Source organism: Pristis pectinata, chromosome 16 (genome assembly GCF_009764475.1).
Source record: "Pristis pectinata isolate sPriPec2 chromosome 16, sPriPec2.1.pri, whole genome shotgun sequence".
NCBI classification, from domain to species: domain Eukaryota; kingdom Metazoa; phylum Chordata; class Chondrichthyes; order Rhinopristiformes; family Pristidae; genus Pristis; species Pristis pectinata.
The window spans coordinates 17,261,127-17,323,375 of record NC_067420.1 but is presented as its reverse complement, the minus strand read 5'-3'; the positions used below and the strand labels follow the sequence as shown (position 1 = coordinate 17,323,375).

The 62,249-nt window shown below is 38.7% G+C and overlaps 1 protein-coding gene across 1 annotated transcript; it reads right to left on the bottom strand.

Moving 5' to 3' along the window:
* Positions 1-4,098: 4,098 nt before the first annotated feature.
* On the bottom strand, positions 4,099-58,747 carry dpm1 (dolichyl-phosphate mannosyltransferase subunit 1, catalytic). The gene is made up of 9 exons (XM_052031494.1): positions 58,485-58,747; positions 26,231-26,330; positions 17,094-17,127; positions 13,922-13,998; positions 13,818-13,843; positions 11,430-11,525; positions 7,179-7,247; positions 6,129-6,243; positions 4,099-4,389 (listed from the first exon to the last, which is right to left on the bottom strand). The coding sequence occupies exons 1-9, from the start codon at positions 58,607-58,609 to the stop codon at positions 4,285-4,287; spliced, it is 747 nt and encodes a 248-aa protein (XP_051887454.1). The 5' UTR covers positions 58,610-58,747; the 3' UTR covers positions 4,099-4,284.
* Positions 58,748-62,249: the final 3,502 nt, after the last annotated feature.

Below are 62,249 nucleotides of genomic sequence, written 5' to 3'. Positions count from 1 at the left end.
TTCATAGAATTGTTGTTCCCTTATGTCTCCAGTTCTCAAATTTTCTTGTCCTCTTAACCTATTCCAGTACAGAATAGCATTCATGATGACCACTCTCCCTCTTCAACACAGTATGTTCAGAGACACATACCATTATTTCAGATAAAACAGTTAACAGAGGAACTTTCTCAATCTCTCTCCTACCATAACACCTTGAACTCACACCCCAAGCCTGCCCCCACCCCAAATACTTTAATGGTTAACAGTGCTACTTCATTTTAGGATTATGTCAGAGGCGGCAACTGTCTGTCACAAGATCAGAAATTCCCACTTTCCATGTCTCCATTCCTTGAAACAAAGCTGCAGTTGGCATCAACTAACATGGACAGTTTAGGGACTGCAGTCACTTTGTGGCTAGATTCTTTGAAATTCACTGAATGTCATTTTAAAAAAATTGTACAAACATGTATCCGGTAAGTATGCCAGCTTATTCCCCAAGCACAACATGAAAAATCAGATTAAAAAACTTCCTGAGTGTATCAAAACAAAGGACATTGGCACATGGTTTTATTGAGGTTCTGACTATAAACAAAGAGAGAAAAGATGTTAAAATACTTGACTTCCAACTTTAATAGATATCAATTTACCTCCAAATTATATTTTCATTTACTTTTAGAACATACAACCACTAATACCCAGTTCTTCAACTGAGACCATAATCAGTGATTCAAACAAAGTCTTTGTTTTTATTCCTCAAATAGCCACCTAAATTTTACCAATAAGGTAAACATATGGAGTTGGTTGAGATGATATAGTTACCCTCCTAAAAACAAAAGCAGACTAAAAATGCTATAAATCCCCAAATTTGACAACCTTTGGTTTTAAGTCTCCTGTTATATACTATCAAAGAATGGAAACTTCATGATATTGAACTGATGTAAATAGTTCATGTAAATAGCTGATGGCAATCACTTTTTACTGGTTATAATTCACTTAAAAATCTCACTTCAGAATACTGTTTGATGTCCATGCATACATCATTTTCTTTTTTTTTAAGTATTTCTGTTTTAAAAATGAAACCTAGAAGTCAAAGGCCAAAATTATTTATCAATCTAGATATCTTCTGACAAATGAAATACTAGATTTCATTTTGAGTAACAACTAGAACAAACTTGTTTTATTATTTTACAAAGCTAGCTTTCTTTACAAAGAGTGGAAGAGAACATTGGAGGCACCAAGATAAAAAGTGTTCATCCAAGATCAGATGGCATTATATTTACATGTACAATGATTCCAACTGGCTATGATATTAGCTAGCTATTACTTTGTAGGGAAGTTTCTGAGCTTACCTTATGAGCTCCTGCCCAAATTATAGTATGATGGAAGAACAGAAACTTAGCTTTAGGGATCATAAAAATACAGAAATATTCATGGTCATTGCATTCAGACTCCACCATTCTATACCACAACCCATCCAGTCTTGTTCTTATTTGGATGCTTCACTAGTGCTATAGTTTTATTAGAGTATAATTAAATATCCCATTTTAAATTAGTCAGACATTTATGGTATATTTCTTGAAATTTTTGTTTTGAGAACACAGAATCCTTGACTAAATGTAAAGATGATTTGGATGAGTATTTCTGATCTCACTTGAAGTTGTTCTAAGCACAATTTTATAGAGAGGCAGGCCGGCAAGATGCTTTGCCTTGTGCTTTGCCTACTGTTGTCCAGATGAAAGAGACCATGCTGAGTGTAATACAATCAATAATAATGTTTTAAGACTATCACCAAGGCAATTTTGGGTATTTACCTGAACTCAGTCCTTTTGGGGTGAAATGTTAACATTTTGTCAAAATCTGAATTAAGTCGATTCTTTGATGCTCTTTTGCTAGCTTCACTAGCCTCACACTGCAATTCTCCTTTCAAGAGTGAGCAAGTTCTTCAGTCACAGATCTTTGTGAGCAAACCAAAATGACAAAAGGAATTGTTAATTAAACTTCCAACCCAAACTTAGCATGTTTGTCTCACGAGTCATAAAGTTACAGATGTTAGGACTACTGTAAGTTTAAACATCAAATCTACATGGATGCCTTAAGAGAATTTAAGAGATGCTGCCTTTCAGTTGACACTTTAAACCAAGGACCAGTCTGCTACTTCAGGTGTATGTGTAACATTCCAAATACAACAATTATTTATTCATCCTTTTGTGTATAAATTACCTACCACTCTGCCTTACATAATAATGATCGTACTTCAAATACAATCCATTGCTTGTAAAGCTGATTTAGGACATAGAAGATGTGAAAGCTGACATACCAATGCAACTTCCTGCTTTATAGAGATTTGTGACGTACATTTAGATCCAGAATTTTAGGAATAAGCATTTGTTCTAAAACACAGCCTTTTCATTAATTTAGTAATATGTTATTTACAATATATTTAGGGAACTATTTCTTGACATCTTCATACAAAAACACAAATACACACTGCTTTTACACGGGTGTTAAAAATAGGTTACTAGAAAGATCTTTATCAACATGTGGTATGACGTGCATTGTGGCTAACAGTGGAGGTTATCTTGGTTTGATGATAATTGTCTATTTACTCCACTGGAACAAAAATATAGTCACACATTTCAGAACCTTAGTGCAAAGACAGTACCTAGTTAGCCATCCTGAAATAAGCACCTGCAAAATCATGAGAGTTGGAAACTTGTTTCATAAAAATCCAAAAGAATTTGGTAGTTGTAAACTGATAATTTGTTTACTCACCACAATCAAATGTATATAACAGGTCCAAGAATAGTTATTTTCAACAGTTAATCAGTATCTGGTCAAATGTGTAAGAATCTAGTTAAAGAAAATCATTTTGTTTAGACAGAACTAAAAGGCGAACAGAATTCAATATGAAAAAAGTTCTACATCATATTAACAGAAGGTGAAACAAATTATGGCTTTATTTTACAATACACACAAACAGCACTCTAAACCACAGCACAGATCAATCAAGTGAACATGCAATGTAATTTTTCAATGAGACTATGCAATAAACATACCTGTGCAACTTTCACCAATAACCTGAAATGATGCAAAGTTGGAAGATTAACATTTCTGGATCCTATTTAAAATAAATAATTAACTCAAAAATTATGACATTTTGACTACAAACATGCATAAATCAACAAGTGCAAAGCACGTCCTATTGAAAGTAAAACCCATACCAATTTTAAATAAACTTGTTACCATGTGATACCACAGAAAGTAGGAACTCTCATTTACATGTGTAATTCCCATCACAGGAAGGGTTCAGTAATGGCCTGGTTAATGAAGACGCCAACCGAAATCTAGGAACTTTATCAATTGAAGTAACAACCAAATAAAACACACATTGTACTTCCTTCTACCAGCTTTATTGTGGGATTGAGATACCCTTGAAAGCAAACTCTCTAAATAACACCAAAGATCTAGAGGGATACAAAATTCTAGCAGATAGAATTACTGAGGAAATAGACACGAAAGTGAAACAAACAAACCTATACCCAACAGGATCTGTCAGTATAGAAAAAATTGTACTTGCATGAATGTTCATGTAGATATTGGTACATTTTAATTTATCTCTGTGAGAATTGAAGGATTATTCCTCTAGGAAAGATAATATACATAATTAAAATGAATATTATAAGTAAATAACTAATGGAAAGCGAAAAAAATAAAAATAAATCTGAAAACATAATCAACATTACTATTTCTAATCATAATTTAGAAAATTCAATGTCCTGCATTGTTTTCAGAAAATAAGAATAAATTGCTAATTATATTAGAATTTGTATGTGTAAATTTTCAGAACATAATAATGTTAAGTTATCTGTTAAAAGCAAGTCCGACTACCTCATATCTGATATGAAGTGTGTGTTTATCAGGTGTTACTGTAATATAAATTCTTCTGATTTAATTGGAGACTAAAAGATAAATATTGGTAACAGCAGGCAGTATTAGTGATAAGTCAAAATAAGACTATGCCTGTATTCTTAACTAATTACAAAACAGACAAAACAATTCAGCAATATGATTTATGGCAGGAGGGCTATCAGCATTAAAATGAGTCAAACAAAATTAATATTAACAACAGTCTTATTCAAAGACTGGAATGATTTATTTCATTTTATACATTTGTTCACACTGAGGTGTGCTACAGATTTGTACAGATTGGAATTTACAATGAGGTTGTGAAGTAGGGAAACAATACATATCTTGTCTTAAGACATTCTGGATACATAACATTTCAGCGCCAAATATTAGCTTTGATCATGTAGTGGCAAAGAGATGCAGCAGTCCTTTCAAAAATGAAACAATTTCATTTCCTCCCAGTTTAGATTCACCATACACACGGTCCACAAATGTTATAGGAACCTGCAACAATTGGAAGGGGGAAAAACATGTTAATTCAATGTAAACATGAGCATTACTAAGTAAAGGGAACTATCATGAATTAACTGACAATGTTCTAACTACATGAGTGCCTTCAGGAATAAGAAATGGACCAGCACTACATTATCTACTAATTCTACAGACCTGAATTTTATTAATGGAAATACATTTTTAAAGTATCTGGGACATTGGAAATATAATTTTGAGTAATTTCTTTTGCCCACTGTTTTATTTGTCAATTTATCACATGATGTCATTCACTATGACTCGTAGAAATCAGAATGGCTGCATTTTTCATTCGGATACAAATTTAACTATGTTTTAGCTAAACTAATCCTTATTCAAACAAGAATCATTACAATTATTATAAACCTGCTATCATAATGTAAGGCATTAATTTTATAGGGCGGGCACAGTAGTGTAGTGGTTAGCATAATGCTATTACAGCACCAGCGACCTGGGTTCAATTCCTGCTGCTGTCTGTAAGGAGTTTGTGCGTTCTCCCCATGTCTGCGTGGGTTTCCTCCGGGTGCTCCGGTTTCCTCCCACATTCCAAAGATGTACGGGTTTAGGAAGTTGTGGGCATGTTATTTTGGCGCTGGAAGCATGGCGACACTTGTGGACTGCCCCAGAACACTCTACACAAAAGATGCATTTCACTGTGTTTCGATGTACATGTGACTAATAGAGATATCTCTTATCTTAAGATATTTCCATCTTCCTTCTTTAATGTTGTTAAATGTAGATGAAAATTCAGAATATATCACAGAATATATGCATGCTGGCAAAAAAAAACTGCCCCATGCTACATATTTTTTCTGATAATTAACCAATCCTCAATCCATGCTAATAAAATTACCTGCAATTCCACACTTGATACTGTATGAATCACATCTATTTTACATTTAACACGTGTCCCTAATCATTCCCATAGAACATGAAAGTAATTTTTGAGTAAGGACCTCTTTTCTTCACAATTATTTACAACTTGTTAAAATGGAGCAAACTAATTCAATTAGAATTAAGATTTAAACATACAATGTCTAAAAATAAATAACAAATAGGTGCACAAGTAAGCCATTCAGCTCCTTGAGTTAGTTCCACCATTCAGTTAGATCACGGCTGATTTCTACTGTGTCCATATACTCAACTATATCCCTTGATATAATCCCTTGTAACCTTAAAAGTTTCTATTGTCCACCCACATAATGTTTCCAGGTTTCACCACAATCTGTAGGAAAAGTGCTTTCTGTTTTGACTCCATCATTCCTAAACCAATTTTAGATTACACCTTTTTATTCCAGAGTCTTTACCATAGGAAGTAACCCTTATCATTTAAAATACTTCAATTAAATAGCACCTACCTGAAACTCATGTTCTCACAGAAATACAAGACAAATTTTATGTAACAGCAGGACTACTTCCCCTCCCCCCAAAATTTAATACTGGTGTGATCATACTGAGTGCTATATATTCACCATACAGTTTCATTATACTTGGGGAAATTTTCTACACAATAGTGCTGCCAACCTACCATTTTATTTTTTGAAGCATGTATAAAAATCATTTATCAAAACATTAATCCTAAATCATTAAGCTTTACTCAAAAGGTAGTCTACCCATGAACAAATTCTGTAATCTTTTATGCAAGATATTTTGTAATGGACAACAACTGATTTTCAATCAACTTTTATAATTATTTTAAAGTGATTCTTTCATACCTCCCCAATACTGTAATTCAGTTGTCGAGCCCTAATGATCATCTCCATTTGAAAGACATAACCTTTGGATACACACTTTTCAACCAGTTTCTCCAGTACTTCTTTTCTGTATAGTCTGTGGAAAGAAAATGCTTTTAGAATATATTTAAATGTACTACTCTAAACAGAAGCTGGAGAAGAAACAAGACAATTCATACGTTTCCTGCAATTTCTAATCTAAAACAAGAAGCAACGCCTCAGCAACTATAAAAGAGTTATTCTGTAGTGTGTAAATCTTTTACCTCTGGAAATAAATGTATTGTGGAAATGATTGATGGGCAAATTTAGTGATATTGCACAGAGCCATGCAGGACAGAAAGCTCAATGTTTTGATCTGTATGTCACTCTGAGGCAGTGGCAGGAAAGTGCTAGAAAAAGCAAGGGGAGAAATGAGCCATGCTTCACTTCTCTGATTCCTTTCTGTTGGCCTGTTGCTGGAAAGTGCTTAGGGATCATGTGATATTGGAAGAGGATTAGGATCAGCTACAAGGCTTCAATGTTTTAAAACAAAACAACTATAACGCAAAATGTTTTAGAAGGGAAAATGGAGAAAACAAAGTCAAATTGTTTACTCCTCTTTATAAATTGTGAAATAGTAACATATAGAGAAGATGGAAATCAAAAGGTTCAAGTGATTTGCCAGCTAATGGATCATAATTGTAGCACGATAAAACAAGTGCTGATCTCCTGTCAAGCCAGTCTACTTGTACTAGTAGCCCATGGCTACATGCAAATATGCATCAGATATATATCAGCTAACTATTCTTCAAAATCAGCGAGATACAAAATTAGCTGTGGAACTAACTTTCCCATTCTTTTATTATGTTTTCTTCTTTATCGCTCTCCCAATACAAGAGAGAACAATGCAAAAATGGAATTTAGTTTTCTAAAAAAATATCCACTTTTGCCTGTGGTTTAGATTATATACAATTACTTCAACATGCCCTGAAGTTAAACAACTAAACCCACACAAATTATAGTAAAGCAGAAGATATTAAACCGCATTCTTACCTGAAGCTACCTGTCAAGTCTGAAGCACCTGGTCTCAATAACACCTGAGTGACAAAATTGGCTCCGCGGCTACATTGAAAAAAAAATGATTGAATACAAATTAAAAAGCGAAGTAATTTCATTTTTTTTTTAAGAAAATTTAGAACCAATGCCTTTTTAAATTCCACACTTGTTAGCTGGATAAATTAATCTGATTTAGATCTAAGTAAACATCATTATTAACATTATTGATGGCAAAAAAAGGAGAAAATGTATAAAGCCTCTCAAACGGAATCACAGGTAAACTTGTAGTTTACCTTAATCGTTTTGAAAATGTCATTTTGTGTGTTTTTTTAAAAAGAATGTGTAATTTCCATTTTATTTTTGCCATTGTTATGCTCTATGTCTATTCCTTGCAATAAATTTAGTTCTGCACCCATAGTTCAGCTAATTATTTGAGAATTACTCTTAACTATATTATAAACTCAATTAATTCACATGTCCTTTAAGCAAGAAGATACCATTTTTACTCAGTCTAGAAGTTTAGTGCACCATTCTAGACAGGTGTGGCCTGTATGTAACCCTTTCCCACAGGAAAGTGGTTGAGTCTTAATTGCCCTCTGATGGGACCTAGCAAACCACTAAGGTGAATCAAGCCACTGCATAAAACAATAACAAAAATAAAATCAACAGACCACCCATCAACCACAAAAACACCAGGTTAGGACACAAAAATGATAAATCCTTCCAAATTGATCCCACAAGTACTCCACATGGTTATCTGGGAAATGTCATTATTGGGAGACCTATAATCACAAAATAAGTTAAACAATAGCCTCACATGAATCATACATTTCACCTCCCCCCCCAAACATCCAGGGGGCCAGGTGAGGAGAGAACAAAGAAAAAGAAAGATGCCTGCTTGACCTCATTCTCATTAAACTACCTGTAGCAGAAGCATCCATCCATGACAGTACTAGTATGAGTGAAATGCCAACCTGGTGAAGCAGCAACACATACATGCTAAACAGTGAAAACTGCAAGCTGTAGATTAAGCCAAAGAATTCCACTGCCAACAGACCATATCCAGTTGTGATTAGTGGTGGACAATTTGACAGATAATGGGAAGGGAAGATTCCATGAACATCTTCTTCAAAAATGCCAGAGTCCAGCACAAGTGCAAAAGACAAGGTGGATGCATTTGTATCTGTTTTCAGCCAGAAGTAGTGAGTGGATGATTTGTCTTGGCCTTTTCCAGAGATTACCACTAGAAGCCAGTTTCCAATCTATTGAAGTCATTCCACATGTTATCACAAAATAGCTAGGTGCACTGACCATAGCAAAGGCTTTGGCCCTGGGAACACTCTGGTTACAGAGCTGAATGTTTGTAACATGTTGAAGTCTTGCTACAACTGGACGAGGTATTAGTGAGTTCAAGCTCTTTCAGTATTACCATAATGGGAGCCACCCGAAAATGTGGAAAATTACTTGTGCGTGTTCTGAGAGAAAAAATATACAGGAAAACAATCCAGCTAATTATTGCCCAATCATGTTAAATCTCAATCATCAGCAAAGTACTGATAGATTTTGTTGACAATGTTATGAAGAGGCATTTAGGTATCCATCCTTAGTTTGGGTTCTGCCAAGAGCATTCTATTCCAGATCTCATCACAGCCATGGTCCCAACTTGCTATTGAGAGAACTAGCAAATGAATAGAAGACAGAGAATTGACAAGAGGGTTATTTTCAGGTTGGCAAACTTTGACCGGTACAGAGCTAGAGGGATCAGTACTGGGGCATCATATAGCAATAATCTATAGTAATGAATTACATCAAGGGAATGAATCCATTGTAGCCACATCTGATGAAGATACAAAGACAGATGGTAAAGTAAATAGTGAGAAGGATACAGAGTGTCCAAAGACACAGAGCTAAGGTAAGCAAGTTGGCAAAAATAAAATGGCATAGGGAGCACAATGTGGAGAAACGCCAGGTTATCCATTTTGGGAGGTTTAGTAGGTGGAATATTGTTCAAATGGAGAAAGATTACAGAAGGAACTAATGGGTCCTCATACACAAAACATAGAAAGTTAGCATGCAGGTAGAAAGAGCAATTGGAAGGCAAATGGATGGTAATCTTCATGGCAAAGCAGGTAGAATATAAAGTAGGGACGTCTTGTTATAACTGTACACAGAATTGGTGAGACCATATCTGGACTTCTTGGTCTGTTTACTGAAGGAGGAATATACTTGCATTGGAGGCAATTCAGGGAAAGTTCACTAAATTCATTCCTGGACGAAGGGTTGGGGAATTGTTCAGCAGATTGGGCCTATATTCACTGGATGAATGGGAGGTAAACTTACTGAAGCATAAGATTCTGAGGGGGCTTATCAGGCTAAATAATGTTGACAGGATTTTGCTCCTCACAGAGGTATTAGAATTAGGATGGCAGTTTCAAAATAAGGGATAGCTCATTTAAGCAGAAATGAAGAGACTTTTGTTCTCTAAGGGTTGTTAATCATTGTAACTCTCTCACCCAGAGCCATGGAGGCCAAAGCACTGAATATATTCAAAGCCAAAGTAGATTTTGATCCACAATCAAATCATAGATTATTGGGAATAGAGAGGAAAGAGGACCTCAGATCATGATCAAACTAGCTACGATCTTAATGAACGCTGAAGCAAGCTCAAGGGGCTATTTGGCTTACTCCTGGTCCTATTTCTTATGTTCTTATAACCTTGAATAACAACATTGAAAGAAACACTTTTTTTTGGTTATTCATAGTATTTTCTCTTGGATACCTTCCATTTAATAATTTTTTGGGGGTAACTGGAAAGACAAAAAGGGTTTAGTTTGCCATGCAGTACAGTAGAGCAACTCCTAGAGCAAATGGGAGAATCCACAGAAGAGCTGGAATAAGGGAATGAGAATTTTTAAAATGCAGTTATATGTAGATCAGAAGACAATGGAGGTTAGCACTTACAGGAATAACAGGTGACAAGAACTGGATACAGGCACCATTGTTCTAAGTGAGCACAAGTTTACAAAGACCTGTAAATGACAGGCTGGCCTGAAGAACATTGCAATAGTTCAACATGAAGGTAGTATATGATGGTTTCAAAAGCAGGTTAGTTGAAGTAGCAAAAGATATGGTTAATATTGCAGAGGTAGCAGCAGAAACTTTTGAGATGGATTGAATATAGGATTGGAAGCTCAGCTACTGTTAAATAAGACACTGGGATGCTGAGAACAGCCTGGTTCAAATTAAAACAGTGCAAATTAGCTGTATGAAATAATTGAGAGGGGAACCAAAGACAGTGGTTTGTTCTTCATGATCATTAACCATTAATGGTTCTGATCTTCATGTTGTGAGAAATACATGGAAGTGCTGGAAAATGTGCAAAAAAAAACCCATACAAGGAAACACTCAGAACAATCACAACTAACAAGAAAGACGGAACAGTCTGAGGCTCTTTCCTCTTGAATCAAAGGTTGAAAGGCAAATTGTTGAAAGAGTAGAGAAAGGATTTGAGAGTATAGACACTTGAAGAAGTTTCCACTAATACAAGACAGCCATGGATAAATCTGACAAGAGAATTTCATGAGAAACAGTTAACCAGACATTGGATAAAATGCCAAACTTGCCCCCTCAGGAATCAGAGAGGTGAACGGAAGAGATGTCGTCAAGAGGAAGCCAGAAAAACACAGATGAGGGAATATAAAAATTATAATGGGGTTACATGAAGTCAGGGTAAGGAAGCCCATATGGATTATGTACCTGTTGCACCAGATGACCCATTTCTGTGTTGTAATCATTTGTTGTAACCAAGATAACTAACATTTTGGTATTTGTTGTAACCAAGATAACTAACATTTTGGTATTCTTGATCACAAATGCACTGGAGTGATTATCATCCAGTATCTGATAACCTTAAGACTTTAGAAAAAAAATTACTTTTAACTACTCAGAAGAATACACAACAGCATTGTTCCACACTGTTTAGAATTAATGTTTACATAACTATACTACACAATTCAGCTAGTAGTTCTCCATTGACCATGTCACTTCCAGTTCTGGGTGGTTGAGGTTGATCAAAAACAGAACTAAAACTAAGTTTTGTTTGGTGAAACTGATTGAATTAAAAAACAAAGTAAGACTCAATTAGGAGAGTGATCTCCTAAGTTACAATGCTTTTTTTTAAAAAAAGCTGGTGTTGCAGTTAATCTTATAGGTAGGAATTCAAAGTATTTATGATGCATTGCTGCATACCTGATAAGTTTTCTTTTCAAATCCCAGCCAAATACGCCTCCATTTCCTCTGTAACGCGTGCCAGACACTACATCATAATTTCCTTCCTTCTGTTTTCTGTAATATTTATGTATTACAACATTGTGATTAAACTTAAATTAACTGAAGTTCTGAAACAGAAAACTGGTTCCAAAATCATTCTATAGAAATTACATTGGTAGCCTTTTATTTCAAAAGTTTTTATAGTCTATAACCTTCACTTCAACAAAAAGTACCTTTTCAAATTACACTAAAACAATGAAAATAAATATTCATTTTGGATCACATAAGATTAATTTAATATGTATTTCAGGGTATCTTAACTAAATTCATGATGAATAATTTCATTTACAGTGGATTTGCCACTTTAAGAAAAGCAACATATTTTCCAATTAGAAATATATATGATTACACCTATTTCCAGATTGTCAAGTTATAACACGATAAAAAAAAGCAAAAGCATATATCAAATAATCCATCTAACTACTTTGAACAAAACAAAAAGACCATTTGATGATCAAGAAAATTCAAGTAAGACATCCAAAGAAAATATGCAAGGAAGTAAATCCAAATCTATTGAAAAATGAACTTTTGAAATTTTCTCCTATTTGTGAGCTCCAGCTCATTACACCAGCGACCTTGTTCAGTCCTGACCTCCAGTGCTGTCTATGTGGATTTTGCATGTTCTCCCCGTGACCATGTAGGTTTTTCCCCCAGATACTCTGGTTTCCTCTCACATCCCAAAAACGCCTTAATTGAACACTGTAAATTGCCCCTAATGCGTTGGATCAACTGGAGAATCAGGGGGGGAAGCCAGTTGATGGGAATGTGTGAAGAATAAAATGGGTTAGGATAGGATTAGTCTAAAATAGGTGCTTGATGGTTGGCATGGATTCAGTGGGCCAAAGGGCTTGTTTTCATTCTGTATCTCTCTCTCTCTCTCTCTCTCTGACTCAGTACGAGTCTAACCTATCCTTAGCTGCAAGCCAAAATAGTGCAACAGCATAGACAATTCATTCAGAAAGCTGAAAAGCAGATCTCCCCTGAATTTAGTTCTAATACATTGAAACTTGTAAGAATTGAAGAGTTAGCAACATTTCACTCTACAATGATTACGTATCTTTCTATGGACTTAACTACTTTTGAAAAAAAGCCAACAAGTTAGATGGTTAAACTAGTGGCTGGTGGCCCACTGTGCCTTGGATTCTTCAAAAACACATCTTCATGGAAGTTTTTATTTATTTTTGTCAGAGCAATATGGTAATTTTTTTCAGTCCAAAGTATTTAGAAACTGCATCTACTTTGCCAATTAACCTGAAATGTTTGCTTATGTTATTTAGATTTGCAGAGTTCTCTCGGTCACATAGGAAGGCTTCCAACTGTGGCCAGAATTGGGCATGGATAGACTGGTTTCATTGAGGAGCTGAGTGATAACTATGCTGGTTGTCCTGGCCCATGAAGGAAGTTGCAGATAACACATGCTTTCTTGAGCCATTAACTCCGCTTGCCTCATACTGGCAGGTTTCCCTAGTGCTGGTGAATCCATGTGTTAACTGCTAGATTTAAATAAGGCTCCCATTTATACTTTCAAGGGTAGAAAACTCCACCATGTGGTTCATAAAACAAAACAGGTAGTATACAATTATCCAGAGAACCATTCCCAATTTTGAAAAAATTTAATCCACATCCTCACCCGTTGTAGAGGGGCAGAGGTAATTGTTAGTACGGAGGCCATTATTTCTATTCTTAGAGAGAAGCTTTGGAAAGTTACTTTACAATTAAGGATAAAAGCCTGGATGATTGCATGGCTTTATGCTTAACAAGAACAATTTACAAAGAAAAGTGAAGTAAAATTTGTCATTCACACTTTCATAATTTGAGCAGATTTAGGATTCAGGAGGTAATATATTTTAGAGATCATATAAACCAGAGTAGACTCATAATTCTGAACTCATAATTATAGTGATACTGTATTATTACTATCTAGAATACTGTTTTACCATATGAAAATATTCTGACATAACCTCTTTTGCATGGGTGGAGGAATATTAGATGGTGACAATTTTATACTGAATGTGGACATGGGACGACATCTGAATTAATCAGGGTAAATAATTAGGCCGTGCCTAGGGTTAATTTATTTCATGTCCTATCTCTTATAATTGGTTCACACAGTTATAAAAATAGTGAGATTAAAATCACAGACACAAAAATCACACTGATGTAACAGGGAAAATATTGATATTATCATGAAATGAATTATTTATCAGCAATGCTATGTCCAATGACCAAACATTTGAAAAGATATCAGTTACACAATATGCAATAAGGCTGAATAATATACAGTTGGAAACAAGGAAAAATGCTTACTTTATGAACTCAGGGATAAATTTTGGCTGAAATTAAAGAAAAAGAGATTGGTTACATAAGTACATTAAATATGAAATAAACAAATAAAATGAAAATAAACTTACATGATGTGAAAGATCTGCATCCATTATAAAGACAAAGTTACCACTGGCGTGTTGCATTCCATGAATATATGCTGTTCCTAGAGTAAAAGAAAGCACTCAGGATAAGTATATTGAGCAAAATTCATTTGACTTTGCTTAGCATTTTTTTTTAAGTAGATGTATTTAAAGTAATAATTTATTACAAAAGGCAGATTTTTCAACCAGTTTTATAGGATTGCTCACTAAAACAAAATAAATTTTGAAATCTTGTTGATGTGAATATGTCAGCATATTTTATTTTTTATAACTTTTGCTGGGAAAACATCAAACTAACATTTAGCCAACATTCCCAGGATCATCATTTTTGATGTCAGCTCTCCAAATGCCTTTGTTCTTCCATTGAACAGTAGAGCACCACAGTAATCTATAGTTTCTCTGAAAATCACAATATATGAAGAAACTGAAACCAGATCTTGCAATGACTAACTGAATAATAGTAGTAACAATAGTAAACAATTACTTGAAGAGCAAGATGGGTTGAAATAGTTTGTGGTTTGTGTTAAACTGTTGCAATACACAAACCCACATTAGTTTCATATAAGGTTACCCCAGAACAGAAATTCTGTCACATAAAAGGCTTTGCGCAAGGTTGTGGAGCTAACACAGGAAGTAGGAGGGGTTGCAGATTACAATGAGGGGTTATGGAGTTGAGAGAGGTTTGGAGTGGGGGTGGTTAGGATGCAGTGGGAGTTGATAGCATCAGAGATCAGAAGCACGAAGAGAATTGGACATGCAATTGGAATTAGCAATATCAGAGGAAAAGTGATTATATGTTCGGATGGGGCAGATGGCCAGATAATCAGTCCTGAGAGATGAGAGATGGAATTAGCAGAATGGTATGGAGGTGGGGTGGGGGGGAGAAGGAAATCAATGCATGAAAATCAGGGACCCAGAGAGAATCAGCAGCAAGGGGAGAGGCAGGTTGGGAGCAAACACAAAGAAAATGACATTAAAGAGGTTGTACCTGCAAGAAAAAGATGCTTCATATCAGGGCAGTGGACTAGTTAATGCCCAGCCACTTCAACTAATGGCAATGTAGGCCTCAGCACTCCGGTTAAGATAAGGTTTGGTGTGAGTGTCTCACTCCCTTCAAGGGCTTTGTATGCACAGAAGAATTTGGTACGTGTGGCTAAAGATGCGTTGCACGCTACTTGACATCGCTGCATGTCCAGCAGCCTCCATGAATGTCATAGGTAAAAGGGATCTAGAATGAATTTGTGCAAGTATGCTACGCACACATACATCAACTAATTCCATTTGGCAATTGGATTTCAGATACAATTCACTGGCTATGCATAAAAAAAACATTGCGCTATGCAGGAGAATTCTAGTCATTTATTTTTACTTACATGTTTGTTTTGTGCTTACAACTATGATATGCCATATACATACATATATGGAATGAGCTGCCAGAGGAAGTGGTTGAGGTGGATACAATAATAGCATTTAAAAGATATTTGACAGGTACATAGATAGGAAAAGTTTAGAGGGATATGGACTAAATGTGGGCAAGTCGGACTAGCTTAGATGGGCATCCTGGTTGGCATGGATGAGTTGGGCCGAAGGGCCTGTTTCCGTGCTATTTTACTCTACAACTATAATCAACTATTCCTGTTGCTGTGTTGCATATTAGCCACTGGTTCAGCAGTACAATATTTCCAATATTGTAAAACTAATATTAGCATTCTGTAACAGGAACAAATGTAATGGTAGTAACTGTACAAGAGGAATAGTTGCAAACTTGATTTTAAACTAGTTTTGTTTTAAAGCTTAGAAGAAACATTCATAAATGAATCTTATACCAAGACTCAGGTGAGACCTATGATAGAGCAGTCTACAGACCAAGGCTGCAGTGCATGCACAGGGAGATGCATAAAGCATTGTCTGGTTTCCTGAAACACTAAGAGAGATATCCAGGAGTACTGTGGAGTGTCAAACTAGCTTTGCTCAGAGCTTAAAACTCATCATATCAGGATCTTGTCTTCGCCATTAACGATACATTAGATGCTGAATTCCATTGGAACATCTTGAGCACCATAGCGGAAGCTCCGATTTCTGTCTTCTATGCCTAGTATGTTGTCATGCAAGTTCAGACCACTGTTGACATGATTCTAGTGTTGCAAGGTCCCTTGATGGCCCACTCCCATTGGTTCTGATGGTACTAATCCTGATACTAATTTTCCCCACCTACATTTCCTTCTCCCCACAACACAACTCTTCCTATGAATCCCATTCTTCTTCCACTTACCTCCCCCACTCTCTACAACATGATGTTACCAGTCTCAGTCCCACATCACTTACAAAACATAATGCCAGTTCTGCACCCCTTCCAACCTAATGACCAGCTCCAATGTTCTCCCCCTCCATGGACATAACACTATTGGGCTTGTGATTGCCCAAGTGCTGGCCTAGCTTCACAGCCTCAGAAAATAGCATTGGGCAACACATTTTCAGGTCAAAAATGTGCAATACTCAGTCAGTTCTGCTCAAGACTTTAGTTCTGCACAAATAAGTTCTCAACTAAGGGCCTCTTAAATGGCACATGACACCCAGTGCTGTGCCCCTTTAGTACACGCATTATGAAATACTAGAATTCATGGCAAGAGTATTCTGCACAGAAGTTAGAAAAGGCAGAATTAATATCCTAGCAGTTAAATCATTTAAAAATGCCAATGATATAAAATCATTACTAACTTAGGGAAGTAGTATAGATATTCAGGCTTGCATAAAAGCTTACAGTGTGCAACTCTGAATTTTTTGTTCCTTCCCAATTATATGTTTGCTCAGCTACTTCAGAGAACAGTTCAGATTTACATTGATCAAAAACCAATAATTCTCCAGATTATTAGTCTCAGCCTTTGGATTGCTAATCCAAAAGTGCAAACACTACTCTATAGTGCCTGACATGCAAAGGAAAATAACACAAATACCTGCCTGCTCAGATTGTTTAAAAAATTTTCATACAACAGTGTTGTCTGAATCTGACACTTAGCAATGGTCAGAACATTTAGAAATGACAAAATTAGTATGTGAAAAGTTTCATTTTCAATACATGTTTTCAACACAGATCATTTACAGAACTTAAAACATAAAATGCTGATTAAAATTGCTTGTATGTATTCATAGCTCTTACCTAATCCCAACTTCTTTGCTCTAGGTCTGAGTAACTGTGAAAAGATTAAACAATAATTACAGTAACATAATTAAAAATTCTAACTGTGAAGTACGTGTTAGAGTAACACTTAGTTTCTTAAGAGGTAATTGTTCTGAATGGACTGGAAAGTCATAGGCAACTTTGTACATTACCCAGAGATTATATTCATTATCATTGCTGGCTGATCTTTTGTGGCATTGCTCTAAATTTGTCAGTTGTTGCACAGAGAAAAAGGTAGAGATTTTTGTGGTAGGAGTCACTGAAGAGACTTAGACATAAAGTTAGCAGCAAGTCAGCACCACAACAGGATTCAAATGTTCTTTTTAAAGTTTGTCCCAAGAAATCCAAATGCTATCGTTAACTATCACAAGTGGATTAAGAAATATTTTTGCAAAATGCACTGTGAAGAGGCTCTTCACATGTGGGTTTTGTTAAGAGCTAAAAACAAAGCTTTGGAAAAAAATTGCATTGTCCCTTCTTTACCAAATATCTCCACATTTAGTATACTACAAGGTTGTACTTAAAAAAACAAGCTGAAGTTCAGAGCTTTACTAGCAAAAAAAATGAACATTTACATAAAAGCATATGAATTGTAATGAATTACTTTGAACTATAGAAAGCCCAATGTGGCAGCTGCTTTATGGCTGTAAAGTCCTACAGTGAAACTTATCATCAGATCAATTTATTTTTGGTGATCTTAGCTGAAGGGAAAGATCAGCCATTACGCTGGAAGAATACGCGGTTCTTTTCAAATAGTTCTTCAGAATCTTTGATGCCTACCTAAAAGAGCCAAATGGGGCACTGGTTTGGAATCTCATTTCACATGATATCTCTCACAGCAAGGTATATACTCAAGTTCTGGAATGGGGTCTGAAAGTATTATTTAAGTTTTGTAAGATTGTCCTAATTTGAACATTAGTCACCTCTCCCCAGTAAATAATATCACTGCCAATAAAATCTGCATATTTGACCCTCAACTCCTGAACAAGACCTCTTTCCATTTCTCCTTCCTCAAAACATGTTCACTCTATACACTCCTCTCTCAAATTCACTCAAGTTTGTCACACATTTTGAGCATTCCCATAACATTGCAGGGCAGTTCAGAAGATGAGCCACAGCAGATATTTCAACAGCAGACTAGAAGCTTGGTCAAAGAAAGAAAGAGAGAAGTGGAAAAGTTTAGGAATTCCAGAGAGAGTTATGGCGTCTGAAGGCATGGCCTCCAATGGTGGTGAGAACAGGTCAGAATTAGAGGAGTGCAGTTATATGGAGGAGATAATAATGATAAGAAAGGATGAGAAAATGTGGGATTTTGAATAAAAGCATGCAAATTTTAAAAGTAATGTGTTACTTAGCTGGATTCCAAGATAGGAAGTACAGCAGTGATACCTGAATGGGACTTAATATAGGTGTGGACATCAGCAGCAGAATTTTGGATGACCTCAATTTTGGAGAGTAGCAAGAAGGAGGGCAACCAAAAATGCACTGGAATAGTCAAGTCTGATGTTAATTAGATTTCAGAAACACATGAGCTGACACAGAGGCAGAATCAAGAGATGTTACAAATGTTGAAATGGTGATGACAACGTTCATCTTGGGGTCAAACAAGACACCAATGTGCAAACTGTCAGTTTCACTTTAGCCAGGGAGATGGATTAAATCAATGGAAAGGCAATGAAGGTTGTGATGGGTACTGAAGACACTAAGAGTAGACATACACAATGAATGGTACAGCCCTTGGGAATATTGAGGAACAGAGGGTTCAAGTCCAAGGATCCCTGAAGACTTCAGCACAGGAAGACAAGGCAGCATACAGGATACTTACCTTCATTAGCCAGGGCATAAAATACAAGAGCAGAGAAGTTATAGTACAAGTTTATAATACATTAGTTAGGCCACAGCTGGAGATCTGCAATGCTATATGAAGGACATGATTGCACTGGAAAGGATGCAAAGGAAATTCACCAGGATGTGGCCAGGGTTTGTTTTCCTTGGGAGTGCAGGAGCACGGGGGCGGGGGGGGGGGGGGGGGGGGGGAGGGTGGAGGGGGGGGAGTGTACACAAAATAATGAAGGGCACACACAGGGTAGGTAGTAGGAAACTTTGCTCCACAGCAGATGACTAAAATCAGAAGGCAAAGGGTAAAAGGGTCAGAGATTTAGAGGAGAACTGAGGAAGGTGGTTGGAATCTGGAATACACTGCCTGAGTGGATGGTGGAGGCAGGTAGTCTCACAACATTTAGCATTTAGATGAGCACTTGAATCACCAAGGCATAGATGGCTAGGGACTAAGTGCTGGTAAGGGGTACTTGATAGTCCGCATGGGCATGGCAAGCCAAAGGGCCTTAATTGTATAATCTATGACAATGTCTTTGGTTTTCCTTATGGTTAGTTGGAGAAAATATTTTCTCATTCAATGCTGGACATCAGACAGTCTTACAATTTTAAAACCGTAGGTAGGGCAGGAGAGATGGTGGTGAGGTAAACCTGAGTTTTGTTAGCCTGCATTTGGAAACTGTGTAAGTGTGTAATGGTTTTAATAACAGCTAAAATATCAAAACAGGATTTTGGTTGAGCAGATCAGTAGCTGACTGGGAGGGCCAAAGTTGGTGGGGAGGTTGGGGCGATGGAGACAGCAGATGTGGGTTGGGGGGTTTGGATGAAAGGAGAGATTAAGGAAGGATAGGAGGGCAATAAACTCAGAAATACATTCAACAAAGTGAATTCAGGCAGATTGAATGATTTCTCTTCCCCAATGATTTCAATGCAGAGACTGAGGAAAGAAAGCACTAATAATTGTGATGGGAAATTTTTATTGTACTTGGGTACAGTACCGCTGTGGATTAAACAGACACCTTTATCTGCCTAAATATGCTCCTCCTTTTGTGGGCAAGTAGGAGGATTAATTTCAGAAAAGCCGATTTAATGAATATATGATACAAGACATTTATTTTACTTGGACAACTGTATACATCATTCAAAGTATTGAATTAAAGTGCAGGCAACTGCAGAAGATAGATTTCACATGCTACTTTTATTCAGTTACATCTGTTCAGGTACAATTTGCTAAAGAGATGATTTATTTCTTTTTTTAAGGTATTACAGAATTCATTCTAAAAAGCACTGGTGCATTTTCTTTTCATGTGAGTGTTGGCAGAGGGGAACAACAATTGGAAGAAGCATGGAAAACAGATGGACTTATTTCATGTCGCCCCAATTCTATCATGTATACAATATCTGGCTCCTTATTGGCAGCAAAGGACCTCTTGTTATGTCATCTTACGACATCAGTAAACTATCATTAATACCAGTTATGAGGTAAAAAACCAAAGTCTGTTGTGAAATAAAAATACTGTATCTTTTTGTGGGAAAAGGAAGATAAAAATATATCTTGAAAGTTCTGATAACTTCATTTAAAACAGGAGGTTTTGGGATTACATTCCAATTTTGAAAACCAACAATGTCAAAAGGACAAAGTAATGGAAAAGAAACATTTTTTTCTCTGAAATTAATGTCAAAATTAAGTACTTCTAAATTGGGGATTGCTTAAGTAGATGCTATTCAGAGAACTTGTACAGTTCTTCAACACAAAATCAAATGCCAACCATTAATTAGGTTCATGTCATAAGTCTCAAAATGCTCAGAAGGGATTAACGTAATGGCATAAACTATTACTATTAACGTATGAAAGAAACAGGCTCTCCCTGTAAAGTAAACCATCAGAATCAGGTTGACTGCAACTGAGTGCTATCAATGGTAGAAGCAGCATTGAAGATAAAATCAGTTTATGATTCCCATAAATGTAAGAATGGGAATGTAAGTTTCCTCCCCGCAAGCATCCCCCCCCCACCCCCCCCAAAACATAGCAGCTGCCTAAAGTTCACACTAGATGAACTCCTTAAGTCAAATCACACCCTTGGTTTACAGACATGACTGAAAACTTGTAGTTTTAACTTGACACTTAAGAGGCTATAGTGCTCAAGCAGACGTTGAGCAATTTAGGCAAATTTGAGCAAAAAGCTGCAGTGGCCAGGTCTCTGGCGCTGAGCCTGGTCGTGTGGTGCAGAAGGGAAGGGGGAGAAGAGGAGAGCCGTAGTGATAGGGGATTCCAAAGTACGGGGGGCAGACAGGAGATTCTGTGGACATGAAAGAGACTCGCGGATGGTATGTTGCCTCCCTGGTGCCAGTGCCAGGGTCAGGGACATCTCAGATCAGGTCCACAGCATTCTGAAGGGGGAGGGTGAACAGCCAGAGGTCATGGTACATATTGGTACCAATGACATAGGTAGGAAAAGAGACAAGGTCCTGAAAAGGGAATATAGAGAGTTAGGTAGGAAGCTGAAAAGCAGGACCTCAAGGGTAGTAATCTCTGAATTGCTGCCTGTGCCACGTGTCAGTGGGGGTAAGAATAGGATGATTTGGCAGATGAATGCATGGCTGAGAAATTGGTGCAGGGGGCAGGGTTTCAGATTTGTTGATCATTGGGATCTCTTCTGGGGAAGGTACGACTTGTACAAAAGGGATGGGTTACACCTGAACTGGAGAGGGACCAATATTCTTGTGGGCAGGTTCGCTAGAACCATTGGGGAGGGTTTAAACTAGTTTGGCAGGGGGATGGGAACCAGAGTGATAGGTCAGAGGTTGGTTCATTTAGTGTACAAATAGATACAGAGTGTAGAAAGACTGTGAGGAAGGATAGGCAGTCGAAAGGGCAAAATTGCAGTCAGTTGGATGGGCTGAAGTGTATCTACTTTAATGTGAGAAGTATCAGGAACAAGGCTGATGAACTTAGAGCATGGGTAAGTACATAGAACTATGACGTGGTGGCCATTACAGAGACTTGGCCGTCACAAGGGCAGGAATGGCTGCTGGATATTCCGGGGTTTAGATGTTTCAGAAGGGATAGGGGCGAAGGTAAAAGAGGTGGGGGACTGGCTTTGCTGATCAGGGACAGTGTCACAGCTGGAGAAAGGAAGGATGTCCTGGAGGGATCATCTACTGAGTCAGTGTGGGTGGAGATCACAAACAGGAAGGGAGCAATCACTCTATTGGGAGTATTCTACAGAACCCACCCCCACCCCACCCAATAGCAGCAGAGACACTGAAGAGCAGATCGGGAGGCAGATCTTGGAGAGGTGCAAAAATAACAGGGTTGTTGTCATGGGTGATTTCAACTTCCTGAATATTGAATGGCACCTCCTTAGTGTAAAGGGGATAGATGGGACGGAGTTTGTTCGGTGTGTACAGGAAGGATTCCTGACACAGTATGTGGACAGGCGACTAGAGGAGAGGCCATACTGGACCTGGTGCTAGGCAATGAGCCTGATCAGGTTTCAGATCTCTCGGTGGGAGAGCATTTTGGAGTTAGTGACCATAACTCCTTGACTTTTACCATAGCCTTGGAGACGGATAGGAGCAAACTATATGGGAAAGTATTTAACTGGGGGAGGGGGAATTATGATGCTGTTAGGTAGGAACTTGGGAGCGTAAATTGGGAACAGATGTTCTTGGGGAAGTGCACAGCGGAAATGTGGAGGTTCTTTAAGGAATACTTGCATGGGGCTATGGATAGGTTTGTCCCATTGAGGCAGGGTAAGGATGGTAGAGTGGAGGAACCATGGTTGACAAGAGACATAGAACATCTTGTCAAGAGGAAGAAAGAAGCTTACCTAAGATTTAGAAAGCAAGGATCAGACACGGCCCTGGAGAGTTACAAGGTAGCCAGGAGGGAGCTTAAGAATGGACTTAGGAGAGCTAGAAGGGGGCATGAGAAGTCCTTGGCGAGCAGGATCAAGGAAAACGCCAAGGCATTCTACACATATGTGAAGAATAAGAGGATGACTAGAGTGAGGGTAGGACTGATCAGGGATAAAAGAGGAAACATGGGCCTGGAGTTGGAAGAGGTAGGGAAGGTCCTTAATGAATACTTTGCTTCAGTATTCATCAGAGAGAGACCTTGACATTTGTGAGGATGGCGTGGGACAGGCTGATATGCTAGGGCAAGTCGACGTGAGGAAAGAGGATGTGCTGGAACTTTTGAAAAACATTAGGATAGATAAGTCACCGGGGCCAAATGGGAACCTTGAGGGATCTATGGACATGGACCCCAAGATTGCTCTGTTCCCTCACACTGCTAAGAGTCCTGCCATTAACCTTGTATTCTGCCTTCGAATTCGATCTCCCGAAGTGTAATATCCCAGGTTATTACAGGAAGCTAGGGAAGAGATTGCTGCGCCTTTGGCGATGATCTTTACATCCTCACTGGACGCAGGAGTAGTGCCAGATGATTGAAGGGTGGCAAATGTTGTTCCTTTGTTTAAGAAAGGGAGTAGGGATAACCCTGGGAATTACAGACCAGCGAGTCTTATTTCAGTGGTGGGCAAGTTACTGGAGAAGATTCTTAGAGACAGGATTTATTGGCATTTAGAGAAGTACAGGCTGATTAGGGACAGTCAGCATAGCTTTGTGAGGGGCAGGTCGTGCCTCATGAGCCTGATTGATTTCTTTGAGGATGTAACAAAGCACATTGATGAAGGTAGAGCAGTGGATTTGGTGTACATGGATTTTTGTAAGGTGTTTGATAAGGTTCCTCATGGAAGGCTTATTCAGAAAGTCAGGAGGCATGGGATCCAGGGAAACTTGGCTGTGTGGATTCAGAATTGGCTCGCTCATAGAAGACAGAGGGTGGTGGTAGATGGAGCGCATTCTGCCTGGAGGTCGGTGACCAGTGGTGTTCCGCAGGGATCTGTTCTGGGACCCCTCCTCTTTGTGATTTTTATAAATGACTTGGATGAGCACGTGGAAGGGTGGGTTAGTAAGTTTGCTGATGGTACAAAGGTTGGTGGTGTTGTGGATGGTGTAGAAGGTTGCTGTAGCTTACAACAGGATATTGATAGAATGCAGAGCTGGGCTGAGAAGTGGCAGATGGAGTTCAACCCAGATAAGTCTGAAGTGATACACTTAGGGAGATCGAATTCGAAGGCAGAATACAAGGTTAATGGCAGGACTCTTAGCAGTGTGGAGGAACAGAGCAATCTTGGGGTCCACATCCATAGGTCCCTCAAGGTTGCCATATAGGTCAATAGGGTTGTTAAGAAGGCATATGCAGTTTTGGCCTTCATTAGTTGGGGTATTGAGTTCAAGAGCTGCAAGGTGATGTTGCAGCTCTATAGAACTCCGGTTAGACTACACTTGGACTATTGTGTTCAGTTCTGGTTGTCTCATTATAGGAAAGATGTGGAAGCTTTAGAGAGGGTGCAGAGGAGATTGACCAGGATGCTGCCTGGATTGGAGAGCATGTCTTATGAGGACAGGTTGAGTGAGCTAGGGCTTTTCTCCTTGGAGAGGAGGAGGATGCGAGGTGACTTGATAGAGGTGTACAAAATGATAAGAGGCATAGATTGAGTGGACAGTCAGAGACTTTTCCCCAGGGCAACAATGGCTAACATGAGGGGACATTATATTAAAGTGATTGGAGGAAGGTATAAGGAGCATGTCAGGGATAAGTTTTTTTTTACACAGAGTGGTGGGTGCGTTAAACGCACTACCTGTAGAGGTTGTGGGGGCAGATACATTAGGGACATTTAAGGGACTCTTAGATAAACACATGAATGATAGAGAAATGGGGAGCTATGAGGGAGGGAAGGGTTAGATAGATCTTAGAGCAGGATAAAATGTCAGCACAACATTGTGGGCTGAAGGGCCTGTACTGTGCTGTAGTGTTCTATGTTCAAACAGAACACACTACTGATACACAAAACAGCAGAAATTATGGTTAATTTCAATCACTCATAAAATAATAAATGGCAATATTAAAAATCAGGCTACTGCTGTTGCAAACACCATTTTGAATCATTGAACCCGGGCACACTGGGGATACAATAGGTTTAATCATAACCAGGCAATTAATAACCCAGTGGCAATGCCTAAACAATCTTAACATAATTGGACAAACTAATGATGAGCTGAAAATTTTGTGTGCTAAGTGACGTATCAGGAATAACTAAAACTGCAAAGGAAAAGACAATTACAAAGATAAAAAATAGAATATTTCAAAGGAAAAATTAAATGGTGATTGGTGAAGTGCATACTAATGCAAAGCAAAAGGATAAATCATACCAAAATCAAACCACAATTTACTAAATGGAAAATAGAGGTGATACTGTGGTAGCCAAAAGTCCAGCTGCAACAGGGTGAAGATGCACTGGGCTACGTAGTACCTGTCTCACTGGAGGAGAATAGAAGGTTTAGGAGGAAGAAGCGTCTTGAAAACAGGATTTAACTCTGTACTGAACCCTGGAACAGGACGAGAACCTGGATCGCAGAGAGACCCCAAGACAAACTCGCAAGAACTGATCCAGAGTCTGGCAAGCCACAAGCCTGCTGAAACTATTCACCTCATGTCTTGATGGTAGTATACTATGCAAGGTGCAAGTTCTTGTACATGGTCTTGAATAAAACTAAAGTAAACCTTTCACCAACAGTGTGACTTCTATATAAATGTGATTTTGCACAGAAAAGGAAAAAGTAAAAATTCTTTACAGTAATTCTGGATTTTATAAAGACAGAACAGGACATTTTTGAAGAATTTACCAGTTAACATAAGGAAGATGCTATGATTTTGCCCAGTGAATAATGAAAAACAGATGATTGATTTTATAACCAATATATATCAAATGCTATTTTAAAATAATCTCTAAATCCAGAGCAGACTTGTGAAAAGAGCTGTGGTTTGGGGTTGAGAGAATCATAAGTAACTGCAAATAGAGACTAACTACAACACCATAAAAACACCAGATGGAACTACGGTAGTTTGATAGCCTTGAATGACTGAGTGGCCTTGTTGCATTCCTTAGATTCTTATGCTATTACTTCCACAATATAACATTTCCATTTCCGATAAGAGAAATCCTTATCATCTATCTCTGTGAAGCTGCCTGTCAATGCCAAATTATAGGGTGTTCTGTTCTTGCGACTTTGGCCACAATCTTAGTCCCTTACAACCTTTAGCAGCTGTCAGAGGAAGCTCTTTTCTTTAAATCCCTGGAGTTTAAATTTACATTGAATTCAAAGAGTCCCAGAATGAAAGCATTGTACATTCCTGACCAAATACTTACAATTTTATCAGATCCATAAATCTGTTCCAACTGTTTGGCAGCCTCAAGTGTTCCATCAGGACTTCCATCATCAATTACTATAATTTCATAGTCAAATCCACTGCAAAGAAGAACAAAGCATCACTGTTGTGTACATTAGATTTCATGGCAAATAAATTCAACTTCTATCATTCAGCAAGAGAAAGAAACTCTTTTCAAGCAGTGAAAATCTGTGGTATTCCTCTTCAAGTATGCTTATCAAGTCACAATTCAGATTTTTAAAAAAGTACGAATAGGGAAACTACAGGATCTTTCCAGCCAGGCTGCAGCAACTGCAGCAGATCACCTGCATAATGTTCCAATGAAAGGTAACTTTTCTGGTATTTTCTGGCCCAGGTAAAGCAGAAGTATTGTACCAAAGACAGGTTAGACCACATTTATCCTGGACTCCCTCAACCTGAAAGCAAGGCCCCCACCCCACCCCCATCAACTGGTTAAAGAAGGTAAAATGGCTAATGCCTCAGGTTTTTTTTGAAATGGTGGGTGGAATTTACAGTTTTCCTTGCCACACACTGTCTCTAAATCTATGGGAAGTTAGTACACTCTTAAAATGTTCCAAATTTAAAACTAAAATTCTATGAAAATCAAAATAAAGTTCTTTTTTTAAAAGTTGTAATAATATGCATTTTTCAGTTTTATAACATATACAATTTTAAAATTATTTGTTAAAAAATTAGACCACCTGATCGAAAAGGTCTGTAATAACATTTGTACTCCCTTTCTAAAGGGCTGCAGAAAAGAGTTAAATCATCATGTTCTGGCAATCTATCCTAGAGTGTATGGGTTCTGAAGAAAAATACTATCTAATGACTAACTTAACTTATCTTTTTGTTTTGTATTAGGTCCCTACCTTTTTGATCATCTCAAATGAATACTGCCTAACATACCCTAAACCCTGGAGCAAAGAAACATAGGTGCTGGAAATCCAAAACAAAAACAAAGGATGCTAGCAGCACTTAAGCAGCATCAATGGGAAAGGAATAGAGTCTACATTTCAGGTCAAGGTCCTTTATCAGAACTGGAAGAGTGCAAAAACAAGCATGTTAAGCTACAGAGTGAACAGATGGAATGTCTGTGATACAGCTCAAACCAAAGTTGTTATGGTAGCAATTACTTTAAAAACTGGCAGTTGGAGACAAAGGGGGAAAAAAAGAGACCAATTGAAACAGAACAGTACAGCTACATCTATGGAGAGAGAAAGCAAAGTGGTTACCCAAATTTGTTAAATTCAATATTAAGTCCCGAGAGTTGCAGCTTAATAAGGCAGAAGATGAGGTCCTGTTCTTCGAGTTTACATGGGTGCCACTGAATGACGTAGGAAGCCAAGAATAATGAGGTTCAGCACAGGAATGAGGTAAAGAATTAAAGTGCAGGTGTCTGGAAGCTCAGAGTGAAGAGAGGTGTTCAGCATAGGATGAGAGTGAGGATCCGTATAATCTGCTATCCCAATGTTTGAAAATCCCCATGGTTTGACATCTGGCTCACTGGGTGCTGATTTGCCTGCTCGCTTTAAACATACAGGGACCTTGTTTTCCATGATCGCTTTAAACTTAAGAGTTTACTGGAAACATTTATTATACTTCTGTGTAATATCTTTAAAAAAAAGTAAATTAAAAGCATACGGGTCCTCCCCAGCTTACGAACACTTAACGTACGTACAGCCCGTATATACAGACAAGCGTTTGGGAGACCAGCAGGATGGATTTGCTACACCCTGCTTCAGCGTGCGTGGCCCATGCCATTTGCAGACTTCAGATGCAAAAAAATGAATTTTGCAAGAATGATGACAAAATATGCACTGCTCACTGTCTGACATTACCACACATGTTCAATGGCTTTCATTGCCATACTTGTCATAAATGAAGCAAATTCTCATACTTGTGTGAACTGTACGCAAATGATCCAATTGCATCATGCAGCCAATTTTATGTTAACTCCATTTACATAACACAATTTCAAGCCCATCATCTTTACCAATGTAGCTTCACTTTCTTTTGACCCCTCCTTGACTTTTAAATCCTGCTGAAAAAACTTTACTCAGAACCATCATTAGAATTCAAACACAATACAATGACATTTAAAGTTATTTCTCCCACTGAAGCATGTTTTTTTAGTATTCCATCATTTACACAGAAGCACTTTAAACCTCCTTGCATCTTTAAATCTCAAATTGCTTTGTTCTGAGTAGAACTAATACAGAATTTTTTACTAAAGTTTTAGTCAGAATACTAAAACACAGCTTTGAAAGTAACACATATGATTAATTATGTTGAGTGCATGCTACCAGCAGTGCAATTCCAGAAGATTGTTGTGTGTCCTCCATATACAAGATGTGCCTAGACATGGAGACTGATGCACAACAAAATCAAGTGGCATGCAATTCATACTTTCACGCCACTTGTCAAAAACGTTTGTATGTATACGAAGTCTGCAAACTGTGTGGGCCATTCATATTGAAGCAGGGCTTATCTGTAGAGTTAGGTAGGCCTTATCAGGAAAGTTAATTAGAGAGGGCTTGACATTGTTGCTGGGGTATCAGAGGCACTTGAAGTCTTTCAGTTGGGTTCTCCTTTAAGTGGCTTTCTTAAATGTTCCTCCCAGTCTCCAGATATGCTTGCTGCCTACATCCTCAGGGTACCTGATATGTCAAAACAAAGCACTCTGCCCTCAAACTGCATGTCCCCACATGAACCTTTCTCAGACCCTTTCACACAGACACCCTCTTTCCAATCAGTTAGGGGAGCGATTGTGAGTAGGGAGGAGGATGTAAAAGCTTCAAGGAGATATGGATGAGCTTGAGTGAGTGCGCAAGTATGTGGCAGATGCAATATAAGGTGAAAAATGAGAAATTGTTTACTTTGGTGCACCAAACAGAAAGGCAAGTTTTTTTTTAAAATGAAAGATCAGGTAATGTTCATTTTCAAGGGTACCCCTGTGTCCTTGTACACAAGTCACAGAAAGCCAATGTGTAGATGCAATAAGCAATTAGGGAAGCAAATGGTATTTCAACACTTGTAATGAGAGAATTTGAGCATAAGAGTAAGGGTGCTTTACTGCAATTCTATAGAGCCTAGATGAAACTGCACCTTCTCAATTGTGTACAGTTTTGGTTTCATTCCTTGCCATAGAGGGATTACAGTGAGGATCCAGAGTTTTCTGTGTGAGGAGAAATTGGGTAGACCAGTCCTGTATTCAATGGAGTTTAGAAGAATAAGACAAGATCGCATTGAAACTTTGAAAATTCTTAAGAGGGCTTGACTGGCTGGATAGAGGCAGTCAAGGAGTCCAGAACCAGGGCTCATGGTCTCAAAATAAGGGGTAGGTCATTCAGAATTGAGTGAGGAGAAATTTCTTCATTCAGAGGGTATTGAATTTTTGGAATTATCTCTATCCTGGATCACAGTAGAGGCTCAGTTATTGAGTTATTTCAAAACAGAGAGTGAAGAGTAAGGGAATTAAGGGATATAAGAAGAGAATAATGATGAGGTAGAAAATCAGCCACGATCCTAAAGAATAGCAGATTAGAGTGGGAGAGGATGTACGTTTGTATCTAAGTATCATCATGAAGGAGCAGCATTTAAATGGTTGCAGAGCTAGCTCACCTTCACGTATATTGTTAGATTATGAAATTTCTTTCTAATTGCTCCAGGTTTGGGGGATTTTCACTATGGGCAATGAGTATGAAAAACATTATGATGTTGGAGGAACTCAGCAGGCCAGGTAGCATCCATGGAGAAAAGCAGGCGGTCAATGTTTCAGGTCAGGAACCTTCTTCAGGACTGAAGACAGGAAAAGGGGAAGCCCAATTCATAGGAGGGAAAAGCAGAGCAGTGATAGGGAGTCAAAAGAGGTGAGGCGGGCTGGGCACAAGAAGGTGATAGATAGATGCAGGTAAGAGACAGTGATAGGCAGGTGCGGTGGAGGAGGGGAGAGCAGGTAGGGAGGAAAAAAGGATGGTAGAAAAATGAGAGAGAGGGGCTAGGAAAGGGCAGAAAAGGCATGGTTGGAGGTGGGTGTAGGGGGATGGGGTGTGGGGATTACTTAAAGTGGGAGAATTCAATGTTCACGCCATTAGGCTACAAGGTTCCAAGATGGAAAATGAGGTGCTGTTCCTCCGTTTTGTGCTTGGAATTCTCTTGGCTGTGGACTGACATATAGGCCTCCTCTACATTAGCGAAACCAAACGCAGACTAGGTGACCGTTTCGCAGAACACCTGCGCTCCATCCATAACCGCGATCTGCATCTCCCCGTTGCCAATCACTTCAACTCGCCCTCGCACTCCATCACAGATATGTCACCCTCCCCCCAACCATGCCTCTTCTTTTCTACCCTTTCCATGTCTCCTTGACCGCCTGCTTTTCTCCATGGATGCTGCCTGGCCTGCTGAATTCCCCCAGCATCATGGTGTTTTTCATCTAGGTTCCAGCATCTGCAGTCCTTTGTTTCTCTGGGCAATGAGTATGTTGGGCATCTCCTGCCACATCTTTGTAATTGAGCGCATGGAGGATCTGCCACCCGTCTCTCCTTTGGTACCTTCAAGGTACCTTCCTCTTAGCCTCCGCTTTTTCCACCAGCACCTGATTATACCACTGGGTGAACTAACAAGCTTTTGTTTCTTTTCACCATCTTAAGCCCTTCTTCATTGGTGCCATCATTGTGTGTTTTTGCTGTGTGGCTGTGCTGGGAGTGTGCCTTCAGGCTTAGAGCGTAGTACAGTATCTGTTGATATGCCAGTCAGAGGAGGTCTGTTCAGGAAATCCGTTACAGCGCACAATTCCGGATAGAAAAATTAAAGGGCAGATAACCTAGAAACTCTGAAGAGCTTTCCAGTCTTTGGTTAGAAAGCAAGATTGGCCATACATGTATCTTGGCAAGATGACAGTTTGCAATCTGAGCCAGAAAATGAAGGACCTAAAATCGGAGGGAGAAATACCAAAGCAGAAAAGTTCATTTTTAAATTGAATAATGTTTGCATCTCAGTTATTTTCTTGCCTATTGGTTAGTTTCTTGTAGATTGGTTATGTGAATATATAATGTGGCAGACAAATAAAATCTAACTTCAAAATAAAGTTCTAAAGTGTTTGCATTGGATTGGGATTCACTCTACATCATAGTTATGTCATTGACCGCAATTTTGCATTTGTAAATTCTCACAGCAACATTACAACTCTCATTGAAAATAAATTGAATTTAGTCATTGGGTATATTTTTTCCAGATACCAAAAGCATTTTACTCACCCAGTTACTCATTGTTTGCAACTTGTCATCTGGAGACATCATAGGAAGTTTGCACATATTTTGAATAGGAAAACACTGGGAAGTAATTCAGAGTAGCAGCTGTATTTTTTTTTTCTCCTTCTCTCCCTTCCCAGAGGTTATCGTATCCCAAAACCATATTTACCAGAGTGAGATAGATCAGCTGGTTGAGTGGTGTCGCAACAACAACCTCACACTCAATGTCAGCAGGACCAAAGAGGTGACTGTGGACTTCAGGAAGGGGAAGTTGGGAGAACACACACCAGTCCTCATTGAGGGGTCAGCAGTGGAAAGGGTGAGCAGCTTCAAGTTCCTGGGTGTCAATATCTCAGAGGATCTATCCTGGGCCCAACATATTACTGCAATCATGAAGGCGGCATGCCAGTGGCTCTACTTCACTAGGAGTTTGAGGAGATTTGGTATATCACCAAAGACTCCTGCAAATTTCTATAGATGTACAATGGAGAGCATCCTGACTGGTCGCATCACAGCCTGGTATGGAATCTCCAATCCACAGGATCCCAAGAGGCTGCAGAGGGTTATAGACTCAGCCAGCTCCATCACAGGCACAACCCACCCCACCATCGAGGACATCTTCAAGACATTGTGCCTCAAGCCGGCGGCATGCATCATTAAGGACCCTCACCATCCAGCACTTGCCCTCTTCTCATTACTACCATCAGGGAGGAGGTTCAGGAGCCTGAAGACCCAAGCTCGACAATTCAGGAACATCTTCTTCCCCTCCGCCATCAGATTTCTGAACAGTCCATGAACACTAGCTCGTTATTCCTTTTTTTTTGCACTATTTATTTTTGTCATTTATAGTAATTTTATATCTTTGCACTGTACTGCTGCTGCAAAACAACAAATTTCACGTATGTCAGTGACAATAAATCTGATTATGATTTACAGGGTTGTAGCGGTCACCTTCACAGATGTTTTCAGGCAGGCTGAAGAATAAGACAGTGGCATAACCATTTTTGACGAGAACCAAACGAGTAGTTTGCCAAACTTTGGTTATCCATGATATAAAAACAGAAGATGCTGGAAATAATCAGCAGATCAGGCAGCATTTGTGGAAAGAGAAATAAAGTTAACTTTCATGTCGAAGACCCTTCATCAAAATTGTGAAAATGAGAAAACGGTAGTTTTGTATCGCAGAGATAGTAGGGAAGGGTGGATAGGATAAAGGGAATATCTCTGGAAGGGTGTAGGTAGGGTTGCCCAGATGATTCCAGGGCAGTTAGAAAGAAAAACAAGCAAAGAAGTGAAAATCAGTCTGTGGTGCAGTCAGAGATATAATTGGGAGTTTTGGGCATGTTAGTGCAGAAGGCAATAGAAAATTCAGGAGTGAGGGGTTCTGATCAGAAAACTTGAAAATATGACATCTGGTCCCCTCAGCCAAATCATCAATATAAATCATGAATAGCTGGGGTCCAAGCACTAATCACCACAATACTCCACTAGTCATAGCTTGCCAACCTGAGGAAGAGCTGTTTATTCCTGTTCTTTGCTTTCTGTCTGATAACCAATTCTCAATCCAAGTCAGCACACTATGCCCAACTCTGTGTGCTCCAACCTTCTTGACTAATTTCTTATTACTCCACCTACACGCACCTCCTTCTACACCGACTCCCACTTTCACCTCATGCTGATATTCTGCCCCAGTTCATTCTCAGTAACGCAAAAAGAACACTGTGTTTCGATGTACATGTGACTAATAAATAAATATCTAAATATCTATCTATACTCAACTCCTAAACAGTTCCAGAATGAAAAGTTTACTCACAGCCTTTCATTTCCTCCATTCAGGTAAAAGTATGAGGACGAGACCATCCGCATGGAAAAGGACCCTACCAAGATTAATGTCTAGCCGCAGTGGGGGAGACTACACTGAGAATGATGAGCAGAGGGAACAATAAGCCCAAATACCATGTATATCTGTTGCCATCTATAATCTGCCAGGTACATTCTTTAACAAAGCTTCATACTGATTATTACAACCACTTTGATTTGATCAACAACAGACACTCAACGATTACACCTGTGCTACTAGATTACTATAAAGGTGTCTGGGTCACAGTTTGCATGTGCAACTACCCTCCGTTTTTTTAGACAGAGGTGCCTCTTTCCCCTCCACTTGCAGAAAGGAGGGGTGGGGAGGGGAGGAATAGCAAGATACATTGGAGGAAGGGCAGGTATAGAAGGGGACACAAGAGGGAGGGTGGATGCAGGAGAAGACACTGGAGAGAGGGTGGGTGTAACAAGGATGAGAATTTGACGATGAACACAATACATCATTGCACTTGACACCCTGCAGAAGCCATGTGGATGGAAAGATTAGATTAGAGGGACACAATTTGGGATGCTTGCAAAAAACAAAGAAGCTGATATAAATGCAAGCTGAGATGGTGTGCACGCTGTCAGGTCCGTTTGAATGCAGGAGGTGATGAGAAACATGGAGGTACATCTTGATGCTTTACCAGGAGATTGTGCAGAGTCAGGATGCTAGTATCTCCTTTCTTGAGGCATATACTTTTTTTTAAACAAAGGCTCGGACTGGATCACTTCTCACAGCACCTACTGAATAAGGTTAAAAATGCTGTGCAGGCATAGGCAGAGGCCACACAAAGTTTGTGTCTGTGTAGTTTTATCCTTATCCAGCTACATATCTCAGAATCAGATTCAGGTTTTATTATCACTGACTTATATGATGTGAAATTTGTTGTTTTGCAGCAGCAGTACAGCACAAAGACATAAAAATGACTATAAATCACTAAATAAATAAATAGTGCAATAAAGGAATAATGAGGTAGTGTTCATGGGTTGATGGACTGTTCAGAAATCTGATGGCAGAAGGGAGTGAGAGTCTTCAGGCTCCTGTCCCTCCTCCCTGATGGTAGTAATGAGAAGAGGGCATATCTCGGATGGTGAAGGTACTTAAGTGATGGATGCTGCATTCTTGAGGCACTGCGTCTTGAAGATGTTCTCGATGGTGGGGAGGGGTGTGCCCATGATGGAGCTGGCTGAGTCTACAACCCTCTGAAGTCTCTTGCAATCCTGTGCATTGGAGCCACCATACCAGGCTGTGATGCAACCAGTCAGAATGCTCTCCACCTTACATCTATAGAAATTTACATACATCTATTTAAGTAAATAGACATATCCGTCTATGCTATATTGGTGCAGCTTCAAACCAGCATGTAGCAATCTGACGTCCTTGTAGAGATGAGAGATGCCCCTTGTGAGCAGATTGCTGCGCTCGAACAATAAAAGATGCTATCTATCAGGAGCTTGCTGTAGATGAATAGAAATATGCTACATGTCAGCAGATTGCCCTCCTGCATAAGCAGAGAGAATACATGTCTGGGCAGATGACTCCTACAGAAATCATATGGCACATGGGAGTTCACCTGCTGGAGTAGGAATATTCCCTCACTCATCTCTCATCATCATAAGCAGAGTCCAGCTACGATTGTACACAGGACTCCTTTAGAGAAGAATAAAGACAGTAAAGGACCAGATACCTGGGCCCCATTGTCTGTCAGCAAGTTCAGCAGAGTCTAAAGGTCGCCTCAATAGGGCACCAGTTTACCCGCCACCATGGCTTCACAAGCAGCACACTCACTCAAACCCCAGAGCTAACAATGCTCCTTCAGTTGGCCCTGAGCAGCAGTCAGAGGCTAGGCTGTCTAAGGCAAAAGCTTTTTGAGCCACTAAGTAAATCTGCAATGGACTCAAAGTGAAAGGAAGCAGCCTCCAGCAGCCATTGGATATAATGCTGCAGTGCTAGAACATCTAAGTTCACTTATAAGGTTACAAAACATGCAGGGCGTGAGAGTTTTTAAGTTTTAGAAAACATGTTATATTCCATATATTTAGTGTCAGTTTCTATGGTTATAGAGTTTGTGAACACATCAGCATTGCTGAAATGGACTCTCATTTTGTGCAAATAACATTCTTAATTGCACAAGAATACGTCATACCAGCAGCTGCTGGGATTGTTTCATAACCTGCTACACCGCACCTAGGAAGGTAACTAATATCATCTACTGTATGTCACATGAATAAGTACAAGGTTAATCTTGATTGAACTGTTTCCCTCTGACATATGAAAGCCTCATAAATGCAGGCCTTACAATTATAGATAAATATCATTGCTGCCATGTTGTTCTGGCCATCATTGCATAAGACTCGATGCCAAATTGATTACAATGTTGTAGTTCCTCTCCCCACTGTCCTGTACTTAGACTAGACTACTTCTACAAAAGGGATTTCTATAACTGGCAGAAAAGTAAGAGGGGGAATCAGATGGAAAGTTCTGTTCCTTCTCTAGATGCCTAATATTTTACAAAGGATGAAAAGGAACAGAAGTGAGGGAAACACAAGTCAAAAGTAATGGCTTATGCAGGAAAACGCTGAAAAGACCCAAGGCTGTGAAGACCTTGTTCATAAGAGGTAGTACATGATCCCAAAGACTCTGTGGGGGTGGGTTTTCCAAGAAGGACAGGTGTTTGCATCCTGCCCTTACATTTCTGACTTACTCTACCTGGCCAACGATTACCATAGCAATGCCTTCAGTAGCAGATTGCTGCCTGTAGTATCACTACTAAGATTCCCCAAAAAGTTACTATCTTTGCAGATAAATGCTAGAAAAGCATTTGTGTCAATTGCAGTACATTCTAAGGATTCTGGAAGATGTTTGTGCAGTCTGCAGCGATGTCCCAGTTTCAGAGCAGTATCTCTTAAAACAACAAAGTCACACAATATGTTCCTGGTTCAATTGTGAATATTCATTGAAGGGCCATTTTACTTCAATTTATGCTAGTAATAGTGAAAATAAACATTGCACACTGAAAACATCATTGAGTCTATATACGATGCTGGGGAAACATTAAGCATACTTGAGTAAATAATAGCTGTGAGTGCTCAGTCCAGTTTCAAGATGGGCAGGAATTCAACAGGAAATAATTGCTGTTGTACAGTACATTGTTGAAATACAAACTAAATGGCTTGTGTGTGTGATTTGCACAAACAGATGCTAGGTGCGCTATTTCCAAGGCTGGTGTTTGTGTCAGTCAATGCCTCCACCAATGACAAGTTGCAATCAAAGTTCCTCATGTAGGATTATACATTTTGAAGAAGCTACACTCAAAAGGTACAGTTTTCCCTCAATCAGCAAACATCTACTTAGCCAATCTTTGCTGCAGCAAAAAGTTTTACTTAAGTTAGTTTGTTACTTAAAGATTTAATTCACTACCATGAAGAGCGGGGAATATAGTTGGAGTCTGGCTTTCAAATACAAGCCCATGAAAACCAGTAACAGTCTTTTTAATAGGAAGAAGTTTGTGAAATAAATAAGATACTTAAAATGGGAAGAAAAAACTCTTGAGCATCTGCACTCATCCATCTGGCAACAACAACAATTGAATGAATGACCTGTAAGTTTTAGCTTTCACGTTTTAGCTTGTCAAAACAAGCGCAGTTGATTTTGATTTACTGCATCCTTACTGAGCGAAGATTGACTAGCTTCTGAGTCCTTACCATCCACAGCAACTGGTATCCCTGGTGAAAGGCGAGTGTTTACTGTATATCCTGCTTATGGATTTTTGCATAGCAAAGGATTTTTTATGAACCTAACCCCTTCGTTAACTGGTGGAATCCTGTATATTAAATAAAGCGTAATCATATCAGTTTTTCATTAACACTTTTAAAGTTTTATGTCCACAGCTGTGCACAATTTCAAGTCAACTTTTATTAGACCAGAACACTGCATTTCTTTTTTTTTAAAAAGTAACATTACAGTTTGTGCTAAAATATTCCTGCTAGAAACAGGCGAAAAAAACAGTCAAATTTATAGTTTAACTCTCTATGTGGCTCTGATTTTGCCTGAAGAGTCTATCTTTTTTGTCTGCCTATATCTGTAAATTCCCATTCCTATTTGTGCAGCTCACTTTTGATGCAAAGAGAACAGAGGTTGGCAGAAGAACTTGTAGCCAATAAAGGAAAATGCATCAGTCAATTTTCAGAAAGTGAAAGTATATGTTTTAATGCTTCATGCCAGACTTCGTTCCAGTAAACACAGGCAGCAAAACTGCAGTTTGTAGATTTGTCAAATTATGTTTTGTGTTAACACTGATATATTTGCTGTAATGCAGACAAGTTGCTTTTCAAATTCCTCAGGTAGTGTGTCATTTTATGGGGGGCGGAGGGTAGTATACCATTTCTAATGTAGGTTTTTAAGCACGTATTAGCAACATTACAAATAGAGCTCATATAATTGAGTGATCTACCAGACTCCTGCTAAAACATGCTTTTTGGTAACCAGCCAAATGACTTGTTAAAACAAAGTACATCTTACAGACAGGGTAGTTGAAAAGAACCATAATTTAACAAAGAAGAATTCAATGAAACCAATGCAGTATTTAAAAGGTAAAATTAAATATTTATTCAGTACATTATTATAATATTAACAGTCTGTTGCCAAAAATGCCAAATTAAGAAATTAAGTTTCTTTTCAGAAAATACTGGAAATACTCAGCAGATCAGGCCACATCTATGGGAAGAGAAACAGTAAATGTTTCAGGTTGGAGACCCTTTGTCAGAACTTGATATATTCTGATGAAATGTCTCCGACCTAAAATGTGGACTGTTTCTCTTCTCACAGGTGCAGCCTGACCTGCTGAATATTTCCAACCTTTTCTATGTTTTTTTTAAGATTTCCAGCATCTGCAGTTTTTTTGGATTTTCACTTAAGTTCCTGACTTCTGGTGCAAACTCATGTATATTTAATCCAGCAGAATGGTATTCTACATTGTAGCACAAATGTAGAGGCCCCTGGTATTGTATTTTATTTACATTGTGAAGTGGCAGAAGTTTGACATGAAAATCTGTTGGTGAAATTTAAGTAGGAAGAGAGTTCAATGTATTTGCTGACACTCTCCAAAGCAGGCTATTAACATTAAGATCTCATCTGGAGATGTACAAAATATATAGAGTCAGGAACTTTGCAATTAACAACTCTGAGCTGATCCCTTTTAAAACAAAATTACAACTGAAAACCTATCCAAATTATTTAAACTTTGGCAGTGATTTTAATTTTAGGGCAACATCCATTCTTCGGTATCATCGACCATTCAACTAGTGTACGACATGACAAAAAAAAGGCTCATATTATGAACCAAGATCAAATTTTGAACACTGCGGATTAAACTAAAGTGTCTTTGAATTTTGTCATTACTTGTTTTTCAGATATTTGAGTTCTGTATATCATTGAAAAAGTACCACCTCTTTACTCGCATCGAGAATGAACCTGGGTCACTGCAATTTGAGGACGTGAATAGAGTTTTAGAAATCACATTAATTAACACAGAATGGATTTAGGAGGAAGGTAAACTATGCAAATACCATAATGAACAATAAGTGCATTTTCACATTTAAATCACTGTACTATGTTGTGATGGCAACCAGAACTTTGAGCTGTTGCCAATTTATTGTTGCCTGCAGGCTACATTTCTTGAACTGCGAGGTGGATCTTCTGGCAAATGCCACGCTGCCAGTATCTGCCACGCACCAGTGCCATTTTTATACCATTAACAGTCCCTCCTTTTTCTCTGGCGAACTCCCAATGCATATCAGTAACTAAGATTATACCTTTGAATCTAATTTCTGGTGGTTATTTCTGGCACTTCATCTTTTATGTTTATACAAGGAAATTGGGTGGGGGACAGTGAAGAAACTGCTAGAGAAAATCTGCGCAGGAGATTGGTGAAGGTATCAACAAAAAAAAAGGTGGAGCATGGAACAGAAATGAACAGTATGGATTCCCCTGTATCTGTCCGGAGATCTTTACCCTTTCTGTACCCAAGTTTTCCAGGTTCAAAGTAGCTGAAAAACCACAGCATGTTCTTCCCATTGGAAGGCATTTGATATAAAATTCCCCAAAGAATGTTGCTAGTCTCCACAAATATTACAGAATCATACACTTGTATCTCACTGCATATAGAGATTATTCCTCTTAAGGTATACACCCATTTCCTTTTGGAAAGCTGCTGAGCCTGCTTCTGACATCCTTTTGAACAGTGGTTTTCAAATTAGAACTCCATGGTGTAACCGAAGTTTCCTTTGCCAATTTTTAAATGTTGTCGTCTCTGGTTATTATCTCTCCCACCAGTCGAAATGTTCTCCTCAGCTACTCTGCTACAAGCACTAATAATTTGAACATCTCTGTTAAATCTTCCCTTAGACATCTGTTGTCCATGCAACTCCAGATTCTTTAGTCTCTCCTCACATCCTTCATCCTTATTATCTTCCTGGTTAATCTCCTCTGCACCCTCTCCAAAGTGACCAAATCAAAACTCAGAATTTCACAATATAAAATGCGTTATTATTTCCATAAGAGGACTCTTATCAACTTTCATGACAGATGTGGTAAATGTGGAAAGCATTCTGCCTATCTGTCAGTATCCAGCTCAAGAAAATCTTGGGATGTAACTGACCTTTTCTGCAAAACGATTTAATATTTTCAATCTAGTACAATAAATTTGACAAATAAATACTGAAATTCATCACTGAACTTAAAGCAAGAAAACACTCATTAAGACCAGTTGGGATAGCAGATGGCCAACTGAATTTGAAGACTTTATTGATCCAGTATTATATTTCAAAGCAATTGATAACATTCAGCTCTTCCCATTAGTAAAATAGTTAGACAAACTAGGATCGGAAGTTGAATTGCTATCTGTTTAATTAAAGCCCCAAGATTAACAGTCTGATTTGCATTGCTTTAGCCATTGTAACTCTTAATTGAAATCATTATTTAACTCAAATTCAACTCAATTCAAAAATGTACTTCCTGAGTTTGAATACAACTCCATGAATAATGTTCAGCCCCTAAAATTGGCAGCACTCCCCACCTGAAGCCAATTAAGAAAATGTAGCCAACAGTAAAGTCCCATACTACTGAGGAAAAATACAGTCAAATTATGGTGAGGAGCAATTTGAGTAAATGAAGAAAGCTGTGACACAAAAATGTGATTTCCCACCCTTCCTACTCCCTATACACTTGGAAAACAAGAAGTGAATTGCTGCTAGGTTGCAATAGAATTGTTCTATTTGTCCATAATTCAAAAATGAATTGATTCATAAAAAATTCAGAAGTGAACCTGTTCTTGTATTGTGGATCAGATCCTTCAAAAACTGTTGTGCAATCAAGTTCCCACTTGAGAATGGCCAGTCCCATAGAAAATATCAACTGAGTGCATAATAAAATTCTTGAGACTGTATTTCTTTATTACACTGAAGACATCTTTACTGCAGATGAACCATACTCTTTTGACAAGTTTCATTCATGAAAACTGCTCAGGACAGGAAAACAAAATAAGCAGGTGTAATAATTTCAGTAGGAATAAGTGGTGAATAAACAAAACAGCCAACTGATTAGGAGTTCAACCGACCCCCTTACCATGATAAAACCCCAAATGCTAAGAAGATTGGTGCTTCTTTAATGAGAGTGGCTCTGCAGCATGACAGGGTAAAAAGTAATTGCTTTAGCAACTGGAAAGCTTGGGATTCATGTGCAAATGTGCCAGAGCTCATACTTTCCATGCTAACATGATATCCACATCCAATGGAAACTATTGTGATTCATTGTACGGGTGAGAACTACAAAAACAAAACTGCTTCAGAATTGTTCACAATACATGATGCTGACTTGCAGATTTCATTGGATCTTTTGCAGCCACATTTGAGCCATTTAGTTGAAAGCAGAATCACTGCAAACTGTTTTTAGAACTGCAGATTTATTCCAGCAGTAGTTGAAGCAGCTGCATCTAACAGCTGAAGATCTCACACAGGGCAATGACAAGCAGTGTCAGTTCATCACCGACTTACTGATGCTGCACAGAAGTATACCATTGCTAGTAGAAGCAGGATTGAGCATTGAAGAAGGTAAAGGAAGATAAACTAACTTTCACCAAAACATCATTTTCAATTAATGAGGAAATACCGACAGTGTTGGATACTAAACTAAATATCCAGGGCTTTCCTCTATTGAAAACTTTAATGTAAAATTACTCTTCCAATAGAAAATGGACTAAAACCTAAAACTGCAAAGTGCCCAAATTATTGGGCCAAATCTTGTTGTCCTTGTGCCCCACCTCCCACTGAAATCACTGCCCATCGCCATGCTTAGCAGATTGAAATGTGGAGGACCTATCTTGCAGAATCTGTTGGTGTGACCTCAGAAGCAATAAGGCATCTGGAGATGCACTGAAGAAGCCCCATCCCTGAAACACATTCTAAACTTATCCCCACTCTCAGTTTACCAGCTGTAAAAACCATGAGTGATTTTAATAAAGAATTTGGTATTTGCAGTATTGTGCGCAATTTTGGTCCCCTTACCTACAAAAGGATATAGTTAACATAGAGGGAGTGCAACAGAGGTTCATCAAACTGATTCCTGGGACAGCAAGATTGTCATGGAGAGATTAGGTCAGCTAGGGTTTCACTAGTTGTATTCACTACAGTTTAAAGAATGAGAGCTCATTGAAACATACAAAATTCTGACAGAACTCAACAGGCTAGATACAGGGAGCATATTGGTTATCAGTTTATTACTGTCACACATACTGAGGTACAGAGAAAAGCTTTTGTTTGCATGCCAGATCATTCGAGGCAGTACAAAAGGGGGGGGAAAAAAAATAAAGAATATGGTGTTACTGTTACAGAGAAAGTTCAGTGCAGATAGACAAATAAAGTGCAAGAGTCACGAGATAGGATTGAGAGATCACAAGTTCATCTTTAATCATACAAGAGGTCCATTCAAGAGTCTTATAACGGCAGGATAGAAGCTGTCATTGAGCCTGGTGGTATGTGTTCTTAGGCTTTTGTATCTTCTGCCCAATGGGAGGCAGGAGAAGAGAGAATGACTGGGGTGGGAAGAGTCTTTGATTATGTTGGCTGTTCTCCCGAGGCAGTGGGAAGTGCAGAGAGAGTCAATGGAGGGAGAGGAGGGGTGGTTGCAGAACCAAGGTTCACAATCTTAGGATAAAAGGGAAGATATTTAAGACTGTGGATTTGTAGGATGGCAAATTTGTGAAATTCTCTAGCTCCAAAGGCTGTGGAAGCCAAGCAGCTGAATATACTTAAGTAGACAGATATATAGATTTCTCGACACAACAGGCATCAAAGGGTATGAGAGAGAGTTATAATATAATATCAGTCATGATCATTTTCAATGGCAGAAAGGACTGGAAGGACCAAACAGCTATTTCTTGCTTCTATTTTTTCCATTTGTCTATATCTTACATTTAGAGACATTTAGCTATTAAGATTGGATAATGAAAAAGTTAAAAACATAACACATAAGTAAAACATTTAAAATAAATTATAATAATTAAAATTTTTAAAAATTCTTATCTTTTGTCTCCTAATTGCCAGCTTATAACCTCCAATAAAATCAATAGGGACATGGGATCCTGAGATGGTTTAGCTGGCTCAAGATTCAAGAGATGATTCTTTAGAGTGTCAGGAAGACTGGACCTTGCCGTGGACTCCAATGTAGGGTCCAGGAGAGAAAAGAACTGACAGATTCTTCATTCTGCGTCAGCAAGTCCGAGACATCTGGGTGTGACAGCTCATGAAAAAGAAAAAATCCCGAATTTGCCTCCATTTAAGCAGGTAATTTCCAATGGTTCGGTTTGGCAATGCTAACATCTATCACCAAGATCTCAGCCATTATAGTGCATCTTGGAGAATACTCACATTAATGTAATATTAAAAACTGTCGCTTTAAGTATAAAGCAATGGTTAGTTATCTGGCATACTATTTCATTAAACTTAATTAATTTGGCAACAGCTGATTCAAATTTTGAAGGAAAAACTTTGAATTAAGAGTTGCATCTCAAAAAAAAAATACGGTGACAAGTATACTATACTTTTCAAAATACAAAATTGAACATTCGGAACATCCATCTACCATGTGATAGCAGTGTTTGCAGCAAAGACGATAAATGGTGTAAAAAAATCAATCCAAACTTGCTTAAAACAGTACAACACATTGACACTGCTCCGAGCCACTACTCTTTCATTTCAAAGGTCTGCAAATTTTATGCTTTTAATAGTGTTTTATCCTCCTTACATAATGTATTTGGCTCTCTTTTATGTTACACACACATCCCAACTTATCCACCACATTGGGGTGAACTATGTGGGCCACAGTTGCTTTATTCTGACCCAGGACTGACAAGACTGTCAGGGATGAAAATATGACACCATGCTTTTTTGGCATGAGTGATGATTCAGGTGTACCAAAAGTCTTCAAGAAGCTATAATAACAATATAAAACAGTGAGTTACAGGCTTGATTTGGACACAAAGGTTCACCAAACTGATTCCTGGGACAGCAAGATTGTCATACAATTTAACCCTACAAAGTCCGCTTCATTAATATCTGTATTCTTATGTCTAAGTTGACACCTGCCTCATTGATTAATTGTGTACAATTTGACATACTCATGGCATCTTATCCTTCAGCTGACACCTCAGACATCTCTATCATAATTCCTGGGTATGTACAATTCAAATAGGTGTAAAGACCCACCATAGATGGCTAGTTACATCACATGTACTACCAAACACAGAGGCAGCCTGAGCAGACTCTTGTTTGACCTCCTTGTGTTTCACTTTTATTAGTATTTCAGACACCCTATTTAATGAATAGAATAATTCTAGAAAGTTATAAGTTGTACAACACAATTAGAGGCCAATAGAGATGATTAGCAATTACATAATGATTCTAAAAAAGAAATCTGTACCAGCATTTCAATTTCAGTGCATTCAGGTGTGGGATGGGGTATAAAGGAATTCTATGTTGATAGTAAAAATGAGCATATTGAGACCAGGTAATTGGAAACTGTCAAAGTGCTGGAGGGTACAGCGATGTCACATATACAAGGAAGGAAGGGACTGGACCCAGAGAGAAAGGATGGAGTCAAAATAAGAAGAAATGCATTCTGTGGGCTTGAGCAGGCTGATACAGTGGGTCTGCTGGAACAGTCCTGCTTCCGAATCTTGAGAGGACATAGAAGCAGCTGTGCAGGACTGGGAAACTGCAAAGCTGGAAGCTGTGGAGGGAAGATCTCCTAAGGAAATGAGATCTCCTAAGGAAATGAGATCTGTCACTATCTGGCAGACAATAGCCAGACATTCAGTGATGGGGCCATGATCCAGGGAGAGGTGCGAGGAAGTAAATGTCTGAGAGCTGGCATTTGGTCTCTGTGAGATACACGTCAGCTCATCCGACCACAACAGCTCCACCCCACTCTTGGGTTTGATGACAATATTGGTGTTGGTTGTTAGTGAACGTAGTGTTGCGTTCAGAAGGCACCACGTTAAAGTAAGGAGAGTGAAAAAAATCAAGATGGTCAATGTTGCATCAGTAGTTTGCAATGAATAGATCTTGAGAAGGTAAGAGGGCAAAGGAATTGGGAATCCTGGAGATGGAGAGGTTCACAATCTGGAGTGAAGACTCCTGACCAAAGAAATGGGCAGAGGTGGAGGGAGTGGGAGAAAAGTTCAACATCATGTCAGACTCAAAACTCACTTAGATGGGTATGGATCAAAGAGGAGACCTCTACCGAGGACCGATCTCTCGGGCTCAGGGAGGGGAGATCAGAAAGAATTGTGAAAATTGAACAGGGCATAGAACTGAATGAAGAAATGGGGTCAGAGGAAAGTGAAGGGAAGAAAGCACAGCTGTATTGGAATTCAAGAGCTGTTGAAGCTTGCAATCTAATCACTGTAGCTGATTATGTGAACAGACCAGCTCTACAAGGAAAAGACTGGCTGAGAGAGTTATGGATGAAAGCTCAGGGAGAATAAAAGTTTCAGTCATAGAGTCGCATAGCATGGAAACAGGCCCTTCGACTCAACTCGTCCATGCTGACCAAGATTCCCATCTAAACTAGTGCCATTTGCCAGTGCTTGGCCCATATCACTCTAAACCCTTCCTATTCATGTATCTGTCCTAGTGCTTTTTAAGTGTTAATGTATATGCCTCAACCACTTCCTCTGGCAGCTCATTCCTCTGGGTGAAAAAGTTACCCCTCAGGTTCTTGATACACCAACCCTGGGAAAAACACTGTGCGCTTTCACCCTATCTACACCCCTCATGATTTTATATACCTCTATAAGGTCACCCGTCAGTCTCCTATGGTCCAATGAATAAAGCCCCAACCAACTCAACCTCTCTCCCTAACTCAGTCCCTCGGGTCCCAGCAACATCCTCTTAAACCTCCTCTGCACTCTTTCCAGTATAATGTCATCTTTCCTATACCAGGGTGACCAAAACTGAACACAATATTCCAAATGCAGCCTCACCAATGTCTTATACAGCTACAACATCCCTATTTCTATACTCAGTGTCCTGAGTGATGAAGGCCAGCATACCAAAAGCCTTCTTCACCACCCTGTCTACCTGCGACGCCACTTTTAGGGAACCAGGTACTTGTACTCTTAAGTCCCTCTGTTCTACAACACTCCCCAGGCCCCAAACATTCACTGTGAAAGTCCTACCCTGATTTGTATTCCCAAAATGCAACACCTCACACTTAACCAAATTAAACTCAGTTTGCCATTCTTCAGCTCACTTACCCAGTTAATCAAGATCCCTCTGTAATTCCTGACAACAATCTTCATTGTTTACAACGACACCTAATTTAGCATCATCTGCAAACTTGCTAACCATGCCTTGTACATTCCCATCCAAAACATTGATATAGATGACAAATAGCAATGGGCCTAGCACCTACCCCAGGGAACATCACTGGTCATGGGTCTGCAGTCCAAAAAAAACAACTTCCGCCATCACCCTCTGCTTCATACCATTAAGCCAATTGTGTATCCAATTAGTTCACACTTCCTGGATTCAGCAGTGAATTTTTTTTGGGAGATTACGACACTAACTCTGCACTAAAACTTGCTTGCAATGTTTCCAGCTGTAGAGTTTCATGGACAGAAGTCGTGGCAAACCTAATTTTTTTTTTAAACACGTCACAATGCTGACCAAAAATGTAAAAAACTACACTCAAAGAAGACGTTGGTGATTATATTTTGAGATACAAGTCGGTACCATTTCTTATTTGGAAGACCATTCACACTAGTTACTAATCACAAAACTTTGTTGACCATTCTGGGACTGAAGCTTGCTATTCCCACAATGAAGATCATGAATACAGGTATGTGCCATGCTCCTGTTTCAATATTATTATGATATCGAGCACAGAGCATCTTTAACAAAACAATACCCAATTTGTGGAGACTATCTTATGCAGAAAGTTACACTCTACAGGTGATAGAATGTCACAACAATGGAAAAAGTTTACTTAGCAAATCAACCTAATTTTGAGCCAAGTATATGAACATGTTCTCCTTGTGACTGCCCGAGTTTCCTCCAGGCACTCAAGTTCCTTCCATATTTCAATGATGTGTGGATTGGTAAATTAATTGACCACTGTAAATTGCCCTTAGTGTGTGGGTGAGTATAGTGGCAGAAGTAGAATCTGTTGGAAGTTGATGGGAATGGGGGGGTGTGGGGAGAATCAAATGAAATTAGTGTAAATGGGTGTTTGATAGTTCGCACGGACTCAGTGGGCCATAAGACCTGTTTACATGCTGTACAGCTCCATAAACTCTTTGAACTGTCTACCAACCAAGGATACAAAATGGAGATATAGGGCAATGATATCAAAGGAACTGAAAAAGCAAAGTAATGGAAGAACTCCATTCAGAAAACTTGGTATATTAAATATGTAATAGCAAGAGATTTAGGATCTGGTCAGTATGTCATGCAAAACATAATCTGCTAAAGCACCACTCCAGCTGTATAAATGAGCTTATTGTGAAAACAAATTATTGTGAAAATGGTTGGATGGCTCTTTAAATTAATCGGCAGCCATTCAATGTGGTTAGAAATAAACAATGCGGAGTCATACTTCAAAAAAGAATGCATGATAGAGGAAGTCAGAGCTATCTTTTTCAGAGGTTGTAATGGAACCTCTGAGTAGCTATGGAATAAAGCACTACTTCAATTCTTCTTACCACCCAGCTTCAATGAGGAAGCAAAATGGTCATTTCACATGTTAAAAGGAGACAGTGCAGAAACAGGCCATGGAAGGTCAACTGAACATCACAATAAAACATTGATTAGCAGCAATGTTTCTAAGCTAGAGATCAACACCACAATCCACAACAGGGTACACTGCAATGGAAATAATGATGCGTAGCCTCAGGTCCTGGGCAAGTCTTACTTAACCCAATTTGGAGTAAGAATGTGGACGAAAGCAAGTCAAAGCAGAGTAGGCATCAGTACACAACTGCAAGGATGAGCAGTTCAGTCTGCACGATACAGTTCTTGTGCCGATACTTCCAGGTGGGTCAGAAATGAGAAGATGTAACATTAGGGAAGTAGTGGAGATAAATGGTTCGAAAAATGATTTCATAAAGATCGGACAGAGATTCAAAAAAGTTCACGTAGACTGCTTGATCCTACAGCATGATACCCAAGAGAATAGTGAAGATGATATATGTCAGCTATGCCTGAGAATAAAGGTGTTCTGTATGTGAATCCCACAATTGTGCAAAAAGAGCCAATTATATATTTCTAATGAAGATCTAAAGGAGACAACTTTATTAAATCCAGAGGTGGGTAACACTCTAGCAATATTTGTTGAATCTGTAAATTCAAAATAAATAGCATTAATACTGCTGCTAAGATCACAGATGTGAAAAAGTGCAACATGGTTAAATTTATAGATATGCTAGATCAGTTTGTGCTTTTCTTAAAAAGTAGAGCAGTGTAGTATAAGTAAACGTATTTCATTATTTATGACGTGCACTAATGTGTGGAGGGGCAGTGTTAACAGAACCTTTGAATTAATTAGTCATTTAGTTTGATATCTTTGTGTTTCACATTTAGCGATCTGTACACTTTGCAATGGACTTCATTAACAGGTCCTCATTGATTACACATACTATACAGGGATAGGCAATAAACACCCTGCAAGTAACGTTCACATCCTTGACCGAGTTATAAAAAGTCTTCCGACTTGTCTTCCGAGGTTGTGAGAGTATGTGGGAGATTCGCTCTCTATACAAGTTCTGCTCTATCACAAGATGGAGCACAGGTGAGCAAAAAGGAATATCATTTCATTTTCCAGAACTTTAGATCAGTCAATTTCATTAAGATGGCTTCAAAAATATTTTAAATACTATTTTTAGAACCAGTTAACTTTTAAAAAAGCACAACTACAAAGGATCATTAGATGAGATTTAAACTGTTTAAGTAAATTTTATTCATAGTGCAATACAGTTCACAAGCTAAAAGGGGAATATTTAAATGATTATTTTTAAAAAACAAGAAAACTGAAGCTTATGTCTGAAGAAATTGATTCATGGGTTTACCCTGTGTGTGCACCCACTTAATCATTTGTTTTTGTTTAAACAGATTTAGTGCTTGCTATTATTCAGCTTTACCACATCTGGAGATGTGTATACTGTAACTGGTTGCTATGTTGGGACCATAGCAACACAACAACCAATGCCTGGCGCTTTTATTACACAACAATGTATTGTTGGCTGTTGTCCACCAGCATAGTTGTGTTCCATCTATGCAGGAAATGCTAAGCTTTAGTTAATGATAGCGGACTGATGTTGAAAAAAAAGGATTTGAAATAATTGTCACAACAGTATTTTAGATTCCCCTCCAACCCTCACCAAGATAACAATATGATAAACTAAAGTCTTTTTGTCAATACCTTATCAATCTGCAACAATGTTCTCAGAAAAAAAGTGTCTAAACTGCTTCTTTGGCTACATTAGTTGTAGGCATTAATCAACCTAATTGCTTGGAATTTGCCATCAAAACAAAGCCAATTTGTATCTATGGAAAACCTTCCACTGACCGAGAATGGAAAGCCAATGATTAAATTTCTGTTTCATGTACAGCACAAGATTTTTTTTTGTTTTAAAATCAATAAAATCTGAAACACCACTCCCAAAGATTTACTTGGAAGATCACTTTTATTTCCCCCTACTGATAAAAATCCGTGCCAACAATAAATATCAAGTATGCAGAATTTACATTTTCATTCATTTTGTTTTAAGAATGCCATATATGACTTTCAAAAATACTACTCTGATTTGGTTTTGGGTGCACATTTCACTGGTGTGATGGCAGTCAAAAAGGCCAGAAGACTAAAAGCTGGGCAAAAAGTACATGGTATTCATGATAAGGTGCAAGAACATAAAGAATTAAGAAATAAAGTAAAGGCTGAACTAGCTGATGACTGACTCTAACAGCTTTGATTTAGTAGCGCTTTAGAAACTAAAAGCTGATGGATCCCCAGTGATTTTTTTTTAAATAACCAAAAATTTTGCTGTACACTATCAAATAACAAAGAAGCACCCCTGAAATGAATCAAATAAAAACATTCAAGCCCTACTCATATTAAAGGTTTCATTCTATTTCATTTGATTCTTAACTTTGTTAAAGCAGTTAATCTTTTTTGTTATTGTGTACAATTGGGATATTGTTTGTACTTCTGTAAAACATCTCAAACTACAGGCTGCCATACATATTTCCTTCATCTTCCAAGTATTAACATTTGTACAAGAAAAATAAATGTTGGTTTTAACACACAAAATGACTGGGTACCGTTCAAATTTAAAATGTGTTCAACATCCTGTACGTACCATTTATTTAGAAATGACATTACAGTTGAATAAAGGGGACATCACAACTTTTGTCTTCCCTATGTTTGTCTGAAATGAATCCCATTCTGTAAAAATGTTTTAATATAGGAATCAATTGCTGTTTCATTAGTGATGAATCAGTTGGATGCTAAATCACAGGTAGCAATATTTTTGTCATATATAAGCAAAACCAGGCCCAATTTTATTGCATTTTATGTATGACCCAAAAATAATGTATATCTGTCAGAAACTGTAATATAACAATTGAATCAGAAGGTGGCCAATACATATGACTCTGTTAGGTTTCCAATAATAGTATGTGCTAAGTCACATACCTTAAATCAGTTACAATGCTAGAGCAATGGGCAATAACCGATCCCAAGAGCTTTGTCAAATGTTTCCTGTTAATGATAATAATTCACCACAATAAATGCTTATCTGCTTCATTATCAATAGATTTGGTTCACTGAACCAAACCAGAGTTGTTTTACCCTACTGAATAGGCTTTGGTATTCTTGAAGATTGTTAATTCAGCAGGGCGGAGGAGGTCAGTGAGAGTAACGTCGGAATTACGTGGATTGCTCTTTCACATTTGGCGAAATGACTGCAAGCATGTTTTTACTCCCTTGTTCACTTGAGTAAACTGGAAATCCTAATCCAATGTTCTTCATCTTTTAGAGTCATACAGCACAGAAACAGGCCTTTCAACCCACTGAGTCCATGCCAGCCTTCAAATGCCCATTTAAACTAATCCTAACCCATTTTATTCTCCCCATATTCCCAACAACTCCTCCCAGATTCTACCACTCACGTACACATCAAGGAAACCTGAGCACCCAGAGAAAACCCATGTGGTCACAGGGAGGATGTGCAAACTCCACACAGACAGCACTGAAGGCAGGGTCAAACTTGGTTCCTTGTAGCTGTGAGGAAATGGCTCTACTAGCTTTGAGTAACATTTTGTTTTATTTTACATGCATATTATTACATAGTGTTTGCAGAACTGAAACAGTTACATGCATGAAATGTTTAAAACCTTCATTCTCAAAGAACAGGTTGTTTTAAAGCTGATAAGTTGTGGGCTACATAATGAGCAAAACAGATTATTCAAAAGGAAGGATTTAAATAGGGTGGTGAAAAAGGCATATGGCATGCTTATCTTCACAGGGCAGGGCACAGAATATTACATTTGGGACTTATATTGTAACTTCACAAAACACTGGCTAGGCTGCACGTGGAGCACTGTGTGCAGTTCTGGTTGCCACACTGTAGGAAGGATGTGATTGTACTGGAGAGAGTGCAAGAGGAGATTTACCAGGACATTGCCTGGATTTCAAGACTTTGGTTAAGGGGAGAGATTAAGGGGAGAAATCTGCTTTCCTAGGAGCAGAGGAGGCTTGAGGGGTGATCTAATGGAAGCGTATAAGATTATGAGAGGCATACATAGGGTAGACAGTCAATCTTTCCCCCCAGGGGATTATCTAAAACCAGAGAACATAGGTTTAAGGTGAGAGGTAGGAGTTTTAAAGGGGATCTGAGGGGGCAAGTTTTTTTTAAACACAACATGATTGATATCTGGAACACTTTGACAGAGAAGATGGTGGAATCAGATACAATTATTACCTTTAAGAGGCATTTAGACAGATACTTAAATAGGTAAGGCATAGAAGGATACGGTTATAATGCAGGCAAATGGGATTAGTGTAGTTGGGCAAAATGGTTGGCATGGATGTGGTGGGCCAAGGGACCCATTTCTGTGCTGCACAACTCTATGACTCTATAGCTAGTACCATAACACTAACACCTGCACAGCACGTGATTATTTTCATCCTTTTATCATACAGAATAATGAATTTGTAATATTTATGATCAACATCTGTTTGTTGTACATGTTATGTTGCATAAGGCAAATATGTGGGTTCCATAGCTGCACCCGTGTTCAGCCATGATAGGATCTGTGGTGTGGTACAACTCTGGATATTTTGCCTTATAATTCTAAAGGAAATTCACAGATCTAAGTCCCCAACTAGTGTTTAAGGCCTTGATTGTCACTTCAACTAATTCTATTTAGTGCACGAGTTCTATCCAATTTGGGCAGATTTATTATTTTTCTGTGAGACTATTGTTGTACTACAAGAGTATACTATCTTCTACTGGAAGAATGGAGAGAAAACGGTCAGGATTGGTTTCACATAATCATGGAATTGAATTTCATGATTAGTTCTTAAGAAATAGCTGCCCAGACCAATAAGCCATCAGCATAGACGCTGAGGGAGGGTGAGGGTTACTATGGAAAATGCAGAATTTAAATCCTAACTGAACAGAATAACGTTATAAAAAGAAATCTATTTATGATCTTTAGAAACTCACACTCATTACAAATTCCACCGAACCCAAAGCCAAGCCAACAACAATTAGCCTCTAATTAATCTCAGATTGTGCCTATGTATTCCCATTAGTTTATGTGGCTTTAAAAGGGATAGATCACTTGCACACAATCAGAATAATACATAACACATTACATGTTGTAACTATATAACAGTGTATTTTCTAATTTGCTACAAACAATGCTGTGGGAAACCAAATAATAATAGAAAATATTTTAAAACTATTTTCATACATTTCTTTTTTCTTTCTACTCTGTATTCTGGGAAAACGTACCTTATGTAACTATATTGCAAATGCAATTTTAATTATAAAGTTGGACATAGGAACTCATAAAAATAAAAAGTACACAGTTGAAGGCATGCAGATCCCATTCTGAAATGGGATCTGCATGCCTTCATCACATTATTGCCTATCAACACTTGAGAAAATGACAATTTTTAACAGGTGGAGATTGGGAAAAATTAAATCCAAATGTAAACAGCCACATCAATAATACTCTTGAAATAATAATTTGAATACCTTCATGAATATGGTGCTACTTCAAGCAGCTTTACACAAGCACAAGTTTACAGCCTCAATGCAGGGTCCACTGAATTTTTACCAATCCTTAAAAGTAATTTCATCTATTTTTCTCAATGATGTCTTTGATAGTATCAAAGTCATGACGTAATGAATTCCTTTGAGAATAATGTTTATTAATGCAGGCAAATACGGAAGTTATTTTTTTATATATTTTCAAACTGGGATCTGGGGACCTCAAGGAATCTCCAAATTTATCTGATTTCTCTCCCTTAGGGATTGAGCTGCTCTTGAATTGAGCATAGTTCATCCTTAGTGCAGTGAAATGTCTTATTTTTCCTGTATTCACAACTTTGTCTTGCATTTTATGAAGAAAAACACATTCTGAAGTATTTATAATGGTCTTTCTGGTTAATATCTTTCACAAATTACAGCAAAATTGCCTTGAAGTGGGCCAATAATTCCAGGAGGACACTTACTTTCTGATTTTAAGAACCACTGATGTACATCAATATCCCATAAATAGCAATAAGAAAATGAATCAGTTAATCTGTTCTTGCTTATTTTCATTTAGGGAAAAATGTTGCTCAGGGCAATGAATAAATTCCCTGGTGTTCTTGAAATAGCGCCACAAGATCTTTAACATTCATTCTGAACTGATAGAATAAGCAGATGCAGCCTCTGTTTAATATTTCATCTAAAAAAACTCTTAAACTCCTTCCTCGGTATCATGCTGTCTGTATTAAGTGCTCAAATTAAGGACTAGGACATAGGCCCATAACTTTCTATTTTAGAGGCTAGGTTGTTACCAACTAATTAAAACTGAACCTTTGGAATATTTCTAATACTGCAAAAATGTTTCATTTTGCTGTGCTCTGTTGCTCTGTGAGGAAAAGAAAAGCATTTTATAGCCATCTGCTGTTTTCACTCGTACAAAATCAAGAGGAAGCCATTTTAAATGTCTTTTTTATGAACTATTTAAAATTTATAATACATGTTTCATATGGCTTAAATTTAAAATATACCACCAATAATGACATGCCACTTTCACATACAACTGCAAATACAGATAAATGAATACAAGAAATTCAGTGGTGTTGCAGTGCACAAGTCACTGGCTTTTCAATGTTAGTCCATGGGTTCAAATCCAGCCCTCATTATTGGGTTAGTAGTACATTTTCCCTAATGGTTGTAAACGCCTCTGTGATCACAATTCCAAGTCAACTCTTAAATGCCAATGGCTCAGACTGTGGCAAATTAAAACCTGTAGTTCTGGCACAATTCAATTTAAGCTGTTCACATTGTTGCAGCACAGCTTCAGAAGTCAAAATCTTCATTGCTGATCTGGGAATGTTCTGTGCCACAACTTACATTTAGCACTTTCAACATAGTAAAATACTCCCATGATATTTTAATGGAATTATTTAAAAATGTAAATTTTTCAAGAATAATATTTTAATCACCTTATTGAGTGCATCTTTTCTTTAAAAAAAATACTCAAAGTTATGGAGGAAAACCTTTTTAAAAACAAAAAGCCAGAAAACTTTAATTTTGTGCCAATATCTTTATTTTGTTGCATAGGTCTCACTGTTTAGTGCCAGACTGCAACCATCAGTATACCAACTCAAAGATACTCAGCTCAAAATGCTCCATTCAGATAAAACATATTTGGAAGGACCAAAATACAATGGTACAAAGAGAATTGGAGGACAGGGAGATAAATGAGGTAGAGATCAGAAGCAATGTAAATGAATGGTGGGACAGAGTTCAAGACATTATAGTCAATGTCTACTTATATGATACTGTGCAATTTAAGTATGTATGCCAGAGTAGCCACAACACTTTATTTAAATACCAGTGATAGAACTATATAGAAAATCTGCAGAACATCATAAATACATTAGCAATCATAGAATTTTCGAAATGTTTATATGCAAATAATGAATATATTATTGAAGAAAATCAAAATATATGTCATAAGCACAAATAGTTTCAACAATATTTTAAATTCTCCATTTCTCATAACAGTCCTGTTAGACAATTTTGGGGATCACTCCAAAAACGGATACTACAAAAACTAGAAAGTATATCATATGCTACATTGTGCAGGCCACACTGTTCACATTCCCAAAATAGACACTTTATTCCCAGCTCAATTGTAGGAGATTACTAGGTGGACAAAGAAAACTATTCATGGATGTGCTCAAGGCTTCCTTGAGGAAGTGCAACATCCCCACCAACTCCTTAGAACCCCTGGTCCATGATCGCTCAAGATACAAGTGGAGAAAGAGCGTTCGGGATGATACTGAGAATATTGAGGTCATGCATCAGGAGCAAACAGAAACTCTGCATAAGCAGCTAAAAAAATGTACCACCTTGCAAAAAATGTACTACCCACCTGCCCATCTCATAAGCCATCTCCTGTCCCATCCTTGGAGATGTCTGCAGTTAACACATTGGTCTTATTAGCCATCTCAAAACCCACAAAATTGGAGTGAAAGCAAGTCATCCTTGATCCCCAAGGAATGCCTGTGAAGAAGATCTCATGTGATACTGTTGATAGAATGTTTCTTCTTGATAAGGAATATGACAGTATAATCAATTGATATTATGGCAATTTATAAATAGATAGACAGATAAATAAATAGATGGCCTTGAAGTCAATTCAACTCTGTTGCAATGTTTCCCACCACCGCCAATAAGTTCAGGGAGCTTATGCAGTGTCATGTTCATGAAACCAGAGCTCAAGGAAGCTACAGGAGGCTGTAAGGTTGTCAGCCTTTTTAAAGTCAAGGAAAACAAAATTTCTGATTTCCTGGAATACATAAATACTTAAGATACTAAATACTGTCCTTTCTACTGCAACATTCCAATGCCTTGAGAAATAAACTGAGAAATGAATTTTTGAGATGCTATCACTTTGCAATGTTGAATCAAGACAATGGTAAAAGGCTACGTAATGAGAAAAAAGAAATCAAATCAGTTAAGTCTGGAAAGTATGTAAACCCGGTGACAACTAACATTTAAACAGTAACTCTTGTATAGGATAGTTTTGGTTTTGATTAAAGAAAGCATCCAAGCCTGGGAGTGACATAGGGAAACTTCATTATGCTAATCATGAGAATAGTTCGATCAGCTGCTCTCCAGCCCTGAGGGATAAAAGGTACACACCCACCCCATGAGAATGTTACACAGGTATACAAGGTACTGGGTGGAATAGAAAGTAAAATGTCCCAAAACACTGCACAGGATCATTAAAGCGGAATATAAATTTTAAGATTTGTGAACAAAAGCTTGGTCAAAGTGGCAGGTTTTAAGGAGTGTCCTAAAAGAAGAAAGAACTCCTCTTCAAACTAAATTATAATGGAAAGTTTGGACTAATATTTGGGAAGACATGCTAGACTTTTGGGTAGTGGATTAGTAGTCCGATACTGCAATGAGATAATAGGTTTCTATGAAACATTGAGAGAGATGGGCTAAATGGCCTTTCTAATTGGCATTTACCTTTTCATTTTCTGTGTCAGGAAAGCATTTTATGGATTTACCAAATGAGCAATAATTTAGAGCAAGACATTCAAGTGCAAAATGCAACCTATATTTACAGCAGCCTGTGAAATAAACTGCTTCATGCATTTAAAGGAGTCTTTAAAAAGTCAACATTTTTTGATCACAAATAAGAAAATGAAAAGGAAAGCATCAGGTCTGTTCCTTCCAAAGATCATGCACATTACTTTGCCATGGTCCCTACCATTCTATTTATGAGGCAGTTTCCAATTGACGATCTTTTAGAGCGACCAGGTACAGTGCTCAAGTTACTTGCTATTAGCCAGAATCCTGGTCTATTATTCCAGTGACATGATCAAGCCCCCCATGGCAACTGGGAATTTAAATACAAGTAATTAAATAAATTTGGAATAAAAAGCTTTCATCGGTCAAGGTAACCATGAAGCTACTGATTGGCATGAAATAGATCTGCTTCTCTAAAGTCCTTATGGGAAAGAAATTAATCATTCGTACCAGATCTGTCAATATGCAACTCAAACCTTTCAACATGGTTGACTCTTAACTGCCCTTTGAAACAGCCTATTTGGTATGAACAATAAATGCTTGCTGGCTATGTAAAGTACAGACATTTACTCTGTAAGGTTCTGCAAATCAAATTCCTGAATTATAGCTAAAATAAATTAACCCACGTTCAATGGTATAGTACTTGGCCATCCCTACAGCCAGTATTTTCCACCCTTGACTTTTTACTTTTCTGACTGGACAATTCCAAGATCATAGTAAGATAGCACAGAAACAGGCCCTTCAGCCCAACTCATCCATGCCAACCAGGATGCGCATCTAGACTAGTCCCACTTGCCCATATTTAGTCCATACCCCTTTAAACTTTTCCTATCCATGTACCTGTCAAATGTCTTTTAAATGCTGTTACTGTATCCTCCTCAACCACTTCCTCTGGCAGCTCATTTCATTATATCTATATGAAGAATTTGCCCCTCAGGTCTCTTTTGATTCTTTCCCCTCTCAACTTAACCTATACCCTTTAGTTTTTGATTCCTTTCTCCTGGGAAAAAGACTGCATAACCTATCTATGACCCTCCTGATTTTATACACCTCTAAGGTCCCCCATCATTCTCCTACACTCCAAGGAGTAAAGTCCTAGCCTGCCCAACCTCTTCCTGTAACTCAGGCCCTCGAGTCCCGGTAACATTCTCATAAATCTTCTTCGCACTCTTTCCAGCCTAACCACGTCTTTCCTATAACAGGGTAACCAAAAACTGTACAAAATACCCCAGGTGCGGCCTCACCAACGTCCTGTCAACTGCAACATATCGTCCCAATTCCTATACTGAATTCCCCGACTGATGCAGGCCAGCGGGCCAATCCCACAAGAAGTGCAATAATTATCAGCCAACATTCAGAAGGGAAAATAATGTATTTATTTTGGGCGGAACCCGTTCGAAAATATCTTGACCGAAGGACTTTGCCTGTCAGTCGGCCCCTTGTCCATTTTGGCAACATTTTGTGGGGAGCAGGACAACAGTCAGTGAGTCTCCTCTCTCTCTCTCTACCAGCAGATGTTCTGCGGCTCCATTTACCTCCTCAGCCCCGATCGCACGTTGCCCCCACCCAACCCCCGATCCAGTCTAACGGGCAGCCCCGGGACGGTGGACCTCTCGCCCCCACAGCCCCCTTCCCCACCCGCAGGCGGGCTCCCGGAGCCTGTCAGTCGCGCACCGGGCTGGAAGCCGGGCCTAGCGCCGGCGGACGAGCTAACGCTGGCTGCGCAGCCGGGTACCTTTCATCGAAGTATCGGACCAGCAGCCAGACGATAAGCGGCAGGTTGTCCCTCTCGTTGTAGGTGGGCAGCAGCACCGAGTACTTGTCGCCCCGCCGCCTCCCGGTGCCCTCCCCACTTGCCATGTTGGAGGATCCGACAGGAAGCTGGTGCTTCGCCCAAAACAAACCCTCCTGCTGCTGCGGCGGCGATTAAAGTATCCCGACCGCCTGAGTGTGAGCGTCTGAACTTCCAACAGACTGCGCGTCGTAAATCCAGACCTGCCTTTGTGCGGCGCGGTAATACAAGTCACAATTGCTTCCAGAAACAACAAAACAGCTTTTGCATACAGCATCAGCTTTGAACTGACAATAAAACATGTGCAATGAGTACACTCTCCTTTGAGTATCCTGCACCAATGGCAAAAGCTTTCTGTGGTGAGGATTGCTTGAAGGAACAAGAGTTCCTATCAGCATTATGTGGCAACCATACATCCACTGCCAGCAAAAGGTTCGAGTGGAAGTAGTGTTGAGAGGAAATAATAATGAATAATAAAATCTTTTAAGTGCAGAAACAGGCTATTCTGCCTTACCAGCATATGCTCCTCATGAGCCTCCAAACTTCTTAAAAACTTTTCTGTTTAATTTGTGTGTTCGGTTAATTGCATCCATGTTATTTGTAGCTACTCCACATTCTAGTCACTCTCTAGGCAGAGGTTTCTCCTAAATTTATTGGTTACTATGTTTTGTTTAATTCATTTCTCAGGTGTCTCTGTCAAGATGAGAATTTATTGCCTTTAGAAGACAGTGGTGAGCTGCCTTTTTGACCTATTGAATTCCTTGGTAGAGGGGCTCACACAATGCTGTTGTGGAGAGAGCTCCAGGATTTAGACCCAGGAAACATTGCGAGACTGGCGATATATTTCCAAATCAGGATGCATGCAACTTAGAGGTGAACTTGTATATGAAGGTGTTCCTGTGCATGTGAATCCTTTATTCACTTTTTTAGAGGTCATGAGTGTGGGAGGTGGTGTTGGAATAGCCTAGGTTAGTTACCGTAATTGATTTTTCCAATGATGCTTACTGCAGCCAGGAATGAGTACTTACTGTAATGGATGGGGTAGCATTCAAACAGGCTGCTTTGTCCCGTCATGTGAAGCCTCTTGAGTATTATAGGGACTGCACTCGTCTAAACAAGTGAGAGTATTTTATCACATCCCTGACCAGCCTTTTACATGGTGAACTGCCTCTGGGGATCAGAAGATAAGTCCATCACTGGAGCATACCTGTCCCCTGACCTTATCTTGTAGACACAGTAATTATGTGGCTGGTCCAGTTAAGTTTCCGATCAATGAAGGCCTCTAAGGTATTACTGGTAGGGGAGCTCAGCAATAGATATACTGTTGAATGTGATGGGAAGGTGGTTAGATGTTGTACTGTTACTTGTGAGGCACAAACATCACTTGCCACTTATCACCCTGGGCATGGATGGTGTCTGGGTCTTGTTACATCCAGGCATACTGAATTCTATTTTTTTGATTTGCAATGGAATTGAACATCTCCAAATATGACTTCATGATGTAAGGAACATCATTGATAAAGTAGCTGAAGATGGTTGCACAAAACTATTTCTGATACGGCAGCTCATCTTCTTCCAACCACAGGCTTGCGTGGTGCTGTTGAACTCCATCCAGGTATTCTTACTCAATGTAAATTTTTTGAAAGCTCTTAAGCAGAACAAAGAAGAAATACAGTGATTCATAAAGCACTTGAAATAAGACTCACAAATGATATTTCCAGTTTGCATTACCCAAAGTACTAGCAAGTAGCAGCCTTTATTGCCACTTATTTATCTCACATTGGCACTGGATTACTTTTGAAGTTATAATACACTAACGAGACATCTAAAATGGTGGCAGGTACATCAGGAGAAGAAATAATTTAAGCAACATGAATAATGAAAAATTACAAGTTTATTTGCTTCTGTGGCTGGTAATTAAAATTGGTCTCTAACAAAGGTTTTTTTATATTGACATTGAAACTTATCAATTTTAGACTGTCGCTTGAAATTCTTTTGTAAACTATTGCTTTATTGGAGATACTTCAAATAATTAATTATGAGACTGGCCACCAGTTCAAGGGTTCTAAAAAGATGTTGCTTTTGCATATTTCTGTCTGTGGTAGCCTGAAAATGTTTGCAATTTTGGTAAAACAGGTTCAACCAGTTTAATCTGTTGTAAGTGCTCAAACAACCAGCAACAAGAAGTAAAAGGTGCCTTTATAGTGCAAAAGTATGCTCTAAGGGTTCACTTCTTCCCAAAGTTTTAGTCTTGTGCAATCAGTGGCAACACAGATTAGATTTGGTTCAATTGGACAATAACAATAACATTGTTACTGGTGGCATACACAAGACCTGCACATTGAAGACCCAAGTGCTACATAATGCTGGTAAAGTTAACTTTTGATTCATTATCCAAAGCTTTGTAGATGAATTTATTTTCTTCATTTCATCTTTCTCCATAGGTTATCCAGTCCACCCTGTCTGTGGCAATTCTCTGAGAATGTTGTTTGTCATATATATAAATGATTTGGATGAGAATATAGATGGTCTAATTAGTAAGTTTGCCGATGACACAAAAATCAGTGGAGTCCTATGTAGTGGGGAAGGTTGTCTAAGGACACACAGAACATAGAAAACCTACAGCACAATTCAGGCCCTTTGGCCCACAAAGTTGTGCCGAACATGTCCCTACCTTAGAAATTACTAGCCTTCTTACCCATAGCCCTCTATTTTTCTAAGCTCTATGTACCTATCCAAAAGTCTCCTAAAAGACCCTATCATATCCGCCTCCACCACTGTTGCTGGCAGCCCAATCCATGCACAGAGGGACATAAATCAGTTTGAAAGGGGCAGAGCAGTGGCAGATGGAATTTAATCCAGACAAGGGCTAGGTAGTGGCAGTGTAGTGCAGAATTCCTGCCCCCAAAGTGCCCTGACTAACTTTAATAGAAGGCAAAGTAGGGAATGGAGTTTTGTCTTTTGTCAAGGCATGAATTGAAATTTATATGACTCTGACAGAGACAACTGAAAAGCATTAAAAGTGAAGTAAGATACTAAAACAAACATGTTTTTAAAAGTAAAATAAACTAATAACACACAGAAACAACTTTCAAAAAAATTACCTTCCCTTTTGCTTCCTGATCCACAGGCCTTGCATCACCATGGAAATCAGAATTTGTGTAGGTTACAAGTGGCAATTCTTCAGCGTCATGTGTGGGAGTCTCAGGAAGACTGAGCTCTACCATGATACCCCATGGGTCAATAGGGGGTGGATTGTTGGGGGAGGGTGGTTGAGAGGGAGCCCACCTGGAATCTGTTAGTAAGTCCCAGACTCTCAATGTGCATAAATATGGAACATATTTCAGCTTGAATGGCTAAATGCCAGGGATTGTTTTCAGAATTGCCACCGTAGGCAACATGATTAGGCTGATTGTTTCCATTTTTACATCAGGATATAATGAGCTGCTAATTCTGTTTATTCAACTTCCACATTTGTGCTATCTGCACCTAGCTCCACTTCTCCACTGTCTGTGCTGTCACAATGTTTGTATGGCAATTAGTCTTGGATCAGAATCAGAATCCTAACAAAGTAGAAACTCCTAATGAAGTAGAGCCACAATTTGAAGCCAACATGTCAATTCCACCTCCTACTGCAGCTACCATCTCAAGGGTTGAACCACACTCTGCACAAACTTAGTTTTCCAAACCGAGATGTGAACCACATCC

Bases quoted from the DNA above. Each gene is read 5' to 3' on its own strand.
- dpm1 (XM_052031494.1), bottom strand. From the start codon at position 58,609: ATGGCAAGTGGGGAGGGCACCGGGAGGCGGCGGGGCGACAAGTACTCG. The intron at 26,331-58,484 runs GTACCCGGCTGC...TCTTCTTTGCAG, and splicing joins GTCCGATACTTCGATGAAAG to TGGATTTGACTATGAAATTA. The intron at 4,390-6,128 runs GTATGAAAGAAT...CAATTGTTGCAG, and splicing joins TGAATTACAGTATTGGGGAG to GTTCCTATAACATTTGTGGA.